Below are 53,073 nucleotides of genomic sequence, written 5' to 3' on the forward strand. Positions count from 1 at the left end.
ATCTCCTTCAAAAGCAAACAATCATTCAAATTATGATAGCCTTTCTCCTCTCGATAAACTGAATCTCTCGTTGGCCCGAGTGAAAAATGACTCTTGGAATATCTTCTCTTTACGATAAACTGAATCTCTCTTTGGCCTGAACAGTGACTCTTGGAATATAAGTAGAGAAATATGACTTACAATATTTTGCTGCTTCAGCTTCTGTCAGATACACTAACTCCACAAACTCACTAACATTCAACACTACTGCTTGCTACATTTCAGGAACCGCCAGAGAACAATCACTGTTCCTCTCCCCGACTTGGAAACCAACTGCCTATATCTTTTTTCTCTCCTCAATCTCGCTAAACTTTTTCCTACATGCTTATCCCGCCTCTTTCAATCTCCGCCAATCACAACTCGTCACAATTCCCCCATTTTTTCATTTCGATAACAAACAAATTTTTACCTATACTTATAAATTTCCTAAAACTTATTTACAAATAATATTTTTCTATAATTCTTAAAAACTAACAAAAACCACTTTCTATAATCCCTTCTATTGTCTTTAATCGCTGCATTAATGTATTTTGAAAAAACCCCGTTCAATTGTCTGTGGCTTTCACTTAAACTTATGCGGGTCACTCAAGTATAACAAAGAAATAAATGCAAAGCTTACACTTTGTTTAGTACAGGAAATCCAAGGATTTAATAACTTTCCTTCTCCGAAATGTTTGTTGGATATTATCCTACTTATCTGAATTATTTTAATGTTTTTGAACTTTGAAATATTTTTAAACAAACCAATATTTTTCTTGATTTTACATATCATAACAAATCCCCGCCATTTGATCTGCCGAAAACTCTTTGTTAAAGTTTAAAAATGACAAAAGTTTTCTAGGATCAAATTATTTCACTATGTTATTAAAATCTACTTATGATACTGACAAATGTCGTGAATGTTAAAATACCCCGTATATTGCCTGTCTTTATACGGGATTGGATATATTTTCGTTTTAAATTTTCCCAAGTATTTTCCCTTAGAAGAAAGTTCATAATTTTTAATCACTTGATTTACTTTATTAACAAAATCTCCATGGTTTCCTAAAATCTTCTCTATTTCCTTCTCCATGTTTTTTCCACAATTTATTTTTCTTTCATCCACCTTTTGTTCACATGTGTTCACTGTCCATAATACTTCTTCACAAAATTCTGGATTCTCGTCCATCAGTGCCATTTTTTCTTCTGTTTTCTTTTTATCCTCTAATTCCCTTTGGTATTCCGAGCACCATGTTTCTATTCCTTTCATTTCTCTGATGATACCTTCTTTTTCTTCCTGCTTCCATTCTGTTTTATCGTCGGTTGCCAACAATTCTTCTGTACCTTCTATTTCCTGTTTTTCTCTGGTCTCCATCTTATTTTCCTGCTTTCTTTTCGAATTCTTCTTCTTTTTCTTCCTTCTCTTTTTCTTTTCTGTTAGATCTTGTTCTTGTATTTTCGGTTTATCCTCTACAGTCATATCGATTTCTTTGCGTTTTTCCTGTGCATTGATCCTTCCAGAATTTGTTTTCCTATCTGTTTGCTTTTCTTCTCCTGTGTTGTCTGGTTCTGCTCTGATTTCCAGTTTATTTTCCGAAAAATTTATGGTGATATCTTTTTTTCTCAATTCATCAATTCCCGCTATCATATCATGATTTAAATCTTCAATCACCACACATTTCATAATATGGAATTTGTTTCCCACTCTTATCTGTACTCCCAAGCCTTCGTTTACTGTCGTCAAATTTTTATTGTTTGCACCCACTAAATCAACCCTAGGAATCTTATACACAAATCTGTCCAAATTTAATTCTTTTACTAGTTTTTTATTGATTAGCGATATCTCCGATCCAGAATCAATCACAATTTTAATCGCTTTATGTTTTATAAATGCATCTAAAAATATTAGATTAGAATTAGAAATTTGTCTGTCGTTTCCTATTGCTACATGATTCATCTCCCTTCTATTTTGTTGTTGGAAGCTCTGGTTATTTCTATCGTCCCTTTGTTCGTTAGTATTCCTATTCGGAGGATTTTGTGCATCTCTATTCCTGTTGTGATTTTCATATGTTCTCTGTTGTGTGTCATTCCTGTTATCGTAATTTTGTTGTCTATTGTAATTATTGTAATTTCTCGGCCTATATTCGTTTGTTGATCTGGGATGTCGGTTTCTCTGGTCATAATTTGATGAATACCTTCTTTCCGGTCCATTATATTGGTCATGTTGTCTTCTATTTCTCATTTCTTTTCTTTTCGCTTCTTTTAATTGAAGGAATTGGCACAAGCTATCAATATCTTGATAGTTTCTCAAAATCACGTGATCTTCCAACGTTTCCTCAAAATGTCTGCTGATCATTTCTACCAGCTGTTCGGTAGAATATTTGTATTCTAGATATTTTGAATTGTTATATATCTGCAAAGCATATCTTTCTTCAGATATTCCCATTTTTTCGTGATATTTTCCATTCTGTAGCTCTTGGTTGATTTCTCTCTGTTTATTTTTCCCCCAGAAATAGTTGAGAAATTTATTTTCAAAATCTGTCCAATTTTCAAACTCATCTTCCTTGCTTTCATACCATAACGCTGCTCCTTCTTTCAAATGGTTTCTAATTGTTTCTTTGCAATCGTCAAAATATCTAATATGTTGTAATTTGGTTTTCAAATTTTTAACAAACGGTACTGGGTGTGTTTTCCGAATATCCCCGCCAAATTGTATTTTCGCCTCGCTTGTTCCATGGATGATAACTTCTTTTCTCTCTACCCCTCTTAGTTCAATTTCTGCCATTTGTTTTTCATTTTGCTTTAATCTTCTTTCTACTTCCTTCCTGTCTTCTTGTAGCGCCATTTCAAATTTTTCTTCTAACTGTTCTAATTCCTTTTTCTGGACCGTCTTACTATCTTTCATTACATTTTCAAGTTTGCTTTCTAATTCCTCCAAATTATCTTTAATTCTCATTTCTTGTTCTTTCATATCATTTTTAATTTCATTAATCTCTTCTATTTGTTGTATCAGTTCTTTCTTTATCCCCTCAACACATCCTCTAATTTCCTGTTCATAGTTTTCCAGACGCTGCTCTATATTGCTCATTGTTTGTTTTGTTTCCCGTTGGTTTTCTTCCATTTTTAGTGATGTTTCTTTTTGGTTTTTCTCTATTGTTTGTTTTGTTTCTGCCATTGTTTGTTTTGTTTCATCCATTTTTTGTGACTGGAGTTGCATTAGTTGTAATATTTTATCTATTCCTGATAGTTCTTTTCTCTCCTCAACTATTGTCACATTTCCTTCATTATCCGATACTTCTTCCAAAATTGTTTCATCTTCTCTGTTATCCTCCTTCCTTTCCTGCATTTTACTTTGTCTCCTTGTGACAGACATGTTGTTACTTTTTGTTATTGTTTTTGTCCCCGCCAAATGTGAAATTTTACAACACTCTATATGTTTCAGAACACGACAATATTTCTCCCCAAATGTATTAAATTTTCACGACAAATATCAAATATGCAATCAGTAAAATTCAAATAATTCAAAATAAATATCAAATGTACGATTGGTAAAGAAAATAACATCAAATAATTCAATAGCAGTAAATATCCACTAACTACGATCAATCAATAAATCAAATTTATATTCCCTGGAAAAATTGTCAAAATACTTTCAAATTCAAATTCCCTCAATGTTATATGTTTTTATCTCTGGATCACCTGTACTTATTCCAGATCTCTTTCCCTTCCTTCAAATGTAAAGCTGCGATATTTTCAAGCCCCACGTTTTGGAAGCCAGTTATTGTGATATTTAAAGTCTTGGTGCGCCAAGCAATAATTAGCTAATTAATTTTTTTGATTAATTAAAATTATTTCAATGATGTGATTATGACTCTATCACAATTTTTAATTCTTTTATCTCAGGGTTAAAATTCGTGCTTCAATATCTATGCTATTACATGTGAAAGGTAAGGTCCAGAGAATACCGGAATAATAAAAAACACATATGATCTAACACTATATATTGAAAAAAAAAATAATGAAATAATTCACACTCAAAAGTTTTCAATAAACAAATCTCATATAAGGATTCTCAAAATTTTGTTCTCCGTACGTGAACAATCAAAATTAATGGTACAAACAATATTAATTGAAAACTCAAAATCCAAACTATTCTAACTCTCCTAATCAAAATATTTATATCCTTTCTAAATTACGTGTAAAAATTGTGTTATCAATAAAAGAAAAAAAAACTGCAGAAAACAAAAATATCTCTCTCTGATGATGAGTGGTCCAAATCCTTGTTCCTTGTAGACTGTATTATCTCCTCTCAACCGCTCCCTATGTAATCAGCAATCTTACAACAGATTGTTGCAAGTATATCGTCCTTAATGATCTCCTTCAAAAGCAAACAATCATTCAAATTATGATAGCCTTTCTCCTCTCGATAAACTGAATCTCTCGTTGGCCCGAGTGAAAAATGACTCTTGGAATATCTTCTCTTTACGATAAACTGAATCTCTCTTTGGCCTGAACAGTGACTCTTGGAATATAAGTAGAGAAATATGACTTACAATATTTTGCTGCTTCAGCTTCTGTCAGATACACTAACTCCACAAACTCACTAACATTCAACACTACTGCTTGCTACATTTCAGGAACCGCCAGAGAACAATCACTGTTCCTCTCCCCGACTTGGAAACCAACTGCCTATATCTTTTTTCTCTCCTCAATCTCGCTAAACTTTTTCCTACATGCTTATCCCGCCTCTTTCAATCTCCGCCAATCACAACTCGTCACAATTCCCCCATTTTTTCATTTCGATAACAAACAAATTTTTACCTATACTTATAAATTTCCTAAAACTTATTTACAAATAATATTTTTCTATAATTCTTAAAAACTAACAAAAACCACTTTCTATAATCCCTTCTATTGTCTTTAATCGCTGCATTAATGTATTTTGAAAAAACCCCGTTCAATTGTCTGTGGCTTTCACTTAAACTTATGCGGGTCACTCAAGTATAACAAAGAAATAAATGCAAAGCTTACACTTTGTTTAGTACAGGAAATCCAAGGATTTAATAACTTTCCTTCTCCGAAATGTTTGTTGGATATTATCCTACTTATCTGAATTATTTTAATGTTTTTGAACTTTGAAATATTTTTAAACAAACCAATATTTTTCTTGATTTTACATATCATAACAATATATATATACGTATATATATATATATATATATATATATATATATATATATATATATATATATATATATATATATATATATACCTATATACATATATATATATTTTCGAAAAATTCAAGAAGGTACTGACTTGTTCAGAATTCGATCTTCAACTGAGACTAAGGTTTATTAAGTGCTACGTATGGTCAGTGCTGCTATATGGCGTAGAGGGCTGGACACTCAAAACGAGGGATATAAACAGATTAGAAGCTTTCGAAATGTGTCTCTATCGCCGTATCATAAAAATACCATGTAGCCTACTTCTAGTTTTAGGTAAACTGTAATTATTTTTAGTAACGTTCAATAACAATTAAGTAGTACAATAATTGTATTAATTCGTGAATGTTATGTATTATTACTTAGAATTAATTTTAAGTAGAATATAATTTGAGTGTCAAGCAAAGATTTGAAATACTTATGATGATTGGGTATGGAGACAAATCGCGAACTCAGATGGAAGTGTGTAATTTATTTAAGATAAATATTCAGAAATACCCATCACGCAGTCAACAGAAATTTCGAGAAACTGGTACGGTTGAAAATTCACGCAAATCAGTTCGTCCTTCTGTAAATTATGTTACAACATTAGATGTTCTACTTGCTTTTAAAGAAGATGCGCACACTTCTGTTCGTAAGGTTAGTAGTGATCTCGATGTTTGCAAAACAACGGTACATAAAGTACGTAAAAGTAAGTAAAGTAAGTAAAATGCACAGTTGTACAGGAATTAAAAGAGGATGATCCAGATAAAAGAATACAATTTTGCGAAATAATGATGGATAACAGCCACCGAAACCCTCTCTTGGTTCAAAATATTATTTTTTCTGATGAAGCTACATTTAAATTAAATGGCGGGGTCAACCGTCAGAATTGTAGATACTGGGCAAAAGAAAGAAAACTCCAACTGGATGCGGGAACATCATACACAATACACGCAAAAGGTAAACGTATGGGCTGGCATTGTAAGAAATAAAATCATTGGACCCTACTATTTCGAAGGTAATTTAAACGGGCCAGCATACCTTCAGTTTTTAAGTGGGTATCTCGTATCTACTTTAGTTAATTTATTCCCCAGTACAATTAATCTTGGAGGTTTTGATAAAAGTTTATGGTTTAAACAGGATGGTGCGCCTCTGCATTATGCTTTAGTCGAGGTACCTAAACGAAATTTTTCCGAACAGGTGGATTGAAGACATGGACATATTGAATGGCCAGCGAGGTCGCCAGACCTCAATCCTTTGGATTATTTTATGTGGGGTCATTTAAAGAATGTTGTTTATAAAACGAAACCTGCAAATATTGGAGATTAAAAACAAGAATTCGTAAAGAAATAAACAATATTTCTCAAGAAAGCATAAACTGTTCTGTTCGAAATATGTACGTATCGAGCACTACTTCTTTTTTTTTGTCAACATAATAGTCCATCAGAGCAAGAAATTCGATTATCCAAGGATCGTTTTTACACCACGTTTACTCTAAATGATAATATGCATCCATAGACACGTGAATGGGGTTTGTTGTGAAAAGGTAGGCTATTTCTTCCGATTTGTTCACGTAGACTGCAAAGAAATACTTTACGTCACCGGAATGATTAGGATGAGTGGGGTTTGGCTGCAGAATTTGGTTGAAATGTGGTTTATCATATATTTTGTGTTGTGTGGGTGTTTGAGTCTCAGTTGTTTGAATCGGGCATCCATCTATAATAATGGATACTAGGGACAAACGGAATGAGAGTATGCATACCGACTGATTATCAACTTCCTGTTCAACGACTGTAAATATTTGTATGGGCTCTAAATTGAGATGAACGTTTTGTAACATAAAGTTGTTTATGTATTGTGTCATGTGTTCGATGTCGTATTTTGAATGGCTTCCGGTGTGTAAGATGTGTGTGTAAAATTTGCAGTTGTGGTAATACTCTGTGATTTGTGGGGTGGCTATGAATGATGAGTTTTGGTGTGTATTTTGATGGTGAAATTGTTTAGGCTGTGACCTAGAGGATGGTGATTGTTGTAAGGGTTTGTGATTGGGGGCCATGGAAACGGCAGTATCTTGAATTGTGAAGCATATTTCATCTAGATGGAGTTTTTAATTAGAAGAGCGCTGTTTTTTTATTCTTACGGTTCACTCGTGAGGAATACTTTTTTTGTGTTATTTAGTCATCCCGTCTCACTTTATAATATAGCTTTTCCAAATATACGTCCATACATCTTATATTTTTCGATTTAGATATTTTATTTTTCCTGGTCCCTCCGCTTTTGTTGTAATACTAAATCTTCTCTATAGCTTCTTTTTGGCAGGATATCATTTCTATTTTTGTCACGTCGTTACATTCATCTTTCACTGCTCTTCCACTTCATATGGTATATGATACGTTTTCTCTGATGATTAATAGCGAATAACAACTCTAACGCTCTCTACCGAATAACGGCACTTTTTTTTCTGTATCCTTCATATTCTTCACACTCAAGCCATTCATCTCCTGATGTCATAAACTTTTCTCTTATCAATAATACTGAAGAACCTGTCGGACACTTTTCTGTCAAGAAGTAATCTTTGTTTTTGTTACGATTTGGTAATTATTGGTTGCTTTTAAGGATAATTAAAAATTTCTTCTATTTTCAGTTTATATGATTGCATTAATGACTTTTTGGTACGTGTATGATTACTTTTTTATTGTTTCTCGTTTACTGTCATTCTATTTTACTTCTGCTATTGGGTATTTGTGATACAGCATTGAATTCCTCCTCATATTCTATTAACTTTTTGATTGTCAATTTATATCGGAGATGCATGCCTCCGGTAACTAATGGTTCTTTATTCGCTTTAAAGCTGCTCTTTTTTTTGACACTGTGATTGGTAAAAGTTTCAGATTCCTGATTTATGAGAGTGTGTACTTACTCGTTTCGGGAAATCGTCTTGTGGTCTTTGACTGGTGTAGACGTCTAAAAACTTTCTAGGTATTTTCAGAATTTTGCATCTCTTACCTTTCTTAACAAATTCATGTTTGTGATAGTTTTATCAAAGTAAATAATATTTTTATCTTCACAGTTTTTTTTTTATCTTCAACAAGGCTTATTGAGGCAATTGAATTGAGGATCTGCAGAGACTGATCAATAGAGAACACTGAGTGCAGGTTTGACACCAGACCAATTGCTACATGTAACCAAGAGCGACTTCTATATAACAATGTTAAAAGTATGGCAGTCGTCGACATTCCATAGCGACATACCACTCTAAGAAGAAGTGTCTAAGGATCATTTTTTGTTAAAAATCACACAACTATAAAACAAAAATTAACTTTAATAAATAAAAACCGTTTTAAGATATACTTTTGTACAAATTAACACTATTTGTAGGAGTATTTTTTAACAGCGGGTAAATCTCCTCCTTTTCTTCAGATGATTTTGAGCTAATGCTATTTTTGACATCTTCATCGTCTTTTTCGATCTGGCGCCAGGGCAAGATTACCCGCTCAGTACCACTACTCCATCTCCTATAGACGATACAATTGAACAAGGCTTGCAGGGGGTTCACCAATGCCTAAAACAAGAGTAATAGGAGAAATGAAACGCGTACATTAAAATAAATAGGAAATAATACATAAAATATTGAGACGTTCATATTGATTGTCACTTGAAGTGGGGTGTACATGTGGATATGATATGTAAAATTCTAATAATGTTACTATACAGAGAACATGTCGTAAATCATTTATCGTCAACAATTTCTAATGAAAATGTTGTAATTTGCTTCGACAGATTTTTTACAACAGTTCATCTTATGGATACCATTATGTTTCCTGCTGTCGGTACATGCATGAGTACCCGAAAAAAATTACCCAAATTTCATGGCAAGCTAAATCGAGGAGAATCGCAAGTAAAAGGTAATGAAACTGGAACATTAGCTATAAGATGGCAGGACACAAAAGATTTTATTGTACTAACTAACTGCCATAAGCCAGAAGAAACAACTGTGTGTAGAAAACTGAAAGGTGGTACAAAAGCCAACATTTGTTGTTCTGTATCGATTGAATTCTATAACCGTTACATGGGAGGTTTGCAGATTGGATTCTGTCTTTTCTGCAATCTGCAAACCGCTGTCTATTCGCACTGAATAAGCTCATAAAATCAAAAAATCTTACAAGAAGTTCAAAGATCAAAATCTATAAATCCATCGTCAGACCTATAATAACATACGGATGCGAAACGTGGACCATGACCAAAGCAAACGAAGAAAAGCTCAGACGCTTTGAACGAAAAATACTTAGAACATTTTCGGACCTCGCCATGACATCACCACAAACCAGTATAAGATCAGAACCAATATCGAATTAAAAGCACTCTACAATGACGCATATATTGTCCAAGAAATTAAATCACAGCGACTAAGATGGGCAGGCCACGTGCACAGACTGCATAACGATAGACTGGTAAAACTGGTATGGTAAGAGATTCTCACAGGCAAAAGACCACTCGGACGTCCCAGAATGCGATGGAGAGATAACATCCAAGCATATCTCCAGAAAATGACCATTCCATTTGACCCTAGGTTGATGGAAGACCGAACAAATTGGAAAAAAAGTTGTACAGTCAGCCAAGATCTATCCAGGGTTGTAGCGCTACGTGATGATGATGTTACGTGCAGTGGCGCACCCAGAATTTGTCTTAGGGAGGGGGGGGTTTGAAATTCTACAATTTGGGTTTTAGTTTAATTTAAAGTACTAAAGATAGCAGTTCCAAAGATTCAGGTATCTATTATCCTGCCTACCAACTAAAACCACCCTCTCTTACTTATGCGCAGTTGACTGTCGCACGTACCGTACTCCGAAAGTGGGATGGCCACTGTAAGGCTGGCGACATTTTTGGAACACTCCCTTCTCTTATCTAGATCTTATCTATTGTTCTGAAGCTATTTTCTTGTGGCATTTTAAAGTAATTATTATTTTAATGGGAATAAGCCAAAATTGAAGGTTAAAATAAGGTTATTGACTTTTGACATTAATCGAACTTGTAAATACAATACATTTTGAAGACGGCTATCGCCGTATTCCCGTTCTCCTCCAGGAATCCTCCCGGTGCAAGGCATGCTCCTCCTCCAAACCTGTCGATTCCATCGCTCTTCTAATTCCTTCATTTCAAGAGCGTCGAGGTCTACCTCTTTTTTTTCTTCCAGGGGTCTTCGATTTGTGAAGTTTTTCTGGCCAACGTTTGTCAGACATTCTCAATTGATGTCCAAACCATTTTGAACCTCTTCTTTCTATTCTGTCAATGACCGTTTCTGTAGCATTCATGTTATTTCTTATAGATTCGTTAGTCTTCCTTTCCTGCCTTGATATTCTAGCACTTCTTCTCAAATAATCCATTTCAACTGTCAACAATCTTCTCTTCAGGTCTGCATTAATTGTCCATACTTCAGAGCCATAGAACAAAGAACTGATTCAACCATGGTTTGCCCTATTCTTCTTTTGTTCCTTTTGGAAAAGTGGTGATCCCACCATAAGGAGTTCAGACATCCTACAATTTTACGTCCCTGATTACTTCGTGTTTAATTTTGGTTTCTCCCAAGCCGTTCTTAGCAATGAGTGGATCTAAATATTTAAATTTTTTCACTTGTTTGATTTCCACGTCCTCGTCTATCAACACTTCAAACCTTGCATCTGAACTGATAATTAAGTAAATATTCTGTTTTCTTCATGCTGACTTGTAACCCCCATTTTAAATATTCTCTCTATAGACACTTTATCATAAATTCTAGATCATAAGAATCTTGAGCTAGGATGACTTGGTCATCCGCAAAGTTTAGGGAGAACAGTACGTCATTTCCTATGGGGATTCCCATTCCCTGGCAGTGGTTTTTCCAATTTTGGAGGGCTGCCTCAATATATAAATTAAACAGTAAGGGTGACATACTTCATCCTTGTTTTAGTCCTTTAGTTTCTTTTATTGGCTCTGATAGTCTATATCCGATTTTTAGATAAGTAGTGTTATCCCTGTATACTTCTGTGATTAAAAGGTATGGACTAATGTCAAGTTGTTGTTAAGCTTGCCACAATTTAAGTCTTGGAACTGTATTATACGCCTTTTCTAGGTCGATGAATGCTAGATGTACTTCTGTACCAACCGCTATTCTTTTTTATATTAATTGTTGGAGTATAAACAAGTTATCAGTGCAAGATCAAAGATCAAAAATTCAAACGTCAATAAACTTATTTTAACCTTCAATTGCGACTTATTCCCATTAAAATAGTAATTAGATCTTATCTCTGTCATTAGCCCGGTTGGTATTTGTCTTCTTCTTCTTTCTTTTTAATGACTGCTTGGATGTAATTGTGAACACTATTCCATCCCTCCGTATTTCCCGTCATCTTTACGATCATCTCTTACAGTCACAGGGTTCATACCTATTTCTTTATACATTCTGTTTCTCTCCACTGTACATCTATTACACTCCAGCATTGTGTGAGTAACAGTGTCGGAATATTCGCAGTATAGGCATTTATCTGAACATTTATTCTGAACCTATGAAGATACGCCCTAAAACAGACAATCTACCCAGTCCCTTAGGCTCGGGATCAGCATATTTGTCCACTGAGCAACATCTTCCTTGTTATTCCACTGTTCTTGCCATTTTTCCATTGATCTTTCCCTTTCTTTTTTTATAGCTGTTGTCAAATGTTTTCTTCTCCCATAGAGATGTCTCTTTTCTTTTCTACTGCTCTAACACATGCAGAGGAACACAACCCGTGATAGTCCACAAGGCCGCCGCAGATACAGTCCTGTAGGCGCATGCTACTCGCAACAGACTCGTTCTGTCTAATTTTTTATAAGCCTAATATTAGGTATCTAAATAAAATGAAAAATATTATTAATTATTGCGTATTTATACAATAATTATTGTGTTCTACATATTTAAAGTGGTAATTTAATTATTCAATCAGTGTTTTGGATTTTTTGTATTGTGTGTGAAAGACAAGTTACATTTTTCTACTATTCTTTATATATTGTTTACTTTAAATGCCCTGGGGGGGGGGGGTTTAACCCCCAAACCCCCCCCCCTGGGTGCGCCACAGGTTACATGGGAGGTGTAGATAGATGTGATCAAATCACATCTGTGTACGATCTCAATAGAAAATCCCAAAAATGGTGGAAGAAGGTTTACTACAAAATTCTAATGATGGCAGTATACAATTCATATATTCTATATACTGAGTTACATACCATAAATAAGAAAATACCATTTCTAAATTATCTGGTTGACTTAGCTAAGATTCTTATCAGTACTGGCCGACAAGGACTCCAAAGAAGGAAGAAAAAAACCAAACATGTTGGCCGTCGAAGCTTGTCAGCCACAGTGATGAGTAATGTTGACGACCATTTACCTATATTAGGAAAATCCAGTCGCTTGAAGTGTATAAGGTGTACACAACATAACAAAGATAAACGTACCAAATTTATTTGTAAAATGTGTGATGTTCCGTTATGTAGAGATTGTTTTACCCCATATCATGTAGAAATATTTATCATTCATGTATACTGTTGGGACTATATATCCCATACACAAATACTGTTGGGATATATAATATTTATCATTCATGTATACTGTTGGGACTATATATCCCATACAAAAATACTGTTGGGATATACAATCCCATGAATTTTTTACCAAAGAAATAAAAAATAAAAATTTTTAAATACATTCTTAGTTCTTTTAAATGCTCTAGAATAACATATTAAAGACAAATATATCAAATTTTAAAATAAACAAATCAGGAGTGAAAGGGTTAAATTTTATTATATTGAACTATTATATTGTAACATGTTTAATATTGTATAATGTAAAGTAAATAAACATTATTATTATTATAAGTATTTTTTGAAATTATTTTTATAGGTCTATTATTTCTTGTCTTTACCTTTCTCTAGAATATAAATGCTAATGATTATGATATGACTTCTATCAAATTTTAATCTTGTTTTTATTATCCATTTATTTATGTATAAGTAGCGATTATTATTAAATATACTAACCATTATATACCATATTGATATAACAATTCTAATAGGCAGGTGAAACCATAACGCCCATAACAAAATACCATTCACCAAGTTAGGTAACCAACATACATAGAATACAATATTTATCACAGAAAACTTTATTTTTATTGCTCTGATAATTTCTCTTTCTTTGGCTGTAAATTGACCGAAAGAGCTGGTGATTATTCTCTCCATATCGGTCGTTGAAGATTTATATAGACACGGATTTGCGATCATTACTGTTAGTATTGGGACGTAAGTTGCAATATAGTTGGGAAGAATTCTCAGGATGGTTGTTCCTAAAGTCGATGGCATATGACAGCTGAAAAAAAAAGATAAAGCTGTACTAACTACAAATGAAAAAGCTTTGTAAAATACGTCTAAAGCTTTAACAATTTCTATAAAATGAACGGCATTTGTGTTTGAAAGAGAATTTTAGAAAATCAGTAAAGTACTCAAAAACTCTAAAAAATGTTCTAAAAAATGTAAAATGTTCTAAGTAGACTGACCTACAAAATTAACCGAATATTAAGCTTATTTTTTATAAAATTAAAAATTATTACAAAAACTTAAATCCCAATAAATTGTATGTGCAATAACAAATCATAAAATAAAAAACAAGTTCCAAAATATCTGTTTTATTCCGGAGATATTTTTTATGTCCCATATCCTATCCCATGATGATGCTCAGTCAGGTGTAGGAGTGTTGGTAACACCATCCATGAAACAACACACGACAAGTTTATTACCAGTCAGCGACAGATTAATGATTATCAAATTAAATGGACAACCATTCGACATCAATATAATACAAATATACGCACCGACAGAAGACAGCCCAGACGAAGATCTTGAGATTTTCTATTCCGATATTGAAAAAATCAAAAAACACATGAAATCAGACGACATCAACATATTTATGGGAGATTGGAATGCCAAAGTAGGAGTAGAAAAAGTCGAATCGATCATCGGCCCATATGGTTTAGGGACCAGGAACGAATGAGGCACACGCTTTGTTAAATTTTGCCAAGAGAACAACCTGATGGTTCTTAACACATGGTTTAAATTACCTAAAAGACGTCTATATACGTAAAGGTCTCCTCAAGATTGCGAAGGAAATATTGTGAGGAACCAAATCGACTACATTACAATTAACAAAAGGTTCCGTAATGGTATTCTAAATGTAAAAACGTACCCGAGCTGTGACATAAATTCAGACCACAATCCTGTAGTCGCAACCATCCGATTAAAACTTAAAAGAATAGACAAGGCTAAACCCAGTCAGAGAATAGCATGGAGTAGTGCTAACCAAGGATAGCAACAGAAGTATAAAGACATGGTAGACACGCAGTTAGTCTAAGACAATAGCTCCCAATAAGGAGAAGACAATAAAAGAAAACATTGAAGACATGTGGGGGAAAATTAAAAATAGTGTCTTAGAGGCAGCAGACCAAAGTATACAGAAAGAAAACCGTAAACATAGAAAACCATGGATGACAAACGAAATATTACAAATTATGGAGAGGAGACGGATGGTAAAAAACAAAAACCTAACAAGATACAAAGAATTCAACAGGGAAATTGAGAAAAAAATAAATGTAGCTAAGGAATAGTAGATGTAAGAAAAATGTAAAGAGGTAGAAGATCTGCATATGAAGCATAAAAATAGAGAACTACACAGAAAGGTTAAAGAAGTAGCTGGAATATGGAAACCCAAACACTTATCGATTGTAACAGACAAGAAAAACCAAATGGAATTGGACCCTGAAAAACAGAAAGAAATATGGGAGCAATATCTTAAAGATTTGTTTGGTGATCAGAGAACAGAAGAGCCCCCACAAATAGATACAGATGAAAAATTAAACATTCTCACCGAAGAAGTTTTGCAGGCAATAAAAGACGCAAAGAACAACAAGGCACCCGGCGAAGACCTAATAACAGCCGAACATTTTAAACACCTAAGTGATAATGCTGTCAGGAAATTAACATCCCTCTACAACATTATATATGAACATGGCATAATACCGCATGACTGGCTAACATCCATATATATATATATATATAGCTCTTCCTAAAAAACAAAAAGCAAGGAAATGTGAAGACCATCGAACTGTATCCCTAATGAGTCATGCCGCTAAGATTTTTATGCGAATAATTTATAACCGAATTCAAAATAAGTGTGAAGAATACCTGAGTCGTTCTCAATATGGCTTTAGAAAGGGTACAGGCACTAGAGAAGCAATTATGGGATTGACACTGATGGCAGAAAGGTATCTTGAGGTTGAAAAACGGCTGTATGTGTGCTTTGTCGATTATAGAAAGGCCTTTGACCGCATCAAACACGGAAAAACGTGCTGAAAGAAGTAGGGTTTGACGGACACGACATAGCTATCATAAGTAATACATACTGGAACCACACAGGATGCGTTCGAACAGAGAACAGAAACACCAAGTACATCAACATAGAACGAGGAGTGCGTCAAGGGTGCATTTTATCCCTCCTATTATTTAATGTATATGCCGAAGATATAATTAGAGCTTCTCTAGAAGATCGCCCTGAAGGTGCCAGAGCCAATGGACTCATCATTAACAATATAAGATATAAGTCACAGGCTGGGCTTGGACATTAACTTTTCCAAAACCAAAATTCTGGTATTCCACAAAAAGCCCCATGAACAAGTTACACCTAACATACAAATAAATGGTATCACCCTTCAGAGTTCCCAAAGCTTCATATACCTGGTCAGAGAACTAAATAGTCAACTAGACCACTCAAAAGAAATTAGAAGACGCATTGAAATAGCAAGATCTGGTTTCATGAATATGCGTTAAATGCTCTGTAACCCCAAGCTATCAGTCTCAATAAGATTGAGAACACTAAAGTGTTATGTGTGGTCTTTATTACTATATGGCTGTGAGACCTGGACATTAAAACAGTATGACGTCAACAAATTAAATTCATTTGAAATGTGGATATACCGCCGAATGCTAAGAATAAGCTGGACCAGCAGAACTACGAATGAAGAAGTACTGAGAGCAATGAACACACGCCCTCATCTGGTCAATACTATCAAAATTAAAAAGACGTCATATCTAGGACACATATTGCGCCATAGGAAATTTGAGTAGCTCCAGGTAATATTAGAAGGCAAGATTAAAGGTAAAAGGGGCATAGGACGAAAAAAAAATCTTGGCTACAAAACATCAGAGATTGGACCCACACAAAAGGAAATGAATTAATTCATCAAGCCCAGAATAGAGAGAAATTTGCCATATTGATCGCCAACCTCAACAGAGGAGGCACTTAGGAGGAGGAGGATCCCATCCCATAGCAAATATTGCTGTCACGTCCCACGTCCTTTCCCGTCCTGCGGGACAAAATGCGTGACAAACTGCCGGACGGACGTCCCGCGTGTATCTCTAGCTGCAATCTAGTTTTGCGGTATTTGTTCCCACTCGTTTACCAGCTCCTATTCTAACGCTACCACAGTATGAACAGTTTTAATTTTGCCTAACTATTCTTCCCGAATTTTCCCATAAATGATCTATGAGGTTAAGGTCTGGAGTTCTAGGAGGCGAGGAAACTATCCGAATACCAAGATCTGTAAAGTATTCAAATTGTGCAAAAAAGTAGAAAACTGTGCAATCAATAATGTGCAAACTGAGTATCAACCGTATTGTTTTATGACCAAATTAAAAAAAAATTAAAAGCAATAAAAAACTAATCACAAATTATAGAAATGCCCGTTTTTCGTGACGTGAATATATGAAACAAAAATACATTACTTAGCATCTGGCGTGTACAGCAGGACTAATCCAACAATTGTAGTAAAGGCAGGTATTAGCCAAGCAGTCAGATGGTACAACTTCGTATGACTATCTTTTTGTGTTAGGATCAACCGCATGTCTATGGCGTAGCATAATGTCCATACCCACGTTGCAGTATAGAAATACTGAGTGAGTGCCTAAAATAAGTAATATTTGTTCAAAATAAAAGTTAATTCTAGTTTAAATCTAGATGTGGTTTATTTTCTTGTCCTGAATTGAAATATGAGAAAACGGAGGAATATTCTTCATTAAACATTAAAAAATTAGAAAAGATTCTCCACTAAAGAATATACGTCAACAGTAAAAAAAACGTAGAAAAGTGAATATTATTTGATATATTTTCTAAATTAAGCATGTAAAGTCATGCTTACCGTCTTGATAATAAAATTAAGACGAACTAACGCAGAAGACAAGAGCAGAAATGTAATATAAGTATGCTAAAAAGCGATGAAATAAAAAAATAATATCCCTCTATTGCATAAAAGACCCAAATGGGAACTCAAAATATAAAATTTCCATGAGTATTTGCTATCGACAATTTTAACCGAGTACACATCTTATTCCCTCTTGGGAACATTCGTTCTTAGATGTGTATTGTGTGTTGCTGATAATATACCCATCGGTTGTTTGAATAAATAGCAGTGTTGTTTGAAGTGACCTTGGAGTAGGTTGTTAATAACACATGTATTTTATTTTCGAATATTAGCTAAAAATAAGGTAAGTTTGAGAAATAAAAATTATATATGCGTTTATAAATCTTGTAAGGATCTACTGATATATTGAAATAATAAATTTACTTTGTTGTTGTTAGTATTTGACCCAAATTGTTACTATTCCCGTACAGGAACATTGTGCGCTAAAGGTAAATTTTGACACTGAAAAAAGGAAATATTTTATAGTTTGTTTTTTGCAAGTTGGTAGGCTTCTTTGAATAAACCTGAAGTAAACTTTCTTTTCAGAAAAAAAAAATGGATTAAATTAGAGAGTATTCCAACAACATCGTTTTACAACAATAAAGCAAAAACTATTCAGCCCTATAAGTTACGACATATTCCTTCTGAAAGTGAAGATTCGGAACTATCTGATGAAGATAACGTTGAGGCGTTAGCTGCACAAACCACCAGGGCTATAGTATTCATTGACAGTCAAGAAGATTCTGATAATGAAGATGATGATTTACCAACCGATGAATCGGATACTGAACTACCTACGAAACAAAAATCTATTGAAATCTATTGACAAGAATCTATCGTCATATGACATGACGTCCTTCAAAAACTGTGCGAAATGTAGATGAACTGCATTTTGAAGATAGTGAATTACTTCGAACCAACATATTGCAGCTCAATTTTCCTTACAACTTGTTTAGTTTTTTTTGAAACCAGATTTTATAATTGAGGTAGTTCGACAAACTTGTATATACAGCGCAAATCCACAAAAGCCAATTACCACATGTCCTGTAGAAATTGAAAATTTTATGGGGATATTGCTGTGGATGTCTCTAATAAGGTAACCTACTACAAGACGCTATTGGGCTCCGACAACAAGAATTTCACAAGTTGTAGGCGTAATGCCTATCAATCGTTTTAAATCAAAAGGTTTCTTCATTTTAGTAATAATTTAGAAAATACACGGAGTCTTGATAAAATCTCGCCCCTGATTGAACAAATAAAAAGATCGTGTTTGCAGATACCTTTATAAGAACACTTATCTTGTGACGAGTTATATCGTTCAAAGGATGTTCGAGTATGAAGACATAAAATCCCAAAAAGCCTTATAAACGAGGATACAAGATGTGGATTCTTTCATGAATCTCAGGATTTTTATATAATTTTGAAATTTTGGCTGGAAAAGCTGGTTACACAGTACCAATAAAAGGTCCAATAAATACCAGGTCCAATAAAAACCACAAATTCTTTTACGATAATTATTTTTCAAGTATACCACTGGTGTCATATTTGTCAACGAGACATACATTCCATCGCAACAATCCGTACAAATCGTATTCTGAATTATAAAGGTTGGCAAAAGAAAGAAATTGAAAAATTACAAAGGGGAAGCATCCAGGAACACTCTGGTACTTATGAGAATACTGCAATACATACAGTCCAGTGGTTTGACAACAAAATTGTGTCTTTATTGTCAGATTATTGTGGAACTCAACCAACAGCCAAAGTGGAAAGATTCTTTTGCACCGAAAGAACTAGGAAAGAAATTGATTGTCCAGACATTGTACATCAATATAACAAGCGTATGGGCGGTGTGGATCTACAAGATTCCTCATTGGGATTATATCCAATTAAAAGCAAAAGCAAAAAATGGTACCACCGTAATTTCGATCATATGCTGGATATAGCAGTAGTCAATGCTTGGCTATTAGACAGGCGAATCAAAAAACAAATTGGAAAAACTGAAGAGATTATACCACTGCTGAATTTCAAAACAATTCTACCTGAACAACTAACAGTGGTGTTTTACAAAAAAGGAAAGTAGGTCAACACCCGAACAACCATCCAAAAGAAGATGCATTGAACCTAGAACCAATATAATATGTACAAACAGATCAGTTTTCACACTGGCCAAACTGGACGGTAAACAGCGAAAGATGTAAGATGATAAACTGTAATGGAAAACCAAGGGTACAGTGCCAGAAATGTAAGGTGCATTTATGCTCTCATTCTAAAAGTAGTAGCTTGGAATAGTTTGATACTGACAATACATCGATCTAATGTGTATGACAATGGGTTCTAATAAAAGTTTTTATACATAATGTTCCCTAATGGGCACAATTTTGTTTTCTCAAAAACTGGATCATTTAAAAAAAGTGTGTAACCGTGAATTCTTCATACATCTATTACGAGTAATTTAATATAATTTTATTTTATTTTGTCAAAAAATAAAATAAAATAAATTCATGCAATAAGAGGGATATATATGGGCGTAATAAATTACATCCATAAACAAATTATGGGCGCAAATAAATAAAGTGGAATAATATAACAGATATATTATATAAACCGGAACAAGAAATATTAACATATAGCGAACAAAAGCTCCGTAGGTATACGACAGTCTAAGAAAAAGAATACTTACCGACGATACTGCGCAAAATACCACGCTGGAATCATCATGTGAAGAGGGCATAATATTTTTATAATTCAGCCATATCATAGATCGTGTAAAAACACCTGAAATAAAAGTTAATATTCAACTGATAAGAAATTAAGCTTATATAAAATTACATTTAAATTACATTACAAATCATTTTCATGCTATACGTAGATGGCACACTTATACTAGCAGCGAATGAAGTCGAAATGATTACCATCACTGAACGGATAAGCCGGAAAAAAAAACAAAAATAATGATCGTAGACAGAGCAAATAATCTACCGCACATATACCAAGTGGCGAATTTCGAAGTGATAGACAGATTTGTGTACTTGTGCTCCCTGATAACCAACAATGGCAATTGCTCCTCATAAATCAAACGTAGACTAGCAATGGCCCGAACCGCAATAGCTAAATTGATTAAAATATGGAAAGACCGAACAATAACAAGGAATACTAAGCTTAGATTGGCCAATGCCCTTATTTTGCTCATTGCTACATACGCAGCTGAAATATGGACTCTCAAAAAAATCGATAGGAGTAAGATCGCAATATTCGAAATGTGGGACTATAGAAGAATTCTATGCGTGTTCTGGACAGAACATAGAACCAACCTGTCAATTCTGGAAGAGCTTTATATAAAAGATAGGCAATTGAAAAAAGTAAACCGAGAATACCTAATTTACTTCCACCACATAGCTAGAGGAACGGTGACCATGAAACTATTGGGAGTAGAAGGAAAGGTAGAAGGCCGGAGACCAAGAGGAAGACCTGGGCACGATGGGCAGATCAAATGAAGACTATGGTGGGAAAATCCCTACATAAAGCCGTCCATATAGCACAAGATCGCAGCCAATGGATTCAGCAAGATAATAATATTTAGAGTGTCACTAGACCCTGTCAAGTGCTCAAGAAACGAGAAGGAAAATTATATTAATTTGATTAATTGTAGTGCACAATAAAGACTTAATATATTCCCGAGTTACCTCAATCATGACATTCGCATATTAAAAATGATTTAGGTAGCAGGTAGGTACTCCTTTATGATTCCAATAGAGATTAATAGACGTATTTCAGGGATGTAGTTCCTCTGTCTACGCGATCTCCTGGTTTTCTTCTATTCTCTACTTTTTTTGTGGAGGTAAGAATTTTAAAAAGCCCTCTGAGAACCGTCTGTTTACTAACTAAACTCACCCCCTCTTACTCCAACTGCCAGGCCGGGACCGCTCTTAGCGAGCGTTGAGTCTGTTCCGTCAGCTCGGCTCGTTACGTCCATCTGGCACTTTCTGTATGCGCTCTGTGACTGTCATGACGTGTCCCGGCTGCTCCACCCCATCCAGGGTTTTCAGCCGGACATGCCGTCATTCTACTCATCGTAAACTAACAGAGAGTTACCAGACAAACTAGTAAGTACAACTCCTTTCATTTTGCACCCCCGTATGGTGGGCTCATCCTTCCCTCCATTCATACTTACACACACTACAAATAGACAAACAAGGTGTAAATGGCTGTTATGACTTATAGTCTGGTGGAGGGCTGTATAGAGGCTCTTCTCATCTATATAATTCTTAATGTATAAAAGATTAATACAATATAGGTATATATTCGTATAAATAAATCTTTTTCTTTTTTATGTTTCATAGTTTCAGTGACAAAACCAATGATCAAGTCAAACATTTTTTTTGTTTTCTATTGCTCTTTGCATTCATTCATGGGTCTCACCCAGAAGAGATTCTAGTCACAACTGTAGCGAGGCTCGCCCTACATGATATACAGGGCATACGAATATCACATGGTTCGCGTCATCCACTACTCCACACTCAGTGCACAGATCATCCTCGGTTTTTTTATACCGTACGTATATGACCGGAAAGATCCTTGTACCGTCATGAATTGCGTGAAGTAGTAGTCAATGCGCCTGTGTCTACATTCGTACCACCTCACTACCTACATCAGGGATAAGGGCCCCTTGTCCAAGTGGCCTTACTTGTTTTTCTTGACCACTGGTCCTGTCAAGTCTCCAGACTTCTTTCTTCCGGTCCTGAACCTAAAGCTCCGTTGCCCCTTCGATGCATTTAGACTCTCTCGCTGGCCAGAATATGCACCGGTACAACTATGGCCACAACGTATAGAGCAATGGTTAATGCGGTTCTGTACGCACTGACTCTGATCCAAGGTTTTCTCTGTGTTTTAAGAAGCATGTATCTATATTTTGCCTTATTTAGGACCTCGTGCCACACTGGGGCCCAGTATATTATTGAAATAATGGATTGTAACATTATCAACCTCTGTGTGATCCGGGACCCGCTATAGTCGGCATGATCTTCTGCAGGGCAGAGGTTCCCTCTTCTACCTTCCGATATGCTTCTTGTATATGCTGGCCGAATGTCGTGTTGTCGTCGAATGTTATTCCTACATATGTTTCCTTTTTCTGTTGTCTTAGATCGGCGCCTCTAAACCGAAAGTTTACGTCTTTACTTATGGTTACGCTAAGATAATTATTTCAGTCTTTTCTACTGCTAATTTTAAATCGTTTTCCTCTATCCATTTCGCGGTTTTTTCCATTGCTGTATTTACTTTACTTATAATGCCTCAATTTATGTCATTTTCGATTAGTAGGGCTTGGTCGACGGCGTACTTTTCTTTGTATAATTCCTACGAGCTCGAAAGTACTTTCCCGTAGACCTTTTATCTCATCCATCCACCAGTAGGGGGTTCTTTCTTTGTTTTTTCTTTTCGCGGTAGTCAACTCAACGGCGTTCTCATTTCTGAGGTGATCAAGGTCAGAACTCTCTTCTTCATTTATTTTCCTGACCTTCGACAGGTACACGAACGTCGGTTTGTTATTGTTAGTAACGGTGAAAAAATTATACAGATTTAAAAAGAAACAACTATTTTCTTAAACAAAATGTATCGGAAATAAACAAATGACGCCAATGGAGTATGTTATTTATTGACTAAATATCTCTCCAGTCCAAATTCTTCCGCGCAAATACATCTTACCATAATATTCAGTTAATCTCCAAAGCATAACGTTGGCAATCTTGCATTTTTAACATACATTCCAAATTACATAAAACTAACAATTGCTTGTTTATCAATCCTCTAATTTTTTATAAATCATCTAAACATACACTAATTAGATAACAGATATGAAAATAAACAATTTTGTGTTCAAAATTAAAAATTGCTAATAAGTGCAGAGTAAAAATAAATTGATATAACTGAACATATATATTTAATAATATTATAGATCTAATATGCTAAAGATCAGGCTGTAAACAAGAAGCAAGGTCATCCTAGGTTAGTTTTTTTATTAATATCTCTACGAGTGATGCCATATAACGAGGATAAGAAAAAAAATTGGTTGTTTGAAATTCCATATCGACATCTTCGGTGTAAACTGAACATAGAATAAGAATTTATTATCTACACAGAAAATATTTAAGTTCAATGAACATCCCAATCCCAAACTTACTTATTTCTTCACTTATTTAAAGAAAAAAAACTCTTGCTCGCTACAATCGGAAACATGCCTCTTTTACAAGAAGTGTGAACAAACTAGTGATGAGAATGTCACGAACGATCCGTTCACAAAGATCGAATCCTTTCGAAGACCCGTGATTGATACAATCACGTTCTGTGACCCTATCGTTCGAATGACCCTAGGCATGGCGCTGTCTAGTGTTTACGAAACGAACTGTGTGATAGCGACACGTTGATCGGTCAATTCATGGCGCTCCTAATGAGCGAATCTCTATGAACGGTTCCTGCGTTATCATTAATTCATATACTCTCAGAAAGATTCATAAACATAACAATATTAAACTACACACTTGACCCTTACACAACAAATTGAATTAGTCGTTCATATGAACGGATCTTTATGAACGGATCATTTTAATGATTGACCTGGATGACTTGGGTTACCGAAACGAACCAGATCTTCCCATCACTAGAACAAACGAAGAACAGCATGTACATACAAGGGACAGGAATTAAGAGAGGTGGCTACTGAGAATGAATTGAAAATCACAAACATGTTCTTAAAACATCAAGCTGTTCATAAATACACATTTTCAGTAAGTTATACCTATAAAAAATAACAAAGTGGAATGCTACAGATATCCAGATCTGAAAACAGCTTTAGACGTATGTAACACATTCTACAATTAACTAGTACATGCTCATATTAATATTCGTTTTGCTTACTTGCCTAAAGATGCCAAAAGATCAGCAACTGCTAACCATACTATGATTTTTCGCCCTCTTTTAGCCGAAAATGAATACCACCTATGATTGTTCGAAAATTCTTCCCGTGGCAAAATCTGAAAAAAAAATTATGTTTTAAACTAAAATATTAGGATTATCTTCATTTATAAAAAAATGACAACGATGCCAAAGTTCGGAACGAAGGAAGTTCAGTAACTGAATACTTAGGACAAATCACAAAACTGAGTAAAAACTCAAACGGAGGAAATAAAAAAGAAGAAATCTAGGTAGGCAAACTCTCTTGTCTACTAAATAGTAATAGCAAAGGTAGCATCGGTATCTAAAAATAAGGCTCTTAAATCAGTGTGTGCTATCTATTCTCACATACAATAATTCTTAAACATGGACGCTTACCAAGGAGATAATAGCTCAAACACAACGATTTGTGGAAAGACAAATGCTGAAGATTAGATAGAAAAGGAAATAGCTTGATTCATAATAAAACTAAAGTAAAAGGTAATAACTTTCATTAAAAGTTATAATGACGTGTGGACCTGATAATATTCCATCCTTTTTGGTTAAGGATTGTATAGGTGCCTTAACTGTGCCACTATTAAAAAATTTTAATTTATGTCTTCTTAACAAGGAATATACGAGTCTCTGGAAGGAGTCAAAAGTGTGCCCAATATTCAAAACTGGTGAAAAGGGTCAGGTAGAAAACTACAGACCAATTTCCATTATTTGCAATCTATCGAAAGTCTTTGAAATAGTTTTGTATAATCGTATTTACTCACGCACTCGTAATCAGCTGTCTCAATATCAACATGGTTTTGTCTCCAATTGGTCCACTGTGACAAACTTATTAATGGTCACACAATATATCTCAGCGGCCCTAGATAATAGAGGTCAAGTTGACGTCATATACACTGACTTTACGAAGGCGTTCGACAGAATTCACCACGGCGTATTACTTTCTAAATTGTATCTCTTTGGTCTTTCTGAGAATGCGGTGACTTTTTATGAGGTCTTACTTGTCAAATAGAACGCAGTTTGTTGCTTATAATGGTTACAAATCGGAAAAATACCTAGCTTCTTCAGGGGTTCCACAAGGTTCTAATCTAGGTCCATTATTGTTCTTGTTATTTATTAACGATCTGTGTGAATCAATTTCTGCACCATGTTTATGTTATGCCGATGATTTAAAGATGTATTCATTGATAAGCGACCTTAATGATTGTCATTTTCTGCAGAGTGAACTAAATCGAGCACATGAATGGTGTAATGCAAATCATTTGAATCTTAATGCCAATAAGTGCAAAGTAGTTAGTTATTCTAGGAAACAGTCTAGTATATACCATCCTTATATTATATTATCGACGGCAATGAACTTGAACGTTTGAATAAAATTAAAGACCTTGGAGTTACATTTGATTATAAACTCACCTTTGTTGAACATAGTTAAAGAACAGTTAAAGAAGCACTTAAATCTTATGGATTCATAATTAGAAATAGTCGAAATCTCACTAATACTAAGGCAATTAAATTACTTTATTACACTTTTGTACGCTGTAAACTGGAATATGCCTCTGTCATTTGGTCACCTTTTTATGATGTACATATCCAAATTATAGAGCAGGTGAAGCGTAAATTTTTAAAATTTTTGACTTTCAAAATTAACGGCATATATCCCAAGAGGGGCATCAGCAATAGTGAGTTGTGTAGCGGTTTGGACGTAGTATCATTAGAATCTAGACGAATTAATGGCTCCCTAATATTCCTGTACAAGCTACTACACAATCTCATTGACTGCCCTGATATTCTTCGACAAATAAATTTTAACGTTCCATCTTATCCAGTGAGAAATTCGATCACGTTCAGAAATACACAAGCTAGAACTAATCTTATGTTAAATTCTCCTCTATTTCTCATGTGCAACTATTATAATTCCGTAAGTGCTTACTGCGATATATTTCACTGCAGTTTAAAGCAGCTTACTAGGATGGCTGAGATCTACCTAGCTGATTGAGTAGTTTCTTTATGTTAAGGTAAAATACTCGATAAATGTGTTATTTAGTTAGTACTTATGAATTATTATTATTATTTAACTTTAGTATTGTATTTTGTCCTATAAATGGATTCTGTTGGACAATAAACGCTATTATTATTATTATTATTATTATTATAATGGAAATTTGATGGGTAAAACTTGAGATATAAGAACAATTGGAACAAAATAATTATAAACCTGAGACTATGAATCTTCTAAAGCTTTGAAGATATTAGAAAATACCGAAAGGTCTTAATATCTACGAAAAAAAATTCAAATCTGTAACTCCACATGGTATGCTAGAAGATTGGCAACATCCAATTGGCAAAAAGTTATTGCCGGTATAGGAAAGCCACCTCTTACTCGATGATACTACTATAGTGCAGTTGTAGCTTATTTTGCAGACACAATTTCCGTCCATGGTAATTTCCAAGAGAAAATCACTACCCAAAAATACAAGCAAAACGTCTAGATGTTATTGTGGTATTAATTCCTACCACATACAACAGTAACAACAATAAAGCTTATAAAAGGATTGAATATAAAAATTTCATTCGTAAATCGTCAGCGAAGGCCTCACAAGTAAATTACAATCGTAGACATACGGTCTCAGGACTTGCAACTTAATGTAGAGTCATATGTCGCCATATTACCAATCCAACGGTAACTTTACCATCTTAATTTTAAACAAGACATAATGTAAACTAAATTTCATTTAGTAATTCTTAAAGGGTTTTTACCCCCATATTTAGTGGCTACATTCATGTATTAACTTGACACTGATGATGGAATACTTATTCCGAAAACGTTTTGTCTATTTAACATAGCCCGACTGGGTTTTTATATATCTTTTTATAAAGGATTTTATTAAAAAATTTTTAATATATGGTATACAGCCAACTACAGGAACTTAGTTTCCTTGTGGATTTTAAATTACAACCCTAATAAACGATTTAAAAATTTTATACAAGAGAGGAATAAATGGATGGCAATGTCAAATCATGTTACAATTTCAGAGTTTGTACCTGAGTGAAATATTCTTGAGAAGCTGTGAAGGAAGAGACGATTATAAAGTCATTTAAAAAATGCTGAATAAATATCTATTGCTATAGATGATACTGAAGATGACGCAGTTTTTGAAAGAAGTGACAACAGGATAGTTCAGTCCAAAGTAATACTCACAGGTGACCCATGCACGTAATAGAGTTTACTAATGGTATGAAATGCAAATCAAATACGCCGTTCTAATAATAAAATCAAAATATTATCGGTTTACAACATTTTGATAGCTTTTCATACATTTTAATGGGTAATGTGCGGGTCTTTACAGTGAGCCAACTGTAACAACAAACGCATTCACAATGTGTTATAGCAAATTAAAATGAGGTCAGCACAAATGATCCGAATCCTTAATTTTCTACTCTCTATCACTGTCGTTTCATGAAGGCATCTTAAATGTATTGGAATGGTAATGATTCACGACTTATTTTAGGAAAAATTTTGATTTCGTCTATTTTACTTAAAATAAGATAAGACAGTTAGAGCCCTATTTTCAAAAGAAAAACGAATGTACAGTTCTTATGAGGATATTTTTTGTCTTTCATCCAACTTAATCGGTTTTCTTCGCGCAGATTTGTTTTATGTTATAATAGGCTCAATAATTTGTTTTTCCTCTTGTGAGATGGGTCTATACGTAGGATGTTGTGTACTTAACAGTCAATATTAGAGCAACGTTAAGCAGCAAGTAGGAACTCATTTTGGATAGCCCTATCAGGGGAAGTGAATCAATCCCTACTCTCAGCGGTTTCCAGGTGTTTCCTGGCCAAGGAAACTATTACCTGCTAAGGATCTCTCATCCAGAGTCGCGGATGAAGTCCCCAACAGCGTCCATGGCAGAGAAGAAAGTCTTCACAACTGTCTGGAGGGTGGAGGTGACAGCCCCCTGGTTTTTAGGCTAATATAAAATCAAAAAGAAGGGAAGACATGTCTCTTTGAGCTGCAGAGAAGGCAACCAGTCTAGGAGAGAGTCACTCCGACATCAAACCTCCGGTCCTCCTGGACGGGGGTTAAGCCATCGGACTAACCACTCTATTTTTTTAGAGGAAGGTTAAAACTTCCAGTAACCTGCCTCGGAAACGATTGACGACTCACACTAGGAAAATGGATTATGAATATGGTACATGGAACGTTCAAGGTATCTTACAAAAAATTAACAACATAATTTCAGAAACAAAAAAAGCTAACATGGATATTTTAGTAGTTACTGAGACCAAAAAGAAGGGGCAAGGATCAGAAAACCTAGGAGAATACGACCATTTTTTTCTCCGGAATACCTAAATATAAAATAGCCCAGTAAGGAGTGACCATCTGTTTTCATGGTTAATAACTATTCTATCTTATGTAAAATTTTTCTCTGAATACGAATATGAAGGTTCCCCATCTCCAAAAGTTGTAAACATTTTTTAAACAATTTCTATAAATCATTTTTCAAACTTGAATATTTTACTTTACAACTAGTGCCGCGGGAAATAAAATAATTAAATTTGGAAATTTATTTATAATAATTAATAGTTTATACATAATTTTAAAGGGTGCAGCAAAAGCAGCCATGGGTAAGGATTAAAAGACAGCACAAAGAACGCTATATTGGTGGGATGAAGAAATCGAAGAGAAAATAAAAACCAAACGTGATAAATAAACACATTTCTGAACTTAAAAACGGATCAAAGTCTATACGAATACCAAACAGCTCAAAGAGAGGTACGAAGGGCAATAACCAAAAAAAAACGCATGCTGGGAGAAAATACAGAATACAAGTGTATAGGAGGAGAACAACAAAATCTAATTTTGGAAGAGCAACACCAACAAATAAATCATTGTAAAATGCATAAATATCTAGGCATACACATCATCAATGCCAGCAATTTGGATTAAAAGATTAAACACAGAAATAACCAGGGAAGACAAGTCATTCAGCAATTGAACAGGATACTGTGGGATAAAACAATTTTTGTGAGAAAATAAACACAAAATCTATAATATTATTGTGAAGGCATTGTTACATATGGAAACGAAATATGGCCACTAAATAAGAAAGCCATAAAGACTTTGGAAGCAACGGAAATGGATTATTGGAGGAGTAGCGGCCAGAAAATCAAGATTAGTGTAACATCAGATTCAATCAGCTAAGATGATATGGGCACGTACAAAGAATGAAAGAGAGCAGAATTCCAAAAAAGGGGTAAACTTATAAAGTAGCGTAAAGTCGATATGAGATTTTTTAAAAAATTAGGGATGTATCAAAAAATAAAAGTTAGTGGATTGTTTTACATGTTCTCTATATAAAATATTTCAACTGTCTATATTTCGTTGTATTTGATAAAAGAAACTATAGTAAAATTGTTTTATATGTCCAGGTTTTGAGGCCATCAGTGTATATGCTATCAGTGTATTAAACTCTTCCTAATCATATTTGCACTAAAATTTTCAAAAACGTTATCTAGAAGTTACAGAAAATTTTCTGTTTACGGAAAAATCATACAAAAAAGTTAAACATTGACATTGTTAAAAGAGTACCTGATAAAGAGCTCCAAGTATTCCTAAAGTCGATGACATTATACAAACACCATTGTAAGCGTTTGTATCAAACTCTTCCATGATGGCGATAGCCATATCGGTGCCATTACCGTGATGGCAACAAAACGTCTGAATAGTCGGATCAGCCATTGTTTACATACACTTTGCACCTTGAACTAACACATCAACTAAGGATTAAGGTAGACATGAAATGTTTTCGAGAAGCCAGAAAAGAGCGTATACCTACATGAATCGAATATCGTTGGCTGCACGACAGACGTATCGCGTGTCTTCATTAGCCTGTAGGAAGCTTTGATAACTGTAGAGCAACTACTTTTTCAATTCATTTTTAATGTTTGTTGTGGGTTATTTTATCTTTATCTTTGTGAAGGAGATTAGTGTTTGTTATACAGGGTGAATCTTATATCGAGAAAAATTATTTGAATGTCATACCCCACGAGTTTATTATTGTGTTTTTATTGCTTAGGTAAAATAATTTGGGGGAACTCCTCAAATGTGCTACTTAAAAACTATATAGTTTGATCATAAAAATTGTTACTATGTGAATTATTATGTAATATCCAATTCCCACCCAATGAAAAGTGGCGTACATCTCCTCAATATAAAAAGGATCCAAGAAAGACCCCAATAATTACCGTGGCGTCTCAGTAATTGTGCACTTCTTCGTTTATACAAAAGAATATTAAGGGACCTTATAAAAGAAAAGACTAATTACTAGCTGGAAGAACAAAATAAATTCAGGGCTGGTAAGTCTTGCAAAGTAGTTTACTTAAAGCTGATCATTGAAAAAAAAACAGCAAAAAATCAAGAAGTACATATACCTTTTATTGATATGCAAAAAGGTTACGATACAGTGTCAATAACAAAACTTTGAAATGTACCATGTACCTACTTAGAGACACCAATATTTAATCACACACTCATAAAGGCACTACAAAACTTATATAATGGATCGGAAACTCGACCTTTTCTCTAGATTCTTCCATATAAATGACTAAGTGTACTAGTTACTAAGATGCCATGATAATAATTGGGGTATTTCTTAGAGCCTTTTTTGTGTATTGAGGAAATGTATGCCGCTTTTCATTGGTTGAGAATGAGATATTCATTTCTTCTATCATCATCAGCCCATAGTCGTCCACTGTTGAGCATAGGCTTCCTCGGAAAACTTCAATTCAGATCTATCTTGCGCGGTTGCAATCCAGTTGGTAAATACCCTCTTTATGCCGTCAGTCCATCTCGTGCGTGGTCTTCCCGGATTTCGTCTATCTGCTCTCGGTTTCCACTCAAGACTTTTTTGGCCCATCTATGTATTATCTTTCACTATAGCGATGTGTCCTGCCCACTTGCATTTACTTTTAGCGATGTGTTTTATAATGTCATCTATACCACTACAACACATCCGTTATGCTGACGATACAGTCATTATCGCTGAAAGTGAGACAGACCTGCAGACGTTACTAAACACAATTTGTGGTACAGGGGAACAGTTTGGTTTAACAATAAACATAAAGAAAACAAAAACCATGGTTATCAGTAAGAGGGTCAGTCATTACAAGGGTCCAGATAAAAAATGAAGATATTGACCAAGTGGGCAAAATGAAATACTTAGAAGTCTGGATTATGGAAGATCTGAATCCGAAATCAGAAATTCGCTCAAGAATAGAGCAATCAAGAGCAGCCTTTTTGAAGATGAGGAAATTTCTGAGTAACCAAAGACTCAATCTGCAAATCCGATATCTGATGGTAAAATGTTATATCCACTCTATTCTTCTTTATGGTGTCAAAGCCTGAACTGTTAATATTGACTTAATGAGAAAACCGGAATCTTTTGAGATGTGGATTTTTAGGAGAATGTTGAAGATACCATGGACCGATCATATTACAAACAAAATGGTGTTGCACAGAATGGGAAGAGACAGAGAACTTTTGACCACCATTAAAAGGAGAAAGGCGCTATATTTGGGGCACAAAGTTAGAAATGAGAAGTAAGAGTTGCTACAGCTGATTATGAAGGGTAAAATCGAAGGAAAAGGGGGTTCTGGTCGACAAATATCCTGGCTGAAGAACATTCGCGACTGGACCGGGTTAAACACACAGACGCTCTTAAGAAAAGCAGAAGATAGAGACGAATTTGCGATGGTTATAGCCAACCTTCTTTAGTGGAGACGGCACTAGAAGAAGAAGATCTATACTACTTCTACGAATTTATTCATTTCTAACCCTATCTCTCAACGTTATACTCAACAATGATCTTTCCATTCTACGTTGTGTTACTTTTAATTTTCGTGCAGATATCCTTGTTAGAGAAAGTGTCTCTACGCCATTTGTAAGAACAGGCAGGACATTAATTGGGCTCTTCTTTTTAAGCTGACAGGTATATTCTTTCTTCTTCTTCTTCCTTCTTCCTTCTTGTATGTAGGCTTTAAAGCCTGTTTCTTCTTCAATATTAGCCTCCTAAATTGTTTAAATTATCGCACCATCTTTTCCTTGGTCTGCCAATACTTCTTCGTCCATTTGGTGACTTATCTCGTGCTATTCGTACTATCCTATCCTCTGCCATTCTACTAATGTGTTCGTTCCACTCCACTCTTGTCTCCGTTTTGTCACCCATCCATTCTCTATCTATCTATCTATACAGTCCTTGCTGTCCAATTTTGGACATAGGCCTCCTCTTCCTTCTTCCACGTCTCTCTATTTTAGGCAGTTTGAATCCACTTAGGGCCTGCGGGTTTCTTCAAGTCATCTGATTATCGCATTTGTGGCCTTCCTCTTTTTCGTTTGTAACTATATGGTCTCCAGTGTATAATCATCTTATTCCATCTGTCGTCTTTCTGTCTTATGGTATGTCCATCGAACTTCCAATTAAGTTTTGCTATCTGCGTTAATACATCGGTCACTTTTGTTTTGTTGCGGATCCAAGTATTTTTTTTTCTTGTCTGATAGCTTGATGTTCAGCATTTGCCTTTCCATGGCTCTTTGGGTCTTTGCTATTTTTTCCATGTTTTCCTTTGTAAACGTCTAAGTTTGAGAACCGTAGGTGAGAACAGGAAGTATACATTGGTTGAAGACTCTTGTTTTTAAATATTGGGGGTATTTTCTATTTTTTACTATATAGGAAAGTTTTCCGAAGGATATCCAAGCCAACCGTAGCCTCTTTATTTCTCCGGTCTGATTTTCTTTAATTTAATTCGCTATTTAATTCATCCATCATATTTTGCAATTCTTCCCTTTTATCTGTTATTAATACAATGTCGTCTGCATATCTCAAGTGATTCAAGTATTGGCCATTTATGTTAATACTCCGTTTTTTCCATTGTAATTTCCTCATAACGTCTTCCAAAGTTTGATTGAAAGTTTGGGTGATATGGTGTCACCCTGTCTGACTAATCGCCGTATCTTAATGGGCTCCGTTTGTTCAACTATTTTGATGGACCCATCCATTCATGTCTTCTATATTGCATGCTCTTCTTATGTTTTCGCTTCTCTCCCTATCGAACAGACTTTTCCCTGATACTCGTCGAAGTATTTTCATTTATATTGTTTCTAGTAGTCGTCTCGTTTTAGATGTTTCAGGTCTTGTCTCCGTCATGTATGTTTATATAGGTCTAAATGCTGCTTTATAGATTCTTGTTTTTGAGTCTTGTCTTAGGTGTTTGTTCTTCCAGATTGTCATTTAGAAATCTCGCCGCTTTACTTGCTTTTAAGCTAAGTTGTCGTACTTCTTCTTCAACATCTCCGTAACTAGTTATATCTATTCCCAGATATCTAAACCTTGCTCCCTGCTTTATCATTTTCCCATTAATTTTGATTTTACATCGTAGTAGGTATTTAGATATTGTCATATATTTGGTTTTTTCTGCTGATATTATCATATTGTATTTCTTGGATGTTGTATTGAAGATGTGTGTTAATCTTTGAAGCTCGTCTTCTGTCTCGGCGATTAATGCGGCTGCATAATATAATATTTGGATTTCTTCGTTCCCCATTCTGTAACCATGACATTTATGTGCTTCTTATATTATTTCGTCCATTATTATATTAAAGAGAAGTGGGCTTAACGAGTCACCCTGTCTGACTCCGCTTTGTACTGGTATACACTGTGTTAGTTTTCCATGTATCTTTGCCTGTATTCGATTATGGAAGTAGATGTTTTCGATGGTTTGTATAATATTGATTGGTATGTTTCTTTTATACAGTAGGTGTAAGACGTCTTCGACTTGGATGCGATCGAAAGCCTTTGCCAGGTCTATAAAACATAGATATGCTGGTTTATTGTACTCGATGGCCTTTTCTGTAATTTGTCTTAGTACAAATACGGCATCTACGCAGGATCTTCCGGATCTGAATCCTTGTTGTTTATCTGATAAAGTTGTTAGTTTATTGATTTTGTTGGTTAGGACTTTTGTGGTAAGCTTAAGTGCGGTGTTCAGTATATTTATACCTCTATAATTGTTGGGATCTTCTTTATCTCCTTTCTTGAACATTGGAATCATTATGCTGTTTCTAGTTTTTGTATAAGTTTTGTTATCTCTAGGGTTATACTTTCTTCTTTGTGTTTTAGAAGCTCGTTGGTTATTCCGTCTGGTCCTGGTGACTTTCTATTTTTGAGTGAATTTATGGCTATCTCTACTTCTTGAAAACTGATTTCTATTTCGTGTCTTAATTCAGGTACGTTATTGTGTTGATTATTATTTTCCTTTTCTTTAAACAGTCCAGTCAGGTATCTTTCCTATTCGTTTGCTGGTATGTTATTGTATTCTTTCAATTCTGCCATTTCTTTCCGATGGTTTCCTATGAATCTTTATATTTGTTCTTGTGTACCGTAGAAATCACTTTCCATTCTTTTTGTAAACTGGTCCCAGTGTTCGTTTTTTTCTTCTTACCAACTGTTTTGTTTCATTTCGTATTCTTCTATACGTGTCTCGGGATTCTAGAGTATTTGATGTTTTGTACTTCGTGTAGGCCTCTCGTTACATTTCTCTTTTATTTCTTTTCTTAACCTAGGTGTATTATTGTTGTTTCTTTTGTTGTGTTTTTCTAGAGCTTGTGTTGCTGCTTCTTCAATGTTGTTTTTAATTTTCTCCCAGCTCGTGGTATTTTCTGTAGAAAATGTTTTGGTGTTATTTTTGGTGATAGATATACCATCTTCAAAAATAGCATGCATTCTTCCATATGTTGACTATCCTAGAATTATTCTCCTTAGTAGCTCAGCAGTTTGATTACCTCTATCTATCAACAACTACAATTTTTCGACGTCTTCTACAATTAAAGGCTGGCATGGAACTAAATTCGTCATTATTTTTGTTTTTGGTAATTATTATTCAGATCTACTTTATTTTCTGCATCGCTGAGTTCATTTAACATACCATTGGCAATTTTTAGATCATCTGAAATCGGGACAATGTCATCTACGAATAGTAGTTTGTCATCATTGTCATCTACACGCGAAATGAGTTATCGCGTGTAGATATTATAGAATTTACAATATCTTATCCCTGGTCCAGTACTGTTTGTCTATTAAAAATGTCTTGATGGAACTCTAGACGAGAAACGAGTGATCTTCTATATTCTTTTATATTCTTTTGAATGTTTTCATCCAATCTATATCATGATAAGGATAGCATTGTGTATTTGTCGGATTAAAGAATATATTGAAACTGGCTGAATGACAGCATCTGCTATCAAAGATTACCAAGACGTCGAAGAAAGTGTTGATCAGAGAGCGCCAAAAGAGAGCGACGAATAAGTCAAAACCCACGGAAAGTTGTAGAATTGGCAAAAGAAGAATAATAATTTCTTGCATTTATAATAGAATGAACGCTACCAATGATTAAATAGTTTTTTGACAAATTTTATATCGCTTATATTAAAGGTTATACCAATCTGTAGTACCTATATTCGTTATAGACAATGTAGCATATCACAATATCTAAGTTTAACAATGCCCCACTATAAGGTGCAGAAAAGGCGGAATGAAGTAATTAGGACAACGGGACATTCCATTTTCAGAAAAAGTGATAAAGGCAGAATCATATAACCAAAAAAAAATTCACAAACTCATATATAAAACGTATGAGATAGATCAGATTATGAATGATGCAGGTCACACCTTACCACTCGGACTTAATCGAATTTAATTAGTGTGGCAGATAAAAAGTGGAGTTTAAATTTCAAAATGTTGCTAAATTTTGTGATGAACGATAAATCACTACAAGTGATTGTCGGATAAATAATATTTACTTTTGCAAATATATAGGAATATGTATTGAAAAAATTACAGCTTTTAAAATCGCCCTGTAAGTGTATCGATCATTCGATATCATTAATAGCGATAAATAAAAAAGGTAAACAAAAACTAGTGGTTAAGTTAATGAATATTACAATGACATTTGATACTGTTTTAGTATGAGGAACCTAATACGAACGAATTTTTAACGTTGAATGTTGAATCTATATTCGCTGCTAATACAAGCGTCTACATTCGTTGCTAATACCATTGTCTAATACCCAGTTTGTTGTATTGATAATGATAAACACAAGGCTGTGGCAGTTGACTGAGATAATTCGTTAAAATTAAATAATGTACATATCTACATAACTATATTGTAAGTGCAATGTTTATTTAACATGTTATCTTTTTAGTTTTATCTGCATATTTTCCTTTGTGTAAAAATAAAACTATATTTTATTCTATAGTTTTAAATTTTAATAAGATTAATCACTGATTGTATCATTTTATCTCATGAATCTTATTTTCTTCTCATGATGGTCCTTTCAATAGTTTCGTCTCCTATAAGCATCCACAGGTCTGTGTTACCAACGTGTTACTAATATTTTTCGGCCAGAAAATGTTGCATATACAGTGGCAGAAAATGGTGCCAATAGCAAGACATGTTCTTCTAAAATATCTGTAATGTATCTTTGATGCACCCCACACCATTAGTGGACCGCCACCATAATGTATAGGGTGTCCCAAACATGTTTTTCAGGGTATAACGAAAACTAGAGTAGTTAAGATACCATGACTTATTTTTTCGTTAAAGTAACAATTACCCAATCAAATCATCAATAGCTCCCCACATTAGCGAGATAGAGAGATATTATTAAAAAATGTCATGAAATATCGATGAAAAAATGATTCAGAACAAACAACAACTTGGGCAAATATATTAAAAACAACAAGAGCCAAAAGAAAAACCACTACACAGTAGTGTATACAAACTTAAATGTGGCAACTACCCAAAAACTTACATCGGACAAACTAGTAGAACTTTTAACAAACGAATAGCAGAGAGCATTAACTTTTACCATCAAAGCCATCTAATTAAGTAAAAAAAAAACGATTCTAATGTAGTCAGATCCTGACAAATTTCGATTTTCTTGCTGCTGGTGGTTGAGTTTAAGGAAAAAACACTAAATAAACTTGAAGAACTGCTATCATGTTTTCAATTTACTTGCAAAAAATAAGCAAATACGTTTTTTTTATATTGTCTTCCATCGTCCATGATATCTAAAATGTATGATATGATCCGATCTTTTCTTGCCCTATATCGTGTTTTTAGAATTTCTTCCCTTGTAGTATGTAGTTGGCCAGAATGTATTTGATTTGTTCCGATATTTTTTTTTTATTTAAAACACAAATTACAAGTAAATATATTAAATATTGTATAATTTAAAGTTTTCTAAATATTTCAGTACTTGGTTGAACTGACAGCTTAGTAGATCCTTCATGTTGGTAGTGAGGTTATTTTTCCTTCTTTCGTGGATGTATGTTTTACATTCTAACAGGATATGTTTAACAGTTATTGGGATCTTGCAGTTTTGGCAGAAAGGGATGGGTTATTTATTTATTTCATATGGGTTGGTTATAGTATGTCCTATTCGCAGTAGAGTTATTATTACTTGCTCACTACGTATGAGTGGGCGTGGTAAGGTGGTGCCGACAGTTTCTAAACCATTTTTTTATTTGTTGGATGTGGAATTCCAGTTATTCTGACATAAATTGGTAATATCTTTTTTGATTGAGGCTTTATGGTCGTTTCTTGTTAGCATGTTTGACTCAGAGATGCTTTTATCTAGTATAGCTTCATTCGCAAGTTACATACAACAATACACATATAAATATAAAGTTTGTTTTATTGGAAAAAATTATTGTTGAAATGAATAACACTTTTAAGGTCGGCTAATATAAACACAAATCACTAATCATTGTTAAAACTAATCATGCTTTTAAACCGAGACGAGGTATTCACGTTTATACATACAGACAGCTGTCTTATATTATTAGGTTTAAAAAATGCTTCCCCTTAAGTTTCGGAAAATTTCCAAGCCTGGGGAACCTTCTTAAAAAAGATTCCTACGTAGCCGCCATCTTGATGATAGAGAACTTTAGTAATTTGTCTGTTCCATGTATGTAAGCCGCTGCTACCACTGATTGAGTTTTTGATGCATCAGTATAGATATGCTCAGAATTTGGATATAAGCATATTATTTCATGATATGATTGATGTATTACTGTTGGGTTAGTGGATGTTTTGGAATAGCAAGTAAGAGATGTATTTACAATTGGTGGACTAGTTGACCAAGGGGGAAAGTTTTGAATTGATTTTATGCTAGTACCTAAACTGCTCACAGTGTATTTTATTCTTTCATGAAAAGAGAGTGTACTCATAGGTTTATTTTTGTAGTTACTGATAAATTTAGGTTTTATTTGAATGCACAGGATTTTGGTGATTTGATGATACGTGAGCTGCATAAATTAGTGACAATTGTTGCTGCCGTAAGTGTAAAGGTAATTCGTTAGCTAATACTTGAAGGCTACTGGTTGGGCTAGTTCTAAATGCGCCAAGGGCAATTCTTGGTAATGTTGTTTGAATTGAGTTTAGTTTTTGTTCCGATATTATATTTATATTTTGAGTAGTTACTTGTGTCTGGTTTATTTTTAATAGTGTTTCGTTTAGTTTTACAGTAGTTTTATCTTTGATCCGTATCTCTTTTAGAAGGCCCATGTGAAGTTTAGTATTAGGCTTTGCATTTTTTTGTCACCTTAATTCTTGTGCGAGTATTTACTACTAGTGATGTAACGAATATTCGCATTTGCGAATATTCGCATATTTTTGCATATTCGCATTCGCATTCGCAAAATTTATGCGAATGTTTTGCGAATATGAATATAAGAAAAAAAAATAATTTGAAGATTAGGTTAATAAAATAAAAATCCATTCACTTCTCAGTTTTTTTATTAAGAAAACTCACTTTATTTTACAAGCTATATTAATTTTGTGTTTGTATTAAACAAAAATACTGCCCTCTCTTATTAAAAAATAACAATGTCTGTTTTTACTTAGTTTTCAAGTTTGTTTTTAACAATAAGTAAAAACAAAGAACTGTTATTTTTTAATAATTAAAATTTAATAGAGGAATATTAAACTTTAGAAATAAAAGCTTTGACGCCTTTTCTCCTTCAAGTCTGTTTCGATGTGGCGTATAAAGAAGTCCAGCGCCACTAAACAAGCGCTCGCTCGGGACACTCGTTGGTGGTGTAACTAAATATTGCCGAACTACAGGAAAAAGAAGATCGTACCTTCCCTTATTCACTTTCCACCATGTTAGAGGGTTGACGTCACCTGCCACGCGTTTTTTCCGATGAGTATTCTGTGACAGTTTTACGGATTAAAAGATGGACAGTTATGAAAACTAGGAAGAGCCATGTCATCTTCTTCACTATCACTCGTATCCATCAGTAAACTCATCGTATCTTTTAAGGACAGACTGTTGTGTGTTTCGTAATCTTCACATTCATTATTTAATCTAACACGCTTTGCATTCGGGTAAAGTGAATTGGAAGATATGTCGGTTTCATTGTCTCTGAGCAAATCCAAAATATGCTCTATGACAAGCTCTTTAGTCGTCGTATTTTTAAAAAATTTTGCTTTGTATCTTGGGTCAATAAAGGTCGCCGTGGCAAACAATATTTCATTCTCTAAACCCGAAAACTTGCGAATAAGCTCATCTTTTATGACGGTAATCGTATCACCAATGTGTTCATCGGATGAATCAAGATCATGAACAACTTTTTCTAGAGTAGCAATTAAGGGAATTACAGAAGAAATAGAAACATCGACAGCACTTAACTCTCTGGTCACTTCTTCAAATGGTCTTAGTAAACCGATAAGTTTTTCAACAATCATCCACTCTTCAGAAGTCAGCTGAGGAATTTTATTATTTGCCGAAGCGTACAGACATAATGACTCTTTGACTTGAAAAATACGCTCGAACATATAAAAAGTGCTGTTCCACCTAGTAGCACATTCTTGGATAATCTTAAGAGGTTTTTGATTAAGTCTTTTTTGTATATTGGTCAGCTCATCTTGGGCAGCAGTCGAATGATGAAAATGAGTTGCCATCTTTTTGCATTTTGTTATGGTAGCCACGACAGATTCTTGAGCCTTCATCCCTGCTTTTAACACGTTTTGAATCTTGTGAGAAGTACAGTCAATATGTTTAACTTAACATTTAATAAGTTAACACCTTTTTTGATATTAGCACCTGCATCGCGAACTACACATTTCACTTTTTCTTTGGGTATTTCCCAAAACGACAAGATATCTTTAAGTTTATGAGCAATATTTTCTCCGGTGTGGCGGTCTTCACTTCTGCTTTTAACACTATCATTTTCCTTTCAAATTCTTTTGTTATCCCATGACAAGTTAAACTCAGCAATGAAACTCCAGAACAATTATCAGACCAAATGTCGGTAGTAAATGATAATTTTTCGAAGGATTTTAGTAATTCAAGAATTTTCTGACTTACTTTGCCAAATAATTTATCGCATATAAATGAAGTGAAATACTGACGTGACTTTAAATTGTAAGGCGGACACAAATGCTTGATAAGTCTTGTGAATCCAACACTTTTCACGAAACTAAATGGCAAGTCCTCCAACGCAACCATTTCACTTATAGCATTATCCACTGCCAATGATTTCAAAGAATTATTATCCCACTGTTTCGTTTTATCGACAAATTCTTGAAGCGATATTTGTTTCATGGCAGATTTAGTACCTTGGTGGGAAGATGATGCCTGTTCAAGTGACTTAGAAGCAACTTTTCGGTTTTCACACTCTTCTAATTTGGAAAACTCGGTTTTATGCAGTGCCTTTAAATGATTTCTCATAGCCGTTGTAGTTCTTCCTTTTCTCGAATATTCTTTGTTACACAGCTTGCATTTAGCTCGTTCAGTATCGCAAAGTGGTGAAAAATAAGTCCATATTTCACTATAATTTGATTTACTCATAGTAATAAATCGCTAATCACACTTTAACTACAAAATTCGCTTGTATTTGTGCACGAGCAGAGCAGGGCAAGTGGAGTGACTTGTGTTCCGTGAAATTTCTATTGGAACTATAACTCCCTCTCTATAACAAGTCAAATTTGATTATAACAAGAGAAAATAAGATCGAAAAACGTGCTTTTTACGTTTTTGGCCCGGACGTGACTATAAATAAATACCTTTTTAAACGACCCCTCAATAAACTTAACTGCCGCCTGCAATAAACTTCTTTACAATAAATACAACTGTTTCACATCTTTAGCAAATATGATAGAATGATACTGGACAATTTAAAGCAGGTAAAAATGACAAACTTCTTCCAATTGCAGATGCTACACACCTCGCGCAAATGAGACTGCTGGCAGTGCCAGAGACAATTAAAATTGACAAATTAAAAAAAAGTGAATATTCGCATTCGCGAATGTCGGTGGCATATATTCGCATTCGCGAATGTTTAAAAAATGACATTCGTTACATCACTATTTGCTACTACTGGATTGTGGTCGGTGTTTCCAACAGCACTGGGATGTGTTTTTGCTTTTGAGATGGAATAACGAAATCTCTGGTTAATTAAAATTTATAGTCTATTCAATTCAGGTAACTTAACCCTAGTATTTAGTTTAGTTTAGAACCCATAGAAACCATAGTTTCAAGAAATTAGCTTAATGGAAGATATATGCTTAAAAAAACGTCCCAAAGTTACCCCGTTTGAAAACACCTTGAAATACGAATAAAAACAAATAAAAACTTCAACAAATTTATTATTGTCAATGGATCTATTAAAATATGTATCACCTTTCAACTTGCCTTATCGTTTCATAAATAACAATCAATAATTTCTTAAGTTTCTATGTTCAGTGGTCGACCTGGAATGTACAATAAACGTTAATAAAAAAATAATTAATATAATTTACTCTAAAAACGAAAAAAATTAGTCTCTTTTGGCGGACTTTTTCTTGCTCTTAGCCTTATTTTTAGTCTGACCTGAGGGTGCGGGATACTTGAATATCAATACTAATTGTACTAGGCACAACAGGAAACCGATGACGTTTTGTACCTGAAACATAAAATATATTTTAGAAGAATATCAATTTACTCGCTATATTAACTCATACTAATAAAACTTAAGTGGTGAAAATATCTCTACACTAGTGTTGGGTACGTTATGAGTAACGTTCTCGGGCGTGAATGTGACCGGTCGTGAATCTGAGCGTAGCTTACGTCAATGTGAGATTGGACGGTCTCCCGTTTATCTGTTGCGGCGGTTTAAGTTACGAAACTTACCGTACAAGGTCATATTACGCGTATTTGAGGTTTGAACCTTCGACAGATTGAACGTAGTGCTTTATTGCCACATTGTCAGAATGATATATAAATTTCTCAAACATAAAAATGTAAAAAGGGGGTAAATTTTTAATTAACAGAGTTTGAAGGTTTTATTCAAGATTTTGCATGGTGTTTTCATCATACAAAGATACTGCGATGTTTCCAAAAGTGGGACAGAAAGTCTATTAAGACATAAATGTTCCCTTCAATTTCTTCCTGGTAAAAACAATACACACAATCAATCTCAGAACAGAATGCAGAAATGCTGCGCCAATCCAATAATTTATAGAAAATAGCAAAGCTGCCAAATTCAACATTTTTACCGGCTGTTTCAAACAGTGGGTTATTTCTTTCAGAGATAATCCATTTTTTGCCATATATTTAGGAAGAAAATAAATTATATAAAACAATAAAATTAAAAGAATTATTATCCTTTAAATAAGAATTACGAAAACATTCCAAATACATTATGTAGTGATTTTGTTATTAAAAAACATAAGAGAAACATTATTGACTTTGTAAAACGGTGTATTTTGCATATTTTGGTGTGAAAATTGGTGACCAAGACAAAGGTTGGGTTCCTCACAATGTATGATATGTTTGTGTTGAGGATTTAGGGGTCGAAGAAAGAAAAAAAGCTTTCAGATTTGCAGTGCCTATGGAGAGAGTCAAAAAAAAATCATTCAAATGATTGTTATTTTTGTACTGTCGAAGTTTCTGGATATAACTCCAAAAATACGAAAGTGATTGTTCATCCGTCCGGTAGAGCATGGACCTGAACTACTAGTCCCTGAGCCTCCTCTATGTATTCATAGCATTTCAAATACTAGTGAATCAAAATCTGATGAAAGTGGTCCAGGAAGTGATGTTGAATTTTAGTGTCCTTCAAAAAATTTACAACCACAGTTGTTTTTTAGGCAGGAAGGGTATTTGGTGTACTGTCATGATATTGGTGGTCTAATGAATGAATTTTTTATTGAGTATAATAAGGATGATTGAAGGCTTTTTATAGACTCTTCAAAAACAAGCTTAAAAGCTGTACTCTTACACAATGGGAACACTTATGCTTAACTTCCTATTGCTCTCAGTCCATATGAAAGAGACATATGAAAAGACACAATTCTACAGAAAATCAGCTATTGAGCTCACAATTGGATGATCTTTAGAGGTTTAAAAGTTGTTTGTATGCTACTTGGTCAACGAAAGTGATTTACAAAGTTTCCATGTTTTATTTGTGAATGGGACAGTAGAGCAAGAGATAAACACTGGTCCACAAAGCAATGGCACATAAAAAATGTTTTAACATCTGGCGAGAAGAACATTTTGTACAAAACTTCCAAAAAAGATCCTCCTTCCACCTCTACACATCAAGTTAGCCTTAATGAAACGGTTTGCCCTGCCTAAAGATGGAAAATGTTTCAAGTACTTGAGTGGAAAGTTTCCCCATCTATCCACTGTTTGCATAATCATCTTCACTGTTTCCCTAAAACTCTGGGTGATGTCAGTGAAGAACAAGGCGAACGATTCCACCAAGATATCAAGGTGATGGAGAAACAATAAGCTGGTCCCACGCCTGACTAAAATAGCCGAAAGTCTCTATAAAAAACTTTGTTTCCGGGACTTTTGGCCACGTTTTGAACACGTAGTCCCACTTTGTGACATTCTAAAAAAACTTTTTATAGCTATCAAATGCTTTTACCAAAGGCACCTCTACTACCTTCATCTTTATAGTCGCTAACCATTTTCTGACAAAGAATCCTTTACATATTGTTCTTAAAACTAGCTAGAAATCAGCAGTAACCAATAGGGGTTAGGTGTGACTGTATTTTATTGATCACTGGATGGCTACATGGAGAAATTACATGTTGTAGGGGAGAAGGGGGTTACTGTGGACCATTTTTACTTATTAGCAAATTAAAAAATATGTATAAGATTCTTATTGCTGAACTTACCTCACATATTTACTGTAAACATCAACTCAACTTTCGATGTGAATATTTTATTTGTATCTTTCTTAATAGAACAAATATTTTGATTCAAATCGGAATCAATAATTTGTCCACAATGACCCCGTGGTGGGGTTAAAGTGGACAGAGTATGGGGTTATAGTGGACGCATAGTAAAACATATACAGGAATACTGAAAACTTTATGTTAACAAAAAGAAACTACGATACATTATAAGAACTGAAATTAATATTAAATGAAAATAATCTTCCTTGCCTTTTCGTGCCAGTGTCTACTGGGTGCTCCAAAATTCCGACAATATCGTTCTTGTCGACAACTGAGACATCTTCAACTTCGGGAAATACGATATTATTCACTTTTTTCCTTAAAAAATTAATTTGTACCTCCACATCTCGAATATCTACGATTTGGCCAACATAGTGTGTTACCGATTTTTTACCCATAAATTTTACAAGTACGAAATCATTTTTCTCCATTTGTTTGTCCATAAAAATATCGTTGTCCTGACCATCATCTTCCATCCAGCCTTCATCCTCTGATTCAAGTATTACTTCTGTAGAAGAATTGGAAGAGGAAGATTCTTTCCTACTCCTTTTTGGTTCATAGGAAAGAGATTTCTTCACTCTATTCTTTTCTCGCATTTTAGCTCTTTCTTGCGCACGTCTTTCCTTCAAATCTTTAGCCTCTTTTTCAGCTTCCAACTGATCTTTCACTGGTGTGCTCGTGTAAATAGTCGACTTTTTATTTTTTCTTGCTTTGGAGTTTGATGAGCGATCTGCTTTTAGAAAAGGGCGGCAGCTCTCAGGAGTAATTACAGCTGTTGATGTAGTTGCTACTGATGGTGAAAGCGTAATGGGAGCTACAGGTAGCAGTCTTGTGGAGATTGAAGCAACTTCTAATATTCGCTCAGGATCTTCAGGATTTCTTGGGTTCATTGCTGTTGGTGGTTCTTGATTCCTATCTGTTGTTTCGGCAGCTTCATAATCCTCATCGGTGAATACAAGACGATTTATTGGCCATAAACCAGCAGATCTGAATCCAGATGTTATATTCTGCATTGTAAATGCCACAGGAAAAGCAATACCACACAGTTGAGCAACATCATATATTTGTATAGGTCTGCCTGGATGATTTTGAAGCCAGTCTCCCATTGCAACCCGTAATGCAGCTTTATAAGAACCATATACTGCAACATCTAGCGGCTGTAGTTTGTGGCTACAATGTGGCGGAAACGATAAAAGAGTAATTCCAGATTCTCTAGCTAAGTTTATAGCTTCCAAACTTATATGACTTGAATGATTATCCATTAATATCAGTAGAGGGTTTTCTTTAGAAGCACTTAAGTGCATTTTTATGTGCTTTAGTACTTCTAAAAATAATTCCGCAGTCATATAGCCAGACTGATGAGCCAGACCAATGCTCCCTATTGGTGCACCATCTAAGAACCGGTCTTTCATATTCTTCCTGGGGAATATGAAAACTGGAGGTATTGCTTGTCCAGTGGCTGTTATAATTCCGCACATTGTAACATTTTCACCGCGTTCTTGAGAGGCCACAGCTCCTATTTGTTTTTTTCCCTTTTCAGCTATACGTTTGGGTGGTGGTAAGACCGTGGGTATACCTGTCTCATCTAAATTTATTATCCTTTCTGGCCTTCCTTTAAATTTATCTAAAACTCCAATGTAATTATCAAAAAATAAATCCACGTTGCATTTGTTAAAGGCTGCATCTCGTGCTATGCTTGTATTTTCAGGTTTTCTAAGAGATAAATCTCCATGTCGTTTCATAAATGAATATATCCAGTCCTTTCCTGCTATCTTATTTTTAGTCCAATTCGAAGGAATTTCTATTTGTAGAGCACTACCATACTCAAAAGCTAGGGTACAAGCCTGCTTGTAAGTCAAGCCATAATGTAATTGAGACGCCTTCTTAAGATAATTGACAATGTGTTGTTCTTGTTCATCAGAAAATATTTGGCGACCTCGAAATTTATTGACGCCAGAAACATTCAAGCTAACAATTTCTAACTCATCTTCGTTACCTGAATCATCACCAGAGGGTATATTAGCATCTTGAAGGTTCCTCTTAGCCAAAATGACTCTTTTGTGAAGCATACTTTTTTTCAATTCATATTTCTCAAGCTTCCTTTTTTTCTTAGGATATCCTTTATTGCACGCTCTACAACTTTTTCATCAATATCAGCTCTCGCCGTTTTTCTACTGTAAGTCCTCATCTGAAACAAAAAAGCGATTTTTATCACATGATTTTTGGAAATATAATCATTTGTGGGGTTAGTGTGGACAGCTGATGATTTGTCCACACTAACCCCGAACGCCATGTTTGACAGTAACAATGGAATGACGTTTCGAAAAATGATAATTTTATCTCATTCCATATCAAATTTAGTAATTAAATATTCCAGAAGCCATACACTAACTTAGGTATACAATTAGTTCAATAACTTCAATTTTAGTATAATTTTACTTACCGTGTGAAATAAATGGATACAACACACAAAATCACTTTCTGTCACTGGCGGCCATATTATAGAAAATATTTCAACCAACTTTTACGTGGTGTTCGGTGGCGTTAATAGTCACTTCCTGAACAGACTGGGCGGCAGATTTAAATGCGAGTTTTTAAATAATTAACTATGTCCACACTAACCCCATGTCCACACTAACCCCCCTCTCCCCTACATGTTTTTACCTACATGATGCTGTATAAAAAGACTTTATTTTAACATAAATACTATAAATATGTGTTTAATTATTAAGATACTTACCACCATAAATTCATTTTTTAAAATTATACCATATATTAACCAGAGTGCTGTGACAATGGTTCCCATAAAAGTCAATGGAAATGGTATGGAAGAAGCATCACCTTTGTCAATAATGCCTTTCTGCAAAGAGATTAAAAAACATTAAATCAACAAGTCCACAAAAGTGTATGTGTAGTAGATAATAAATAAAATATATAAAAAATTAACAAAAACACAACCTATGATAACTAATAAACATTTTTACTCGTGGAAAAAATAACCTGAAGAATAAATTTCTTTTATGCTGCAACTAACAAAATTATAATTGCAATCTCTAACATATTTTATATAAAAAATTTTGAAAATATGCATAAAAAATTTACTTACTACATCTAGCAGTGGAGCTCCAATTAATGCTAGCATTAAAATTGTCACCACCAAACTGTACCTATATTCAAGTAATTCTGGATCTTCAACAATAGAATATCCCATAAATACAGCCACAAGTGCCACTCCTACACTGCCAGGTTTTAATACTTCGTTATATTTATCAGCAGAATAATAGTAGTAAAACGCAAGATATAGTACATTCAACACAATGGCAGCAACATTGACTTGGAGCATAGCAGCATCATTCATCAAAAGTGCTAGTTTTAACATTAATATACCACTGAAATTTAAAAAGAAAAGTTTTATAGATTGTTTTCATTTAATTATTAATTGATTGTTTCAAAAGTAGTTTTAATGGAAAGTAGAAAGTAGTAGGAGATTTTATAGATAAAAAAAAACAATGCAGTACATTATAGAGTGGCTTCAAATACATATAAATGTAAGGTGTTACAGGTATGTATGTTGTAGGGGTGAAAATGTATGCCAAAAGAAATGATTAAATAAAAGATTCAGGAGCCTGAATCATAAAATACATATACAAAACATACAGAATAAGTGCTGATGAAATATGAGATTGTTAGAAGCTGGGATCAATACTACAAAATAATCAAGATAAACCACAACAGTTAAGTTGTATTTTTAATAAAGATTAATTGCTTTAAATGTTTCTTGGATGAAGCTTTCAGTTGTGACTACAATAATCTGCTATTATACAAAATGATCCTAAAACCAGACATATCTTTTATATTCGGCTATAGGGAAATCAAGTGAATCATAGATTTAAATAACGAGTTTCAGAGGATTATTGTGGACATACTTTTTAATGTCATACACTGCAATTGTTCTTTTAAGCATCTAAAAAGTCTAAAATTCTAGTTCAGTAAACCTACTGTTCTAAAATATAAGAAAATTATATAATTCTAGCATTTCTAGCCCATTATTCTTCTGCATATAAAATGAGTGATTAAATGGGCATATTATGATCTTGTCTTTCTCAATGTACTTGTTTGATTTACACTAAGATGATCATCTGGGTTCTAAAAACTTCCTCATTGATTTTTGTCAATACAGGAAAAGAACTTGGATCTTTTTATGGGTAGTTATCACAAACTATACATACTCATGGTTTGTGGTAGTTATAATCTTTATCAATTGCTATCTGACCAAGAAATAGATTTAATTTTTATATTACTTTAATAGATATAAAATTAATATACCTAGATTATGTAAGACTCTTAATTTTCAACACTTCAAAGAAACAATCACAATATACATTGCATTATCTCTAAAATAACAACAAAAATAGCCACTTAAAAATGACATCACAAGCAATGAAGATAAATGAATAGTATTGAAAAACTTTTTACTCTAATACCAAAGAATATAGACGCTTAAGCGTCTATCTTCTTTGCTAATACATTGACACATAATCTAGTTTTAAGAAAGATACTTACATTGTTATACCCCCAATAAAAGGGACAGCTTGAATTCCAGCTGTAGATTTCTTTTTATAAATGTCCTTGCATATAAACGCCCCAGAAAAGAACTGGGCAATGGTGACAATACTTGCTGTTTGTCCCACTATACCTTTATAGGGCTGCAGAGCATTGGATAAGGCTTCCATCATGAAGGGTGACTAGTGGAATGATAGTTTTTGTCTGATTATTCAAGCATATAAACAAGGACAAATTTTATAATCTTCACGTTTAAATTAAAATGAAAACTGAATGTGGATAAGTGATAATTAAAAACACTTCAAATTTTGAAAATATTTAAATGAAATTAGTGAAATGATGTCAGGTGTTGATTAGTCCTAGGCCACTTAATTTATGTATCTCTTTTATTATATCAGTGATAGTACAAAAACCACAATTCATTAAACAAGTTTTACAGACTCGTTTTTATTAATAAATATGCTTCAAATTATAAAAAGATAACGGCAAGTTACATGAATTTATTTTAAAAATATATTTATCCTTTATTAGAAAGAGAAGAGAATTGGCCTTCATCATAAATTATTAAGGATAATAAGTCAGTGGCATGACAAATGGGTAAATCGACAACACAGTTTATTAGTTATTTTTAATGCATATTGACGATAAAATATAAATTTCAGAGCATGTAATGAAATAGATCTGCAGTATAATGGACATTATCGCAGTAGATTTTGAATTTGGGCCAAATATGAGAAATTGTTGGTACTTAGTTGAGTTCGTTTAGTTTGAAATTTGTTATATTATTTGATTCTTTTCATCTATGTTGATTTACTCTAGAGGGGAATATATCTCCTGGAGGAGAATGTAATGTTTATTTTAATTTATTTAAAGTCTTATAACGGTAACACTAAAACGCAATTATTAATTTATAGCATGTATTTATCTAATCGTACAAATTTATATTTTCGACTGACTTCTAAAATCTAATATATCTTTAGAATATTTCGTGAAACGCTCCCAGAATCCAGTAGAATTTTCTAGGCGCCGTTAAGACACTTGCTGCTCGAATCGTCGACCGAGTATGTTCGATCAATGGCATAGCAATTCTGGCGTTATACTGTTCTGGATTGGGGTGGGTACTGATATACCGGGAATGACCTACGGATAACGTAGCAAGGGCTGAGGAGAAGGTGGTTATTCGTCAACTTCTGGTGATGGGCTTCCTCTTAGCGGGTGGGCGTCAGTCGATAGAAACACCGGGAATGTATGTCACAAAAGAAACGATTTCTTTCAGAATTATGTGAGCTTTCTTTAGTAAACGCATCGGTGGGGTTAGCTGTGGGTAGGTCCTCATCTAGGACATGCATCGTTATGCAATGAGATTGGAAAACTACAGATTATCAATTTCCCCTGTCCTTTGTGTATTGCCTCAATACGGTGGGCGTCAGTCGATAGAAACACCGGGAATGTATGTCACAAAAGAAACGATTTCTTTCAGAATTATGTGAGCTTTCTTTAGTAAACGCATCGGTGGGGTTAGCTGTGGGTAGGTCCCCATCTAGGACATGCATCGTTATGCAATGAGATTGGAAAACTACAGATTATCAATTTCCCCTGTCCTTTGTGTATTGCCTCAATATGGAAAGAGTGTTTTGAGAGCGCTGACTTTACAACTTGTGCAAGACGTCATTCCTTTTTTTGAGAAGACGTTGAAAGGAATCATAGACATGAAGTAAATTAACGACTTGATATCTGAAGTGAGTTAATGTATTGGAGTTTGTTTACGAGTAATTAAGGTTGTTAGATGTGGACTAGTTGGTAAAACTTTTCCTGTAGGACATCTGGGAGAAGAGGCAGTGTGATTGTTTCGACAGCTTGGACAAATTGGAGGGCATGCGGGCGGTTTCTGTCGTTGTCCGAAGTTGGGACAAATATGTGTTCTTTTTGGGGTATTCGGTATTTGGGATAAAATTGGTTGGAATGTTGCTGTAACGGGCAATTATTCGGACAACTTTGTATGAAAAGTTGATTTAAAAAATGGACAAACAAACAACCAGAGAAACTGCCCACAATGTCTTTTAGAGATAAGTCTTTGTTCACGCTGGTCATTACTAGATGGAAGTTTGTTTGGAGCTTTCTGGATGTGGGGACTGGATTCTGGGTGACTTTACATTAGAGTCTGGGGATATTGGTGACTACATTGTTACCAGTGGTATTTCGAAGTTTTGATTGGAGTTCGTGAACATTGATGGATTAAAATGTATTGGTGTTGGCTGTTTTGTCTGACGAGTAAACTTTTAGAGAGGCGATATTTCTTGATATTTATGACTATTTAAATTTTATGAATTTTTTTAAGAATAAGAGGTGATTTGGATGTGTGATTGGATTTAAGGGTGGTTTAGATTAAAAATTATACGTTTTGGGAGACTATTTTCTGGATTGGTATTGTAGTGTCGAATTTAACATTGAAGTTGGTTGAGGTAGAGACTGGGTTGTAGGTAATGGTTTTGTTTGGTCGCGTTTTGGGCTGTAGTCGGTTTCTTGATCGAATTCATTTGAAGACATAGGTGTTATTGTCATCAGTGTAGGATTTGAGATGTTTTTGTAAAGCTATAATGCTGATTAAATTTTTAATGTTTATCTGAGCAGATTTGTCGGATGAATTGGGTTTAAGAGAGTCGAAATTGGATCAAAGAAGGTTGTTGTTTTTAAAGATTTGGTTAAATTTACGTGGGTTATAACGTATGAGGTTGTACTTAAGGGTGGTGGTGGTGTTTAGAGATTATTGAGCGTCGTTGGGGTAAGGGTTTTGAGGTCGGATCGGCTTGCGATAGTCAGATGCTTGTCCTCTGTCTCAACTCTATTTTCTTTTTGTAAAACTTTGTTATCTCTTATGATTTTGGTGCATAGTATGCGAATAATAATCCTCGCGCCGTTTCAATATAGTCAAATAAACTAATTAAAGTTTTGTATTTCAATTTAAATAAAGTATTTAAAATTTAAATAAAGCACATACAAAACTATTTGTGTATCCTACAAAACCAATCTCAGAGTTTTTATCTTAAATTTGCTTGCTTTGTTTAAATTAAAATAATTGCAGAAAAATTATTACATGTTCTAACATATAATTTTTTAAAATAAATTTGAAATAGAATTTAAAATAGAAATTTGTAGAAATCTTTGTGTAATATATAAATAATTTAAATCGTTTCGTGGTTCATTCTTCAACCTATAAAATAAAATAGGCCCTATTTGTATTTATTTAAAAATATAATTAAAAAAGCCTATTCATATTAAAGTATAATTACCAAGGACGCCACTGGAAAAAAATTGCACATGGAGAGTATAATATAGATAAAATCGGTGAACTAATTAAAATAGATTGAATGTGTTTATTGGTTTATTAAATGTCATTATCAATAAATGAAATGAAAAAATATGTCAGTCTATTCCAGCAGATATCTTTAAAAGATTTTTAGAAACCATTATGTGAACGTTTACTATTATTTTAACAGCTTTAAATATTTATTTTTTTGTAAAATAAGTTTATTACGGGCCAGTTGTAAAAAATAATCAGTTATTTATGTTTTACAGATTTAAGAGATTTTATTATAGATATATACGTCGACCTTTACGATTTAAGTATTATAACGGCTTTATAGGATTGCAGATAGGCATCAAAAAATTGATACTTGTTTACTTTTGAATGTCATTTTCTCAGATAAATTTTAAGTTTATATTTAGATGAATATGTTGACACAAATTGGAACAAACCACGTTCT

The 53,073-nt window shown here is 34.2% G+C and overlaps 3 protein-coding genes across 4 annotated transcripts; all 3 read right to left on the minus strand.

Annotated features, from left to right (window-relative positions):
* Positions 1 to 8,529: 8,529 nt before the first annotated feature.
* Positions 8,530 to 30,396, minus strand: LOC140434309 (G-protein coupled receptor 143-like). Its single transcript, XM_072522471.1, has 6 exons — positions 30,054 to 30,396; positions 24,435 to 24,546; positions 20,202 to 20,296; positions 17,067 to 17,245; positions 13,275 to 13,602; positions 8,530 to 8,787 (listed from the first exon to the last, which is right to left on the minus strand). Exons 1-6 carry the CDS (start codon positions 30,201 to 30,203, stop codon positions 8,566 to 8,568), a joined length of 1,086 nt encoding a protein of 361 aa, XP_072378572.1. The 5' UTR covers positions 30,204 to 30,396; the 3' UTR covers positions 8,530 to 8,565.
* Positions 30,397 to 39,742: 9,346 nt separating this feature from the next.
* Positions 39,743 to 40,531, minus strand: LOC140433628 (zinc finger BED domain-containing protein 4-like). The gene has a single exon (XM_072521610.1). It carries the CDS (start codon positions 40,529 to 40,531, stop codon positions 39,743 to 39,745), a length of 789 nt encoding a protein of 262 aa, XP_072377711.1.
* A 1,620-nt stretch (positions 40,532 to 42,151) lies between these two features.
* Positions 42,152 to 49,819, minus strand: LOC140433229 (sugar transporter SWEET1-like). Of its 2 annotated transcripts, XM_072521271.1 has the most exons (5): positions 49,310 to 49,819; positions 47,853 to 48,135; positions 47,487 to 47,606; positions 42,393 to 42,465; positions 42,152 to 42,274 (listed from the first exon to the last, which is right to left on the minus strand). In XM_072521271.1, the coding sequence occupies exons 1-5, from the start codon at positions 49,480 to 49,482 to the stop codon at positions 42,249 to 42,251; spliced, it is 675 nt and encodes a 224-aa protein (XP_072377372.1). In that variant the 5' UTR covers positions 49,483 to 49,819; the 3' UTR covers positions 42,152 to 42,248. The 2 variants fall into 2 exon arrangements, with proteins under 2 accessions (XP_072377372.1, XP_072377368.1); XM_072521267.1 differs by having other exon boundaries at positions 42,152 to 42,465; positions 49,310 to 49,817.
* Positions 49,820 to 53,073: the final 3,254 nt, after the last annotated feature.

Source organism: Diabrotica undecimpunctata, chromosome 2, assembly GCF_040954645.1.
Source record: "Diabrotica undecimpunctata isolate CICGRU chromosome 2, icDiaUnde3, whole genome shotgun sequence".
NCBI lineage: Eukaryota > Metazoa > Arthropoda > Insecta > Coleoptera > Chrysomelidae > Diabrotica > Diabrotica undecimpunctata.

Coding starts and splice junctions, on each gene's coding strand:
- LOC140434309 (XM_072522471.1), bottom strand. CDS start 30,203: ATGGCTGATCCGACTATTCAGACGTTTTGTTGCCATCACGGTAATGGC. Junction 17,246..20,201: donor TATTTTGCGCAGTATCGTCG/GTAAGTATTCTT, acceptor TACTTATTTTAG/GCACTCACTCAGTATTTCTA. Junction 8,788..13,274: donor TATCAATATGGTATATAATG/GTTAGTATATTT, acceptor CTCTTGTTTTAG/GCATTGGTGAACCCCCTGCA.
- LOC140433628 (XM_072521610.1), bottom strand. CDS start 40,531: ATGAAGGCTCAAGAATCTGTCGTGGCTACCATAACAAAATGCAAAAAG.
- LOC140433229 (XM_072521267.1), bottom strand. CDS start 49,482: ATGATGGAAGCCTTATCCAATGCTCTGCAGCCCTATAAAGGTATAGTG. Junction 48,136..49,309: donor TTTATTGGGGGTATAACAAT/GTAAGTATCTTT, acceptor TTTAAATTTCAG/TGGTATATTAATGTTAAAAC. Junction 42,466..47,486: donor TAAAAAATGAATTTATGGTG/GTAAGTATCTTA, acceptor TTTATGTTTCAG/GTACAAAACGTCATCGGTTT.